At 46.2% G+C, this 72,089-nt stretch overlaps 1 long non-coding RNA gene across 1 annotated transcript; it reads right to left on the reverse strand.

Annotated features, from left to right (window-relative positions):
- Window positions 1–22,185: 22,185 nt before the first annotated feature.
- Window positions 22,186–47,850, reverse strand: LOC309568460. The gene is made up of 2 exons (XR_014226023.1): window positions 47,749–47,850; window positions 22,186–22,389 (listed from the first exon to the last, which is right to left on the reverse strand). It is a non-coding gene; the product is annotated as an uncharacterized lncRNA (long non-coding RNA).
- Window positions 47,851–72,089: the final 24,239 nt, after the last annotated feature.

Consider the following 72,089-nt stretch of genomic DNA (forward strand, 5'->3'; position numbering starts at 1 on the left):
GTAATGGGGGCAATGATGCGGGAAAAGTCTTTAATGAATCTGCGATAGAAATTCGCGAAACCCACAAACCTCTGGATACCCTTTTTGTCCGTGGGAGCAGGCCACTCCAAGATGGCAGACACTTTCTGAGGGTCCATTGCTATTCCATCCGTGGAAATGATCAGACCTAGAAACTGTATTGATGACTTCTCAAATTCACATTTTTCCGCCTTTGCATAAAGCCCGTGTTTTCTGAGAGTGGCCAATACTTTTTGCACGTGTATTCTGTGTGACTCCAAGTTGGCAGAAAAAAACAAAATGTCATCTAAGTAACCGATAAGGAAATTGTCCAGGAATTCTCTGAAAATGTCGTTTACTAGATGCTGGAAGGTGGCAGGGGCATTGCAGAGCCCAAAGGGCATAACCAGGTATTCGAAGTGCCGAAACGGGTTCGAAAAGCAGTCTTCCATTCATCGCCTTCACGGATCCGTACCAAGTTATAAGCACCTCGTAGATCTAATTTGGTGAAGACTTGAGCGGAGCGGAATCTCTGGAAAAGCTCAGGAACGAGAGGAAGCGGGTACCGGTTCTTTATAGTGATTTTATTTAAGTCTCTGTAATCCACACAAGGCCTTAGGGTATGGTCCTTCTTTTCCACGAAAAAGATGCCGGCTCCGGCCGGAGAGGAAGAAGGATGAATGAACCCTTTCTTGAGGTTCTCGTCAATGTATTGCCGTAGGGCTTCAAGCTCAGTCTCTGAGAGCGGGAAGATACGGCCGAAAGGAATTTCGGCACCAGGTAACAACTCTATCGGGCAATCGTAGGGACGATGAGGTGGTAATGAGTCCGCTTTCTTCTTACCAAAGACATCAAGGAAGTTGTGGTACACAGAGGGAACATCTTGGCTGATATTGGAAACAGGCTGAATAGAAAAACAACCAGCAGGAGGCGGGATCTCAGGAGCCACACAATGTTGACGGCAGTATGCTGACTTAAAAGATACTTCCTCTGTTGACCAGTCTATCAGTGGGTTGTGTGCCCGGAGCCAGGGGATTCCCAGAATTACAGGGAACATGGGCGAAGGAAGAACGTCAAAGTGAAGAAGTTCTTGATGGCCAGGGCCGGTTGTGGCAAGAATAGGTAAGGTTTCCTGGATGATGGGCCCGGATCTGGGAGTTGTGCCATCTGCAAGGTGGATTTCTAGCTTACGGCTCTTGGTCTGGAGAGGTAAGTGATGATCTCTTGCCAATGAGATATCCAGGAAACAGCTGCAGGCTCCAGAGTCAATAATGGCTGGCAGCTTGATCTCCCCTCCTGCCACCTGCAAAGAAACAAGGAGGACCAGGTGAGTGGGGGAAGACCCAGGGGTCTGAAGATGCATATGACGGGAAATAGGAGGCTTACTTGGTCTGACTGGGCAGTCACGAAGGAAATGTCCATTGTCCCCACAGTACAGACATAAGTTCAGTTGCCTGCGACAAAGTCTTTCCGCAGGGGTTAAGGCTGAACGAACCACCCCGATCTGCATGGGCTCCTCGGGTGACATTGGGCTGGCCGCAGTTGGTAAAGGTGTAGGAGGTGGTGGCACCCTGGATAGCATCCAAGCAGGCCGAAAGGACTGAGCACGTTCCGACCGGCGTTCCTGAAAACGTCTGTCTAACTGGATGGCCAGTTGAATGAGCTCCTCTAAAGTGGTGGGGGTCTCAACCCGTGCTAACTCATGCGTATTCGCGCCAATTCGCTGATTAGCCAAACTATTGGAGTTTACCTGACACTAGGCATGATGGGAATTGTAGCTCCCAAACAACTGGGGGGCCAGAGTTTGATGACTTCTGCTCTACAGGGTAGCAGTGACTGTACAAACACAGCCACAGGTCCAAGTTTTGACAGGTATGCAGGAGTGGGTGAGTGGCCCCAAATGTACACAGTCTGTGTTCATCCATATAAACAAAAAAGCGGAGCGCCTCTAAGTGCAGTATGTTTTATTCCAGGAAGCACACAATAATACACAGACTCACATGAGGTAAAAGAGAGTGGGCTCAATCTGGTGCTGGTGGTCTGCGGAGATGGTAATAGGGTCCAGCATCCGGGAATAAGATGGTGACTGGAGCCGGTTAGATGGAGTCGGAAGACAGAGAAGCCGGCTGTGACTCTTCCAGGTTCGACTGATTTCCGTGTACTAGGCTGGAACACAGCGTATGCCGCGTGACGTCACCAGGATCAGGGGAATGACACAACGTGTTTCAGAGCATGCGCCAAGCTCACAACGGGCATGTGCGCTCTTTTTTCAAGTGTAGGTAGGGGTGGATCAGAGGGAGCCTGATTTATACCAACAGGGTGAATTAATGGGAGTGTGCATCAATATGACAACCAATTGGAGGACCAGTGGGAGTGCTAAAAAGGGGCTAAAGAGAAGGGACAGCAATAATGTCCTGTATAATATAAAAATAATATTCGTACACATAAAAAACATATAAGAGAACAATGAGCAATAATTAAAAGTACATAGTATAACAGAATACAATAAAGTTTAGTGGTTAATGAAGTAGATGAAGATATATATATATATATATATATATATATATATATATATATATATATATATAGATATACAGAAGAAAAATGATAATATATCTGAGTAGAATAAAATAGAATAAAAATAAAAAATAAAAATAAAATAAAATGAAAATAAATAATAATAAAAGTAAAAATAAAAATAATAATAAATATAAAAGATAAAAATAATAATAATAATAGTGTATACAAATCTATATAAACACATATATATATATATAGAGGTTGTATTAAAAAAATATATATAGTGTAAAGAATAATAATAAGTGTAGATAATGAATGGATATTATAAAAAAAAAAAGAGAAGTAATAAAAGAAGGATATATTAGGAGTAATAAAGGAGATACCTATAAAATGGTGCTAATTTCTAATTCCTCATTAAGGCCATATGGCTCAAGCGTATCAAGGGTGTAAATCCTTGACATAATTTAGAGAAGCGTTGAGCCTCTGAAAATTTGCTGGATATGGCCTCTATAATCCAGATGCGCAGCCCCTCAGTAGATCTATTGTGGGCTTCTAAAAAGTGCCTGGGAACATTATGCTTATCAGAGCCTTCCTCTATAAACCGGTGATGTTTGCCAAAACGTTGCCTAAGGGGACATATAGTGCGGCCCACATATAATAACTTGCAGGGGCAGGTAAGGCAATTCACTATATGGTCTGTTGAGCAATTAAAGAAGTTGTCCAATAAATAAGTTTGGCCATTGTGGGAAAAAGATTTTTGTCCATAGGTTATAAAATCACAAGTTTTACACAGTTTTTTTCCTGCATGGATACATTCTCTTAAGGGAAATAAGGTTTAAAGGATGGGCAGTCTTATGCTAGGGCAATTTACTAGGGGCAATTTTGTTTTTAAGTATGGGGGCTCTCCGATAGGTAACTTTTGGTCTTGGATCTAAGATGTTCTTAAGGTGAGGTTCTTGTAGCAGAATATGCCAATGTCTGTTGAGGATACCTTCCATCTTTTTTATATTTATTGTGGAATCTGGTGATAAATCTAGCAGGAGGATATTCACCAGATTTTTCAATTTTGGTTGGTTTGCCATTTACATACATGTTGCAGGCCTGATCAACTATATCAGAGGGGTAACCTTTGTCGAGAAATTTTTGCTTGAGATGAGAACTCTGAGTGATATTGGCAGCTCTTATAATGGAGATAAGAGTTACCAGCCGTAGGCTTTGTGTAATTACGGGCAAATATCTGTTTATTGTCATGGCCCAATTCGAGGTCCAGAAAAGGGAGAGTATGCGGATTGGACTCAAAAGTGAAGAAAAGACCTAACTGATTATTGTTACAGTTACATAGTTACATAGTTGTTGAAGTTGAATAAAGACAATAGTCCATCCAGTTCAACCTGTGTAGGTGTGTGTGGCCGTAATCATCTCTCATACCCCTGAATGTTCTGATCCTTGAGATGTACGTCCAAGTGATTCACAAATGCTTCTACTTTGGTAGACTGGCCGTCCCAAATGATGAGGATGTCATCAATGTATCTACCAAAAAATACCAGATGTTTTGCAAATGGGTTATTTTTCCATATAAAAGAATCTTCCCAATACTCCATAGTGAGGTTAGCATATGAGGAAGCAAAATTGGCACCCATCGCCGTGCCGTTAGTTTGAAGATAGTATTCTCCATCAAACTGCAGTGTATTGCCTTACCTGCCCCTGCAAGTTATTATATGTGGGCCGCACTATATGTCCCCTTAGGCAACGTTTTGGCAAACATCGCCGGTTTATAGAGGAAGGCTCTGATAAGCATAGTGTTCCCAGGCTCAACACTTCTCTAAATTATGTCAGCGCGAGACCTTCTCGATTTACACCCTCAATACGCTTAAGTCATATGGCCTTAACTACCTCAATACTGGGCACTTAAACCCCCTTCCTTCCCAGACCAATTTTCAGCTTTTAGCGCTGTTGCAATTTGAATGACAATTGCGCGGTCATGCAACACTGTACCTAAACCAAATTTGTGTCATTTTTTCCCCACAAATAGAGCTTTCTTTTGGTGGTATTTGATCACCGTCAGGTTTTTTCTTTTTTGGTGCACAAATAAAAAAAGACTGAAAAGTTTGAGAAAAAAAAAAAGTTTTTTTGTTTAGGTTATAAAATTTTGTAAATAGATATGTTTTTTCCTGCACTGATGAGCACTGATGATGCCGCACTGACAGGCACTGATGAGGAGACACTGATGGGGTGGCACTGATGGGGTGGCACTGATATGCAGCACTGATGGGCACTGATAGGTAGCACTGATATGTAGCACTGATGGGCACTGATATGTGGCACTGATAGATAGCACTGATATGCAGCATTGGTGGGCACTGATAGGCAGCGCTGATGGGCACTGATAGGCAGCACTGATGGGCACTGATTGGCGGCACTGATGGGCACTGATAGGTGGCACTGTTGGGCGGCAATGATCGACACTGATCGGCACTGAGGGGGGGCACTGATCGGCACTGATGGGGGGCACTGATGGGCACTGATAGGCGGCACTGGTGGGCAGTAATGGGCACTGGTGGGCGGCACTGATAGATGGCAATAACGGCACTGGTGGGCAGCACTGATAGATGGCATTGGTGGGCAACACTGTTAGGGAGGGCACTGGGGGGCTCTCTGAGCCCTGCTTGCCATACCTGGTGGCCATGGTGGGCATCCCTGGTGGTCATGGGTGGGCATCCCTGGTGGCTTAGTGGCACCCCAAGGCTGTACTGGTAATCAATCATCTGATTACCAGCACAGACCCCCCCTGTGATCAGTGAGTAATTAGAAATACTCACTGATCACCCCAGCAGCAGCACCGATCCTCTTCTCTTCTCCTCACTGACAGGATCTGTCAGGAGGAGAAGAGATCGAAGCCGTTACAACGGCTCTATTGACATTACATGACGGCTGTGATTGGACACAGCCGTCATGTGATCAGGAGGGCCAATCCTAGGGCCCTCCTGCCGAATGATGTTGCTCTGTGTCCAAGGCTGCGCGTGCCCGCGGCGGCGCGATCTCTCTCCTTCTGAAGGACGTTGCGGAACGTCCATTCAGAAGGACGAGACTCCCACCCAGCCGTATATTTACAATGGCCCGGGTGGGAGGTGGTTAATGAGGAATTAGAAATTAGCACCATTATATAGGTATCTCCTTTAATACTCCAAATATATCCTTCTTTTATTACTTCTCTTTTTTTATAATATCCATTCATTATCTACACTTATTATTATTCTTTACACTATATATTTTTTTTTTCATACAACCTCTATATATATGTGCATGCATATATATATAGAGCATGCATTGGTTTATATATATTTGTATACACTTTTTATTATTTATATTATTTTTATCTTCATTTTCATTTATATTTTTATTATTTTTATTTTCATTTTTATTTTTTATTTTTATATTTATTATTATTTTTATTATTATTTTATTTTATTTCTATTTTTATTTATTTATTTTTAATTGTTATTTTATTTTCACATTTCTGACTTATTATTTTAATACTTATTATGATGATTGATTTCATTTTCATATATATCATTTATTATACTCAGATATATTATCATTTTTCTTCTGTATATATACATATCTTCATCTACTTCATTAACCACTGAACTTTATTGTATTCGGATATAATTAGAGTTGAGCGGACACCTGGATGTCCGTGTTCGGCGGGTTCGGCCGAACTTTAAAAAAAAGTCCGGGTCCGTGTCCCGGACTTTTGCCGAACTTTTCCCGGACACCGAACCCCATTGAAGTCAATGGGGACCCGAAATTTCAGGCACTAAAATGGCTCTAAAACACCAATGGAAAGGGCTAGAGTGCTGCAAATGGCAGCAAAACGTAGTTAAGAGCATGGCAAGTGCTCTGCAAACAAATGTGGATAGGGAAATAATTTAAAACAACAAAAAAAAACAGAAAAATAAAAAAATGTTCTTCATCTCTGAAGTACGAGGCCCATATGGAGTAGGAGGGAGGTTGAGGTGGTGGTGGATGTGGCGGTCTCATAGGCGTGCGCACAGGGTGTGCCGGATGTGCCTGGGCACACCCTAATCACCTAGGGCACATAGCATTATCGCTCTGTTTTCCAGTGAGGAGATGGGAAAGATCTCCCTCGGACCTGTTCTGCTCTATTTCACTTTGCCAGCAGGGAGAGTAATGTATCGGGGCCATGTACATGTAGGCAAACACATGCATGTGTATTTAAACTTTGGGGTGCACACCCTAATGCAATAGGCTGCGCACACCTATGGGCGGTGTAGGTGGAAGCGGCGGTGGAGGAGGACCAGGGCCGGATTAAGAGCATCATGGGCTTGGTGCTGAGGATTTTGAAGGGCCTTAAGGGCCGTGCCTTGGCATGCACCCAGAGGAGGAAGGGTGCACCCATGCATGCCTAATTCAACATGGGATGCTGTCTCTGAAGCCCATAAACACATCCATGCATCGGCAACTGTCCCTCCTTGTCCGGCCTTCGTGCTGTGTGGGGAGGTTCTGAGGGAGCTGCCTGGGGAAGCGAGCATAGAAGCCAGACTTCTGTGTTTACAAGTGACAGAAGAGCGGTAACAGTGAATATGGCCAACCCGGGGCCTATATAAAGGTAGGGGCCTGGAGCTGCAGCTCCAATAGCCCCTACGTTAATCTGGCCCTGAGGAGGACGAGGTAGCCAACACTGCTTCTTTTCACAAATTTTAAATGAGGGTACACCCCAAAAGAGTGAGAAAGAGCAAAAATGGAACAATGGCTGGGTAAGGTCGGTATCCATCGCTATTCTGCACAAGGTACGGAAAAGTCCCGTGGGATCCATGCCTGGTTCATTTTAATGAACGTGAGCTTGTCCACATTGTCTCTGGACAGGCGGCTGCGCTTGTCTGTGATAACGCCCCCAGTCGTGCTAAATACCCGTTCAGATAATACACTGGCTGCAGGGCACGCCAGCACCTCCAAGGCGTAAAGGGCAAGCTCAGGCCATGTGCCCAACTTGGAGACCCAGAAGTTGAAGGGGGCAGACCCGTCATTCAGTACGTCTAGGCGTGTGCACACATACTGCTCCACCATGTTGGTGAAATGCTGCCTCCTGCTAAGACGTTCCATATGAGCTGCTGGTGCTGCTGTTTGTTGTGGCGTGCTGAAAAAGCTTTTCCACATTTCGGCCATGCTAACCCTGCCTTCTGAGGTGCTGGTGGTGCCCTGGTTGCGTTGGCGACCTCTTCCTCCTCCTCCTCCACTGCCTTGTGCTTCCACTGTGGCCCCGCTGTCAGGTGGGAATGCCAGCAGCATCGCGTCTACCAGCGTGCACTTGTACTCGCGCATCTTGCGATCGCGCTCCAGTGAGTGAATTAAGGAAGGTACGTTGTCCTTGTAACGGGGATCCAGCAGCGTGGCCACCCAGTATTCAGCACAAGTTAGAATGTGGGCAACTCGGCGGTCGTTGTGGAGACACTGCAGCATGTAATCGCTCATGTGTGCCAGGCTGCCCAGAGGCAACGAAAGGCTGCCCTCTGTGGGAGGTGTATCGTCCGTGTCCTCTGTATCCCCCCAGCCACGCACCAGTGATGGCCATGAGCTGGCTTGGGTGCCACCCTGCTGTGAACATGGTTCCATCTCCTTCTCCAGCTCCTCCTCCTCATCCTCCTCATCCTCCAGAACTGTGCCCCTGCTGGACAATTGTGTCCCTGGCGTTTGTGTGTGCAGGAACCCACCCTCGGAGCCCCTTGCGAATGACTGCCCTGAAAGCCTTGGAAATGTTACCACTTCATCCTCCTCCTCCTCCTCATCCTGTGCCACATCCTCTTCCATCATCGCCCGAATTGCTTTTTCAAGGAGGCATAGAAGTGGGATAGTTAAGCTGAGAACGGCTTCATCGGCACTGGCCATGTTGGTGGAGTACTCAAAACAGCGCAACAAGGCACACAGGTCTCGCCCAGTTATTGGTGGTGAAGTGGTGCTGTTCCGCAGAGCGACTCACGCGTGCGTGCTGCAGCTGAAACTCCACTATGGCCTGCTGCTGCTCGCACAGTCTTTGCAGCATGTGCAAGGTGGAGTTCCACCTTGTGGGCACGTCACATATGAGGCGGTGAGCGGGAAGGCCGAAGTTACGCTGCAGCGCTGACAGGCGAGCAGCAGCAGGGTGAGAACGCCGAAAGTGCGCACAGACGGCCCGCACTTTCTGCAGCAGCTCTGACATATCGGGGTAGTTTTTAAGGAACCTCTGCACCACCAAATTCAGCACATGCGCCAGGCAAGGGATGTGCGTAAAACCGGCTAGGCCCAGAGCTGCTATGAGATTTTGCCCGTTATCGCACACCACCAGGCCGGGCTTGAGGCTCGCTGGCAGCAACCACTCATTTGTCTGCTGTTCCATGCTCCTCCACAACTCCTGCGCGGTGTGTGGTTTGTCCCCCAAACAGGCATGTTTTAAAACTGCCTGCTGTCGTCTACCCCTGGCCGTGCTGAAGTTGGTGGTGAAGGTGTTATGCTGTCCGGATGAGGAGGCGGTAGAGGATGAGGAAGCGGAGTAGGAGGAGTTAGGAACAGGAGGCAAACTGAAGCGCCCTGCAATCCTCGGTGGTGAAATTGCTATCCGCCTCAGGCCCATCCGCCACTGCATTTACCCAGTGTGCCGTTAGGGAGATATAACGCCCCTGACCATGCTTACTGGTCCATGTATCGGTAGTTAGGTGGACCTTGCCACAGATGGCGTTGCGCAGTGCACACCTGATTTTTCCCCCACTTGGTTGTGCAGGGAAGGGATGGCTTGCCTGGAAAAGTAGTGGCGGCTGGGCACGACGTACTGTGGGACAGCCACCGACATAAGGTTTTTAAAACTATGCATTTCAAAGGCCAAGAATTTTGAAATGCTGGCATTCAGGGCCAGGGATCGCGGGTGGGTAGGGGTGTACTTCCTCTTCCTCTCAAGTGTTTGGGAGATGGAAAGCTGAACGCTTCCATGGGACATTGTGGAGACGGTTGGTGACCCAGGTGGTGGTGTTGCTGACAGATCCTCTGTTTGCGGGGTGGCAGGTGCCGGTATCACTACAGATGTGGCTGGAGCGGCCGAGACTGCAGCAGAAGAGGAAGCAGGAGGAGCCAGAGACCTTTCTTGGTTTTGAAGGTGTCTACTCCACTGCAGCTCGTGCTTTGCACTTAGATGCCTGATCATGCAGGTTGTGCTCAGGTTGAGAAGGTTTATGCCTCGCTTCAGGCTCTGATTGCACAGGGTGCAAACCACTCGTGTCCTGTCATCTGCACATTTTCTAAAGAACTTCCACGCTAGAGAACTCCTTTGAGCTGACTTTGGTGCGCTCGTTCCCTTGCTGCGTTGGGCAGTAGCGGGCGTAGTGTCTAGGGCACGGCCGCTCCGCTTCTGCACCCTGCTCCCTCTTCTGCTGTGCTGGTGGCTCTGTGCGACCACCGCCTCTTCCTCCAAACTACTCAGGTCACCTGCATGACGTTCATTCCATGTGGGGTCGAGGACCTCATCGTCCTCCACATCATCTTCCACCCAGTCTTCACCCCTGCCCTCCTTGTCGGTCTCCACAATTCTGAACGCCGCAGCAGTTGGCACCTGCATTTCGTCATCATCGGAGACGTGCTGCGATGGTCCTTGCATGTACTCATCTTGAGAAATAAGTGGTTGGGCATCGCTGCACTCAATCTCTTCCACTTCTGGGGCAGGGCTAGGTGGATGGCCCTGGGAAACCCTGCTGACAGAGTCCTCAAAAAGAACAAGAGACTGCTGTATGGATTAGGGCTCAGACTGCTTACCTGATTTCCAAGGGGGTGAGGTGAAAGACGGATGGACATTGGCTGCAGGTGCCAACTCTGACCTTTCTGCAGTAGACTGGGTGGGAGACAATGTGAAGGAACTGGAGGCACTGTCAGCAACCCAGTCTACTATCGCCTGTACTTCTTCAGGCCTCATCACGTCTAGAGGCGCATTATGCCCTACCAAATACTGCTTGTAATGTTCTGGTACCTCTGGTACCCTTATTCCACTTTCTAATTCAGTGTATGCGTCCCACCATTCTCTTCTGGTAGGTGCGCATACACCTTTGAGACCGATGCTGTCATCACTGAGCGCCGCAGAGCGGCTATTTCAACCGCCGGCGTTCTCACTCACATGTTCGTTCAACCTGCCTTGAAGCTCATATGCTTACAAGCGTACCTCGCTGTCAGAACCTTGCTACTGATCCCTGTATCCCGCTACCGGATCACTCGCTCATACCGAACCTCTCTACTACTGCTTGCTATTAGTGATAAGTACCCCGCAGGGGAATCCTCCATAACCTTCCTACTAAGCTTACACTATCTAGCTCTGCATATTAAGGACTGTTACTATCATCTGCACTATTATTTAGATTGCTAGCTCTTGAGCCTACTAACATCTATCCTTGCACTGGGTTAGTCTCTCCTGTATGTTATCTGCTATCCTACCACCTACTACCATACATGACTGCTAACCTATCTGCATCCTACCTGTTACCATCTATACTCTCATGAACATTTCTCTCAAGTGCTGTTCACCTATTGTCACTGTTCATACCTGTCTCTTCAGCTCATCACCACTATACTGCTATATACATCTATCACTCCAGGAACATCTTATTGAGTGTGTATATTTGTATGCTGAATCAGACAGACCACAGTGATGAGTCTTGGGAGTTGGAATTGGTATTTCAACGTATCTCTACATGACTGCTGAGTGGAGTTTTTCTGCAGCTGCAAATCCATCTTGTTTCAGAAAACGCAGGAGCGTTACACTGCTGCAGGTTCTGTCGCCTATTCACACTTGTGGAAGGTGTTTCACTTGTGCGTGTAGCTGGCACAGATCGACCACGTCCTCTCCTTGCAACAGGAGCTCTACCAGCAGCACCACGACCCAGGCCACGGCCCCTATTTGGCGGTCTTCTCATATTTCTGTAATTTATGATCTTGCCCTAGAAAGGTGTTTATTGAATAGCGGAACAAAACAACAACAGTATCGCACGGGTGTATCTGACAGTCAAATATGCAAACTATGCCGCAATTTAATGTTTTTTACTCCAAAAGGGTGTATATTGAATAGCGGAATAGGAAAAAGGATAAAAAAACTGTGTATCTCACACGTACAAACACAGACTAGGCCCCGATTAAAATTTTTTGTACCCTAAAGGGAGGATGAGGAAGAGGAGTAGGAGGAGTTGGGAACAGGAGGCAAACTGAAGTGCCCTGCAATCCTTGGCGGTGGAAGGAGATGCGCCAAACAAATTTAAAAGGTGTATCTCAAACGTACCGATACAGACTATGCCGTAATTTAATTTTCTTACACTCCAAAAGGGTGTATATTGAATAGCGGAATAGGAAAAATGTTATAATACGGTGTATCTCACACGTACAAACACAGACTAGGCCCCGATTACAATTTTTTGTACCCTAAAGGCAGGATGAGGAAGAGGAGTAGGAGGAGTTGGGAACAGGAGGCAAACTGAAGCGCCCTGCAATCCTCGGCGGTAGAAGGAGATGCGCCAAACAAATTTAAAAAGGTGTATCTCACATGTACCAATACAGACTATCCCGCAATTTAATTTTTTACACTTAAACAGGGTGTATATTGAATAGCGGAATAGGACAAATTTTACAAAACGGTGTAACTCACACGTACAAACACCAACTAGGCCCCGATTACAATTTTTTGTACCCTAAAGGCAGGATGAGGAAGAGGAGTAGGAGGAGTTGGGAACAGGAGGCAAACTGAAGCGCCCTGCAATCCTGGTGGATCTCACACGTACCAACACAAACTATCCCGCAATTTAATTGATCCCCAAAGGTTTTTATTGAATAGCGGAATAGGAAATATGATCAAAAAAAGTGTATGTATCTCACACGTACAGAAGCACACTAGGCCCCAATTACTATTGTTTGTACCCCTAAAAGGCTGGATGAGGAGTAGGAGTAGTTTAGAACAGGCAGCACCCTCAAATCTTCAGAAGTATGAGATGAACCCCAAAAACTTGGAAAGGTGGATCTCACACGTACCAACACAAACTATCCCGCAATTTAATTGATCCCCAAAGGTTTTTATTGAATAGCGGAATAGGAAATATGATCAAAAAAAGTGTATGTATCTCACACGTACAGAAGCACACTAGGCCCCAATTACTATTGTTTGTACCCCTAAAAGGCTGGATAAGGAGTAGGAGGAGTTTGGAACAGGCAGCACCCTCAAATCTTCAGAAGTATGAGATGAACCCCAAAAACTTGGAAAGGTGGATCTCACACATACCAACACAGACTATCCCGCAATTTAATTGATCCCCAAAGGTTTTTATTGAATAGCGGAATAGGAAATATGATCAAAAAAAGTGTATGTATCTCACACGTACAGAAGCACACTAGGCCCCAATTACTATTGTTTGTACCCCTAAAAGGCTGGATGAGGAGTAGGAGTAGTTTAGAACAGGCAGCACCCTCAAATCTTCAGAAGTATGAGATGAACCCCAAAAACTTGGAAAGGTGGATCTCACACGTACCAACACAAACTATCCCGCAATTTAATTGATCCCCAAAGGTTTTTATTGAATAGCGGAATAGGAAATATGATCAAAAAAAGTGTATGTATCTCACACGTACAGAAGCACACTAGGCCCCAATTACTATTGTTTGTACCCCTAAAAGGCTGGATGAGGAGTAGGAGGAGTTTGGAACAGGCAGCACCCTCAAATCTTCAAAAGTATGAGATGAACCCCAAAAACCCCAAATATCATTCAGCTCTGCTTCAGGCCACAATTTAATTTTTTTTAACCCAAGGCTGTATATTGAATAGTGGAATAGAAAAAAAAGTGTATGATTTTTGAAACCACTCAATAATAGCACATGTGAACTGAACACAGCAGTGTATGATCAGTCAGCACTCAGCACAGCACAACTGAAGGAAAAATGCTGCACACAGTGACTGATAGAAAAATACTTTTCTCCCTCCTCCTCAGTGGGCAAAAAAGATTGTGTTCACTGCGCCCCAAAAAGATTGTGTTCACTGCACCCCAAAAAGATTGTGTTCACTGCACCCCAAAAAGATTGTGTTCACAGCAGCCCACACACAGCAAAATGGATGTGGACCACTGACACCTGCCTATCTCCTATCCCACCCCACACAGCAATATCGATTGTAGTTTGTAGAACACACTGACCCTAAAAATCAGCAGACTCTCTCCCTAAAAGGATTGATAAGAAAGATGATGATCGTAGATCGGGTGACTGCAAACCCCACCCCACACAGCAATATCGATTGTAGTTTGTAGAACACACTGACCCTAAAAATCAGCAGACTCTCTCCCTAAAAGGATTGATAAGATGATGATCGTAGATCGGGTGACTGCAAACCCCACCCCACACAGCAATATCGATTGTAGTTTGTAGAACACACTGACCCTAAAAATCAGCAGACTCTCTCCCTAAAAGGATTGATAAGATGATGATCGTAGATCGGGTGACTGCAAACCCCACACAGCAATATCGATTGTAGTTTGTAGAACACACTGACCCTAAAAATCAGCAGCAGCCTCGCCCTAAAATGCCTACAACTCGCCCTGCCTAACACACTCCGACCTGTCCCTCAATTCTATCCAGACACACACTGATCCTAAAAATCAGCAGCAGCCTCGCCCTAAAATGCCTACAACTCGCCCTGCCTAACACACTCCGACCTGTCCCTCAATTCTATGCGGACACAAATGAGTTTTGCCTGCCTGTCTGTCCCTAATCAGCAGCCAGCACGTATGTGTGCTCTGTCCCTGAACTAGTACACAGCAGAATGACGCCGCAGCGGCGCTGCCTCGAACTTATAAAGACTTGGTCACATGCTTCAGACGGCCAATCACAGCTACTAATACATTTGTAGGCATGGCTGGGATGGCTTAGGCACACCAGTTAAACGCTTGTTGATTGGCTGTTGAAAGCCCGCCATGAAAAGCGCGCCAATGCATGCAAAACCCGGAAATAAAATGACCGAACACGGATTTTTACCCGAACATACAGTAAAGTTTTCGGGTCCGTGTTCAGGTAACAAAAATCCAATTATTCGGTACGAACACGAATAATACAGTCCGTGTTCGCTCAACCCTAGTTATAATATGTACTTTTAATTATTGCTCATTGTTCTTTTTTTTATATGTACGAATATTTTTTTTTATATTATACAGGGCATTATTGTTGTCCCTTCTCTTTAGCCCCTTTTTAGCACTCACACTGGTCCTCCAATTGGTTGTTATATTGATGCACACTCCCATTAATTCACCCTGTTGGTATAAATCAGGCTCCCTTTGATCCACCCGTACCTATACTTGAAAAAAGAGCGCGCATGCCCGTTGTGAGCTTGGCGCATGCTCTGAAACGCGTCGTGTCATTCCCCTGATCCCGGTGACGTCACGCGGCATACGCTGCATTCCAGCCTGGTACACGGAAATCAGCCGAACCCGGAAGACTCACAGCCGGCTTCTCCGTCTTCCGACTGCATCTAACCGGCTCCAGTCACCATCTTATTCCTGGACGCTGGACCCTATTACCATCTCCGCGGACCACCGACACCAGATTGAGCCCACTATCTTTTACCTCATGTGAGTCTGTGTATTATTGTGTGCTTCCTGGAATAAAACATACTGCACTTAGAGGCGCTCTGCTTTTTTATTTATATGCTTTCTTCACAGAGCCGACTTCCCGGTGCTGTGGAGCTAGCCCTTCTTTGCAGACTTATATTCCGGTCCTATTGGCACCCTCTTCCCCCATTGTCATTTAAAATTATTATGGACTTGAATATCCCTCATGGAATGTCATGCATATGAATTTATTATTACTATCATACTATCTGTATGTATATTTGTTTGATCCTTCATATACTGGTCATAACCAACCCAACTGTAGCAGCCCAGAGCGCCAGCTCCTTGTTCTTTTTCTTTTTAATTGCCTTTGTGTTCATCCATTTGCCTGTCAAATTAGGACAAGCTCCAGCCACATAAACTGCTGATTTAAACTGTGCAGGCCACAGCACCCATGTGAATGAGCACCAAGACATCATTCATACACAGAACATTGTTAATTAATTTAATATAGTTGTATCTTCTATATTTAACAGGAATTATGTTGTGTTTGTGTCTGCTAATATTGATTTTAGTGTTTTTTTAGTGAAAATATCGATTGATATATTTTTTTTCAGAGAGAGCTTTCAGGTAGGCTGTAAAGGGCCCGCGATATTTAACAGCACAGTACTGAAAGGCTTCTGCAATCAGGAATTAAATGGCTGGGTCATCTCTTCGAGAACATTTTTGTTTAGGTAGTAGATACTAACAATGGATGATGTTCAAAAAAAAGATGATTCTGGCCTTCTGGACAGAAAGTAGGATAGGTAATGTCAAGGTGGACATTTCAATATGCTTGACAAGTAATAAAATTGGATTTGTGTCTAATCTATAAAATCCTTTTCTTGGATTACAGTAAAGGACACAAGATCTTTTGTCTTAACCACGGGTTATAACCATGTGGGAAGTTGCAGCATGGTGTGGGGGGCATTAAACACAGAGTCCAAGCTTGGCCAAAGCAATATATTGTAGAAAAGTTTGGTACAGTACAGGGGGAAGGCACGCCCATCCGGAGCCACTTACAAATTGTCACAGTGGTGAAACAGCAGCCTGAAGACTTGAAGATGCAGTCAGCATCTGCCAGGAAGTGCAGAATGCGGCCTGGCTGGTACACACTCAAATGGAAGGCTTCCTGAGAGGAGATAGCGTAGTTCCTACACTTTCCCTACCCCTCTGGAACCTCGGCCTGCCACTGTGCACTGTCCCTGACAGACAGGGAACCTGTTCCTACACTAACCACTCGCGCTATGTGCACCAAAGCAGGGAGCCAGGGTCTTAAATAGTGAAAAAACTATCAGCGCAAGACTAAGTGAAATTCAAATGTGTATAAAATGTGCTAGAATAAAACAATATAAATCCGGCTGCATACACAAATTGTGTCCACACCTCACAACAAAAACATAAAAATCAGAAAATGTGCTGCGCCAGAAGTGCACAAAAATAATCAGTGATTACATGAATCAACAAGTGTTATCAACAAAATATGGTGTCCATCATATGTGCTCTGATGAAACATAAATGTTCATATAAAGTGCTCCAAAGTAATAATTAGTATATCCAGGTGATGACAGGACAGCCTCAATCCCTTGTGAATCAAGCAGGAACCACCAGTGTGTGAACTCCCTCCACCAGTAAGATTGGCCTCTCACCTTGATACCAGACCCAAACGGGCCAGCATGAGCATATCAGGGGATAGACAGACTATCACAGGTAACCTCTCCAGCCTTCACCTCCGGGGGTCGCCAGGACATAAAATAAAGATAAAGCAAAGATCTAGTGCTCTCTGAATGTAAATAATGAGCTTTTATTGAGCATAAAGGGGTAACTCACATTTGTTGGGCACTCAGCCGTGCCTGCTATTATGGCATTCAGTGTTGGAGAGTAGCACCCGAGCGATCGGCGTCAGGCACGCAGGCTCCGCCTCCCTATATGCGTTAAGCCTGGAGCGTGGGCTCCGTTTGGCTTCTTCGGTAGGGGACCCCTACCGAAGAAGCCAAACGGAGCCCACGCTCCAGGTGTAACGCGTATAGGGAGGCGGAGCCTGCGTGCCTGACGCTGATCGCTCGGGTGCTACTCTCCAACACTGAATGCCATAATAGCAGGCACGGCTGAGTGCCCAACAAATGTGAGTTACCCCTTTATGCTCAATAAAAGCTCATTATTTACATTCAGAGAGCACTAGATCTTTGCTTTATCTTTATTTTATGTCCTGGCGACCCCCGGAGGTGAAGGCTGGAGAGGTTACCTGTGATAGTCTGTCTATCCCCTGATATGCTCATGCTGGCCCGTTTGGGTCTGGTATCAAGGTGAGAGGCCAATCTTACTGGTGGAGGGAGTTCACACACTGGTGGTTCCTGCTTGATTCACAAGGGATTGAGGCTGTCCTGTCATCACCTGGATATACTAATTATTACTTTGGAGCACTTTATATGAACATTTATGTTTCATCAGAGCACATATGATGGACACCATATTTTGTTGACAACACTTGTTGATTCATGTAATCACTGATTATTTTTGTGCACTTCTGGCGCAGCACGTTTTCTGATTTTTAGGGTCTTAAATAGGTTCTGCCATCACCCAAGATGGCTGCCCAAGTCGCATAGGGTGTCAGCATCCAGTCGAATAGCTGTCTACCTGTAAATGCCGAAAATCATAAAAGGAAACAAGTTCCTCACAACTTACTTCCTTCTATTGGATTGCCGTTGTGATTGAACACCAACTACAGTGGAGACTACAGACCACACCTGCCTACAGCCAGCTAGCTACCTTCAGGTCATTCAACAGTGGCAAAAAAAGCTGCAGGAATATGCCCTCTTTAAACCTTCCCACTTCTAGCTAGCCTCCATTTTGTAGTGAGCAATAGGGAGATCATATATGTAGCACCCTCCTAGATAGGTGCTAGAGAGTGAGTATAGTTTTTGGCTCTGTCTGCCTATCAGAGGAGCAGCAGGTAAATTCTATATTTTCTCTGCTTAACAGGGAGCAGGATCTGTGAGTCAGGTCTACTCAATGTGCTCAGTGTGTGATTCATCTGGTCTGAGGGAGTGTCCCCAGCTGATCCAATGGGGAGGAACATTGGATAGTGGAGGAAACCTGGCCAATGAGTACACAGGCTTTGATACAGTCCCAGGGATTGGCACTGACTGCTGTCTCTGTGCATTGTGGGGTGTAGTATAAAAAGCCAGGTGCACATGTGCTCTAGGTCTTTGGCTAGTGAGCGGAGTCCCAGAAGGAGGGTGGTAGCTGCCTCCTCTTCTGCAGCTTTCGGTGTATGATCACAGGCAGTCGGCCTGGTGAGCCAGAAGTGTGGAGCTGAACCCAGAGGTCCAGGAGAGCTGACTGAAGGAGTTGAGGCACTGGAGCACCTGGAAAGCAGTATCGTGAGTACAGAGGATCGTGCCTAAGGGCCTGACCAGGAAGGGGGCCACTCCGGAGTAGAGTAGTCAGTGGATGGGTGTCAGCTGGTGGATAGAAAAGGGGGTACTAGGTGTGTGCCCTGAAGATAAGTACTAAAAGAAACATTACCTCAGATTTATCTAGTGGCAGGATGAAGCTGTGGCCTTGCCGCATTCTCAGAAAGAAGTATCCCACTCATCCCTTATCCCATCCCAATATTAAATAAATTTAACAAAAACAACAGACCCTGGGCTGTTCATTGACTGAGCCAAGGAAGTAAAGTGTAACGATTCTGCAAGCAGTTGCTACGGGTAACCCAGGGGAATCTAAAAGTGTGAAAAACCAGCAGCCCTCAAGGGGGCAGTGCTTCATTTGGGGGCTCGTCCGGGATATCTGCCTGGGTTGCCGCAATGGTTGCTAACAGCAAGGGGTGAGAAATCTTGCAAAATAACGTCATGCTTTCTCAAGAAATGTGCTGGAGTGCCAAGGAGGAGAGTGATGCCTGCTTTACAGAGATTAGGGAGAGTGGGATTGTGGGATGAAGAATCAAGTTCACAGTGATGGTTGCCAACTGCAACGGATGGACTTTTGTCAAAACTGTGTTCTGTTCTTTCAAGAAATGTGCAGGAGAGTTAGAGGAGAAGAGATGCATCATGCTGTACAAAAGGACGACCCCAAACACACCTCCAAGACGGCCACTGCCTTGCTGAGGGTAAAGGTGATGGACTGGCCAAGCATGTCTCCAGACCTAAATCCTATTGAGAATCTGTTGGGCATCCTCAAATGAAATGTGGAGGAGCGCAAGGTCTCTAACATCCACCAGCTCTGTGATTTCATCATGGAGAAGTAAAGGAGGACTCCAGTGGCAACCTGCGAAGCTCTGATGAACTGCGTGTTCAAGAGGGTTAGGGCATATAGGTACATAGTTAGTCAGGTTGAAAAAAGTCACAAGTTCATACAGTTCAAGCAAAAAAAAAAAACAGTATTGAAAACCCAACCATACAATCCCATATACACAATCCTATAACCGCAGTTGATCCAGAGGAAGGCAAAAAAAAAAAAACCCGGCAAAGCATGATCCAATTTGCTACAGCAGGGAGAAAAAATTCCTTCCTGATACCCCTAGAGGCAATCGGATATTCCCTGGATCAACTTTACCTAAAAAAAATTTTGGTACCCATTTATATTATGTACACCTAGGAAAGAATCCAGGCCATTTTTAAAGCAATCTAGTGAGCTAGCCAGAACCAACTCTGCTCTTACGGTGAAGAAACCTTTCTGTATTTGGAGACAAAATATGTTTTCCTCTAGACGTAAAGAGTGCCCCCTTGTCCTCTGTGTTGACCTTAAAGTGAACAACTCAACACCAAGTTCACTATATGGATCATATCTCCCCTTAATCTTCTCTTTTCAATAGAGAATAAATTCAGTTCCTCTAATCTTTTCTCATAGCTGAGGTCCTCTAGGCCTCTTATTAGTTTGGTTGCCCTTCTCTGCACTTTCTCCAGTTCCCCGATATCCTTTTTAAGAACTGGAGCCCAAAACTGAACTGCATATTCCAGATGAGGTCTTACTAATAATCTGTACAGGGGTAAAATGTTATCTCTCTCTCCCTGGAGTCCATGCCTCTGTTAATACAAGAAAGGACTTTGCTTGCTTTGGAAACAGCAGCTTGGCATTGCATGCTATTATTAAGCTTATGATCTACCAGAACACCCAGATCCTTCTCCGCTATGGATTCCCCCAGTTCTACTCCACCTAGTATGTATGATGCATGCATATTCTTAGCCCCCAAGTGCATACCTTTACATTTATCAACATTAAACCTCATTTGCTACATAGTTGACCAATGAAACAGTGCATTGAGGTCAGCTTGTAAGTTGGAGACTGTAAAGAAGTTATTGCACTGCAAAGCTTGGTGTCATCTGCAAAGACTGAAATGCTACTTTTAATCCCAGACCCTTTATCATTTATAAAGATATTAAAAAGTAAGGGTCCCAAAACTGAACCTTGGGGTACACCACTGATAACCTTAGACCATTCAGAGTAAGAATCCTTAACCACTACTCTCTGAATTCTATCTTTTAGCCAATTTCTATCCAATTACAAACCGATCTTTACAAGTCAGTAGACTTTACCTTACACATCAGCCATGTGTGGGGAACTGTGTCAAACGCTTTTGCAAAATCCAAGTATACTACGTCCACAGCCACCCCTCTGTCCAAGGTTTTACTTACCTCCTCATAAAAAGAAATTAGGTTTGTTTGACAACGTCTGTCTTTCATTAATCCATGCTGTCTGTTGCTTAAATATTTTTTTCCAGCAAGAACTCATCTATGTGGTCTTTTATTAAACTCTCCAATATCTTCCCGACTATAGAAGTTAAACTAACAGGTCTATAGTTACTTGGCAAAGACTTTGATCCCTTTTTAAATATAGGCAACACATTGGCCCTACGCCAATCCAGTGGTACTATTCCAGTCCTTAACAAGTCCCTAAAAATTAGAAACAAAGGCTTAGAAATTACAGCGCTCAATTATTTTAGGATGCATGGATGGATGCCATCTGGTCCTGGCGCTTTATCCACCCTTATTCTGTCTAAATATTTCTGGACCATATCACTTTTGAGCCATTGTGGATCATTTGGGGTTGTGTCAATACCATCCTCATTATGGTCATGAGCTCCCCAATGCTCCTTTGTATATACAGAGCTGATGAAAGTATTTAATGAATTTGCCTTCTCTTTGTCTCCAGTCACCCACTCCTGATTATTTTGTAAAGGGCCTACGTGCTCAGACCTAACCTTTTTACAGTGGTAAATGTAAGACAGCGCTCAATATTGTGAATCAAATTTGAATATGTAAATAAATTAGTGAATAAATTAAATACACAAAACACAATCAGTGAAAAGAAAAAAAGGAAAAAAAGGGGGATATTTATCCCCAAAGTGCCCAAATATTAAAGTGATTGTGCATATATTGGCAGTCTTTGTAATTCCAAAGTGCAGGTGCAAAAACGTGCAGCAAAACAATTATGTGCTCATTCTTAAAGTGCTTCATGTGCAGCAAAATTGCATTTCTTCATGCAAATGGGGAATCCTTCACCTGATGCTCAGCTCACTTACCAGACGACCCCTTGGGAACTATCGTAGGTAAATGGAATCTCTTACTCCTAGTGTTTCCTATTAGGGATGATCGAACTTTTGAAAAGTTCGGTTTGACCAGAACACCCGAATTTCCCGAAAGTTCGGTTCGAATTCCAGAACCATATTGAATTCAATAGGACCCGAACTTCTGGAATCAAAAAACACAATTTTGAAGCCCTAAAAAACAATAAATGACCCTAAAAGGTGCCTAGGGTTCTGGGTCATGCCCCAGGGACTATGAATCAGGTAAAAAAAAGTTCTTAAAAATTGTTGTTTTTGATAGAGAGCCAATTATTGAAAAAATTATTCGAAAAAAATGAGATTTCTTTGGATTTAGTGTCTGGGTGGTCTAAAAAGTGTACCTGTGAAGTTTCAGCTCTGTAGCATGTCCAGAACCAGAATTATAGCATGCCAAACCTTCAAAAATGACTTTTTTGCTTAACCGCGCCTTTCTTTTGCTCCTAATCAACTGCACAGCCAATGTGTATGATGGGGACATAATGCAGTGCACTGGGAACAAGATTAGAGTTTTTTTTTTTTTAAAAAAGGTGCTGTCTCTTTAAATGTGGATATAATTAACGGGTGTATTTTCACAATGGGGCTATTATTACCAAATGTTTTCAAGAAGTCAAAAGATGTATGTAGATGCACTTTATTTCATGTAAAATGGTGTTTGGTGCACTTTAACTTGAATTCTCACAAGAAACAGACATATATGCACGGATACATTGAGGGTTAGGGGAAGGGGCCACAATGTAGTGCACAGTGAACAAGATTAGAGATGTTTTGGATGAATACTGTTGTCTCTTGACTTTGCATAGAAGTAAAGGATGCTTAAAAATTGGGCCTTTGGTGGTGCCGACGATAACTTGACACCATAACCCTATGAAAGTGCTGGTCATGAAGGCAATAATTGCCTTTGTAAGTAAAAAAATTGCAATGATATGCATCTGTGAAACAGGTGCGCAAAAATTGTTGTTTGGGTGTTGGTGGAGCCATACCACTGTAAGCCCAAAGAGCTGGTGTTGAAGAAGGCGTAAAAATTATGAAGGTGTGCACCTGTGGAACAGGTGCGCAAACATGGTATTTTTTGTTTGGCAGAGCCTCCCCACCATAAGCCCAAAGAGCTGGTGTTGCAGAAGGCCAAAAAATTATGAAGGTGTGCACCTGTGGAACAGGTGCGCAAACATGGTATTTTTTGTTTAGCGTAGCCTCCCCACCGTAAGCCCAAAGAGCTGGTGTTGCAGAAGGCCAAAAAATTATGAAGGTGTGCACCTGTGGAACAGGTGCGCAAACATGGTATTTTTGGTATAACTAAAATGAGGTTCTGTGAACCTAAACAGAATGAGAGGAGGGTGGCACCCTGGTCCAGGCTTAAACTGAGGCTCAGCAGCCACAAAGCAACGATAGACTAGTCTACAAGGTCTGCATCAGGTGCATCAAAGCTTGATATCCACGACTGATTCATTTTAATGAATGTCAAACGGTCAACTGAGTCGGTGGAGAGTCTCGTTCGATGGTCTGTGACGAATTCTCCTGCTGCGCTGAATGCCCGTTCCGATAGGACACTGGAAGCAGGGCAGGCCAACAACTCCATGACATACTGGGCCAGTTCTGGCCAGTGGACTAATCTTAAGACCCAGTATGCCAGTGGATCGGATTCGTCACATGAAAAGCCCTCTGCGTCACTTTGTGCCCTGACGTAATCGTCCACCATGTGATGCAGACGCTGTCAATGTGATGTGGCAGCTGAGAGGCCTGGGCGGTGAGGACTAAAAAAAGGCCGAAAAGGCATTCGTCAAACGTACGCCTTCTCCAACGCTCCTCTCGTGACCCGCAGTAGAGTCCATGGTAGTTTGTCCCCGCCCCTGCACCCTACGAGAGTCGGGGAACGTGTTCACCAGAATCCTCTTGAGACTGTCCTCAAGGGATTTGATCCTGTGGACTCTCTGGGTGGATGGGAAAAGCTCGGAGACTTTTGACTTGTACCGGTGGTCAAGTAGGGTGGCCAACCAATAGTGGTCAGTCTCTTTAATGGCCTTGATTCTGGGGTCCTTTCGCAGGCTCGGAAGCATGATGTTTGCCATGCGTCGCAAATTAGCAAAGGCCTCAGAAGCTGACTCCTCGGGGTCACTCAAAACGACATGATCTTGAACGTGCTCCTCCTCCTCCCAGCCATGTACTACTCCAAAGTGTCCTGAGTGAGTCAAACTAGGCCTTGCAGATTGCCGCATGTCTTCCTCCTCCTCCTCCTCAAAGCCTGCAAAAGTCCCCGAAGAATCGTCCTCCTCCTCCTCCTCTTCCACCCCTGGATCCTGCTCAGGCCTCTGGGAGCTAGGCATAATGGGGTCAGGATTCTCCGGATAAAGGGGGCCTTGAGAGGCAAGGAAGTCCTCCTCTTTCTCCTGCTGCTCTGCCTCCAGTGCCCTGTCAATAATGCCACGCAGAGTGTGCTCCAACAAAAACAGTACTGGTAGGGTGTCACTGATGCATGCGCTGTCCCGGCTGACCATCCTTGTGGCCTCCTCACGCATGCATCCTTAATCAAAAGCCACTGCTGTGGCGAAAAGAAGCCCAGGCGCGCTGAACCAGTGCTGGTGCCGTACTCGCAGAGATATTAATTGAGGGCCCTCTGCTGCATGTACAGGCACTGCAGCATAGCTAAGGTGGAGTTCCAGCGGGTGGGCATGTCACAGACACGGCGGTGTACCGGCAGGTGAAACTCGCGCTGACTTCGGCCAAACGAGCAGTGGCACTGTACGACCACCTGAAGTGACTGCACACCCTTCTTGCCATCCTTAGCACATCCTGCATTCCCGGGTACGAGTTCAAAAACCGCTGTACCACGAGATTCAGGACATGCCCCAGGCATGGCACATGGGTCAACTTTCCCTGCAGAAGGGCGGCCAGGAGGTTTGACCCATTATCGGTAACCACCATTCCTGGCTGCAGCTGGCATGGTGTCAACCACCTCTGGGCCTGTGCCTGCAAAGCCCCAAGAATCTCAGGGGCAGTGTGCTGCCTGTCCCCTAGACACACAAGCTGCAGCACTGTGTGACACCTTTTGGCCTGAGACATAGAATAGCCCTTTGAACGCTTACGTGGTACCTCATCATATTCAAAGGACCATGCTGCAGAGGAGGGCATGGAGGAGGATGAGGAGGAGGAGCAGGAGGGGGTAGAAGTGATCGATCTACCCGGATCAGCGACACCACCAGCTGTTTGCAGATGTGGGGGGTAATACTGGCTGCAGCACCGAGCTCTGGCTACAATCCCTTCCACTGGCAAGCAGTGTCACCCAATGAGCAGTGACAGAAATGTACCGTCCCTGCCCATGTTTGCTTGACCAAGTGTCAGCCGTCAGGTGTATCTTACGGCTGACTGACTTGGCTAGGGACGACACTACATTGCCTTCCACATGTTCGTATAGGGATGGCAGGGACTTACGGGCAAAGTAATGCAGATTTGGCACCTGCCACTGTGGAACTGCACATTTTGCAAAGTCGCAGAAGAGAGCAGACTCTACCAGGTTAAATGGTAAGAGTTGCAGAGCCAGTAGTTTTGCCAAACTACTGTTTAGACGCTGGGCATGTGGGTGGCGGGGAGTATACTTTTTTTTCGTTCCAGCATGTGTGGAATCGAAATTTGCCGTCTGTTACAGCTGGTGGTGTGCTGGAGGTAGATGCGACACTGCCTGCTATATCATCATCCCTGTCAGTGGAGGCTGCCAACAGGTGACGAGTGACTATAGCAGGGACAGACTGAGGTGCAGGTGGAGCACGAGGAGGAGCGCGAGGAGGACTAGGAGGCCGACTGACCGATCTTTGACCCTTTTGCGGGTTCTTCAAATGCTCCTGCCAACGGGCCAAGTGGTGGGTTGTCAAATGCCTGGTTAGGCAGCTTGTACCCAAGTGGTTGACATTTTTTGTCTGGTCTGTTTAATAATTCTGTGTGCCCCTTTGTCTGTTTTAAAAAAAATAAGCCGTTCTTTACCAGTTTTTAGAGTGCCCAGCGCCGCTCACCTGACCCGTCGGCTCTCTCCTTTCCCCGTCTGACAGCTGCCTGCCGCGGGCGGGGCAGAGGATTCCATGCTGACGTCGGTTGGGAGGGGGAGAGGTGGAGAGAGGCAGTGGGTTATGTGAGCGTTGATTGGCACTCTGAAAACCTGTAAAGAACAGCCGATTTTTATAAAACACAGACACAGGGGGGGCACACAGGATTTTTAAACAGACTGTAGACAGGCTATGAAACTTTAAATGAAACTACAGCAGCAGGAGGGGGGGCACTAACACAGGGGCAGACAGGCAGGGAGGGAGGGGGGATAGAGGACAGAGGAGGACAGGAGAGCTGCAGATGACGGAGGCACGTAAGCTGACCATGGTGTCAGGGCTCAGCAGCCATGGTATACCATGGTCAGTTTACAGAGGGGAGGACATAGCCAGGCAGGATCAGCCAGGTATTTTAGGTGATAGAAGGGGCCAAATTACACAGCACAAGCACTGTGCTGTATAACATGCTTTAAGGGAACAGGAACAATTTTTTAGGTTAACAAATGCTTTAAAAATAAATGCTGCCGTTCGCCCTTTAAAAATAAATACTCGAAATAAGTAAAATGACTATGCCCCTCCCCTTCATGACATTGTTGAAAAGGGGTGGAGCATAGATGACCTTAAAATTATGCCCCCCCCCCTGAAAAAAGGTTTGCGGATGCCCATGAGCACAGCTCAAGCCATACCACACTGAAGTCTGTTCTTACCTAGACTGAGCCTGCACGGAGTCAATAAGCAGCCAGCAACAGAAACACCATGTCCACCAGCCAGACATCATCATGCAGGACAAGGTCACAAGCGAGCCGCTCTAGCAAGTCCTCCATAAAAGAAATGGCTGCTCTCGCCCGTGCAGAAGCTGAGGCTGCTAAAGTAAGGGCTTCCTTTGCTGCACAAGAGATGCAACTAAAGATATCACTGGAAAAACTTGCAGCAGAGAAAGAAGCGGCAGCCGCAACAGCCAAAGCAGAGTGCTTAGAAGCCATAGACTGTTCTGAATCTAAGAAACACAGCCAAGTGCTCGGACCAGACTTAGATCAACAAGATCCAGCATAGCGCGTCTCAGAGTATGTCTACCAGCATCCCAAGACAGATGACACCTATGATCCGGTATATCAGCCAGCGTATACAGTGTGTCAAAGACCCTACCTTGAATCACAGTACCTCGAGCAAGACGGTATGTGGCAAAGTGATCCCGACCACAACTACCGCTCTACAGGACAAAAGCTACGACCTTCGTTTCAACTTAAAGGGACACCCTTTGCGTCAGAGCGGTATTATACAGACTTTCCTAAGCCAGAAACATCCAAAAGGTATGGTGATACACCACACACCGGGTAGTGTTGGCGCCAACCATGCGGTCATGGACTTTGCTAAGTTCTTTGCCAAATGGGAACTGGTTACCAAGGGACTTATAAAGTTCACTGATCGACCTGAGAACTACAGGTCATGGCGAGCCTCCTTCCAGAATGCCATACGGGACTTAGATCTTTCCTGTAGTGAAGAGTTAAATCTCTTGGTAAAATGGCTTGGAAATGAATCTGCTGAACATGCCAAAAGAATCAGAGACATTAACATAAACTACCCGGGCAAAGGTCTAAAGATGGTGTGGGAAAGACTTGATGAATGTTATGGGTCAATAGAAGCTATAGAAAATGCTTTATATAAAAGAATTGAAACTTTTCCCAGAGTAGCTGGTAGGAGTTACCAAAGGCTCAGGGAACTCAGTGACTTGTTAATAGAGTTACAGGTTGCTCAGGCAGAAGGAGATCTACCAGGGCTAGCATTCCTGGACACTGCCAGAGGTGTTAATCCGATTGTCCAAAAACTTCCTTATAACTTACAGGAGAAGTGGATCACACATGGTTCTCATTATAAACAGTCCCATAATGTACCATTTCCTCCCTTCAAGGTGTTTGTAGACTTTGTTGCTCAACAGGCAAGGATCAGAAATGATCCCAGTTTTGATTTTACACTGTCATGTCTCACTGCCCCTGGTGTCAAACCTAACAAAACACCAGTGGCAGTACACAAAACTAATGTTGCTTCCACAGGTTCTCCTTTCAGGTCGTTCAAGCCTTATCAAGGAGGGAACAAACCGGAAGACGTTAGCAAGCAATGCCCCTTGCACAAGAAACCACATCCTCTACTGAAATGCAGAGCCTTCAGGGAGAAGTCTTTAGAGGACCGCAAAGAATTCCTCAAAGAGAACAACATCTGCTTCAGGTGCTGGACTACAACAACACACTTCGCCAGGAACTGTAAGGTCAGTGTGACATGCACAGAATGTGGGAGCACGGAACACAACACGGCTTTGCACTCTGGACCACCCTCTCAGGTATCATCCCAAGCAGAGGAGCATGACAGAAAGCAGATAGACACCGATGTAGACACTGCAATAGTCACTTCTCAGTGTACAGAGATATGTAAAGGACTTGCAGGAGGGAAGTCCTGCTCAAAAATCTGCCTTGTCAGAGTTTACCCGGCCGGTTACCGAGACAAGGCGATCAAGGTATACGCAATCTTGGATGACCAAAGCAACAGGTCTCTAGCTAAATCCACCTTCTTCAACACATACAACATCGTAGGGCCTGGTTTTCCCTACTCCTTAAGAACATGTGCAGGTACCGTTGAGACGGCAGGGAGGAAGGCAGCTGGGTACAAGGTAGAGTCCATAGATGGTCAGACCTGCTTGTCTCTGCCAACCATACTGGAGTGTAATCACATTCCTGACAACCGATCTGAGATGATGAGGTCAGTGTTTGCAGCGCTGCTAAAAAATATGTAAATACTGGTGATAAATTTAATGTGCCCTTAAAAGCTCATCTGTGCTACTTAAGTAAAGTGCCGATATAGTGTGAAGTCTGTGCAAAACCGCAATCTAATGTGCAGATATTACCATGTAAAACTCATACAATGAAAAAACATAAATTAAAGTGCATCCTTAGTGCATAATAAACAGTCCATATAACAGTCCTTCAGTGGAAAACAGAAGCTTGATGCTTGTTAATTGCTGCTTTGGGGTCTCCCCCTTTGGGTATCTACTTACCACTATGTGGTTTGATTGAAGCAGAATGTGCTGATGCTGGATTCCTTTGACTCCTGTAGGGCTGTTATGCTGTAGGTTGGAAGCAGTCCTGTCTCATGGTGGAGTAATCCCTGGTGTCCTCATGAAAATAAAATACTCATCATAGTGAGGACCGTTTAAAATTCATTTATTTCATTAAAAACATATGGGATACTCACAAACATAGAACAATATTCTCCTTCACCGAGAGGGAGGGGACCCCCACCATATCAGAATCAGGGATACCAACACCAACCCCCATATCGGGGGGATTTTTGGAACAGGGGACAAGGGAGACCCCCATGGGGAGGAAACAGAGGAAGAGGGGCCTATTGGGGACCACCACGAGGCAACCCCTATTATTGGAGACCCAGGGGCTACCATCAGGGTCCGCCTTCACACCACAACCCTCCTCCCTATCCCCAAAATACCGAAAGAAAAGAGGATGCAGAGGGGGGAAAAGGAAAAAGAAAGCGAGTCAATTAGGAGCAGGGATATACAATCTCAGCAAGGTAACCTTTAGTGACGAGGAACTTCGCATCCTTGATCTAGAACTCAAATTTGCCCCCCCTAAAAACATAAACAAATTCCAAGCATTCATCGATGTTCAAAAATTCGTGAGAACTTTGAACATAAAAAAGTTTTATGCTAATAAAACAAACGACACAAATGAAGCAATTGAAGTATCACAAACGAAAGTTACACACAGTAAATTAAAAAACAAATCTACGTTTAACCCGAAATCTAGCAACAATCAATGCCTAGACATTTTCAAACTTATGGTACAACAGGACATCGAAAAAATCTCGATTCACCCCGTCCCTGGTAGTAAGAAGTTACAACAAAATATAGAGTCGTTAGAAAAAAAGAAAAATATTATAATTAGACCAGCGGACAAAGGGGGAGGGATCGTTATTTTAGACAAACATGAATATATGGAAGAGTTGGATCGAATCGTACATGATAGTGAGACTTATGGAAAATGAAAGAGTAACCCATTGAATAAACTAAAAGCTAAACTTACCAAAAAAATCAAGAAAGCCTATAAAGATGATATTCTCAACAAAAAGGAAATGAGATATTTGGTACCTGATGCACCTAAAATGCCTATAATATACCAGGTACCAAAGATACACAAGAGGCTAACCAAACCACCCGGACGCCCTATTATTAATGGAATCTAATCCGTATTCGCAAGAGTCGGAGTCGGAGAATACATTGTGCAGCCGCTTGCACAAAAAACAACATCCTACCTCAAAGACAGCAAAGACGTAACTAATTATATTGAAAGTTTGAGTATAACCGATAATACGATTTTAGCAAGTGTGGACGTGAACTCACTTTACAAGAATATTAAACAAAAAGACGCTTTGGCAGCAGTAAAATGGGCTCTGCAGGAAGATAAATCCTTACCCTCATTTCAAATTGATTTTATTCTAGATATTTTAGAATTGGCAATGTGCAATAATTACTTTTGGCACTGCAAGCACTTTTTTAAACAAATCAAAGGCGTAGCGATGGGGGCTAAATACGCACCCACAGTAGCCAACATTTTCATGAACAAGTGGGAAACGTAGTACATTTTTAAACACCCCCACCCACAGCTACGAGGCTTCAAGCGCTATATAGATGATATTTTAATTATATGGGAAGGATCGCAAGAATCTTTGGCAGAGTACATTGAACATATGAACGACAATAGGTACCAAATTTCGTTTACGGCCACCATAAATCAGTCAGAAATCAACTATTTAGACTTAACTATCCTTAAATCCAGCAATCAAATGTCCACAAAAACATTCTTCAAAAGTACCGATAGGAATAGCTATATTCCAATAAATAGTAACCACCATCCTAAATGGCTATCAGCAGTACCGAAAGGGCAACTGCTCAGGATTAAAAGAAACTGTAAGTCACAGAGCAAGATTATTTAACACAATCAGAGGTATTAATACAAAGATTCCAAAATAAAGGGTATAAACCAGCAACTCTACATCATATTCAACAAAAAGTTCTGAAATTAGATAGAAAGGAACTATTAAAATCAAGTAAAAAAACGAACAAACCTTACCAAACGGCTTTTTGTACAGAGTTCAGCAAACAGTATAAACAACTAGAAAAGATTTTTAAAACACACTGGCCCATTTTACTGAGAGATCCAACTTTTAGCAAGATTTTACCCAGAAAACCACAGTTTATATATAGAAGACCCCCCATTTTAAAAGACAAACTGGCCAAAAACGTACCGGACCCCCCCAAAAAATTGAATACATTTTTGGACCAAAAAGGGTACTATAGGTGCGGCAACTGTGTTATATGCCGCACATGCAAAACAAACAACAAAAAAAGAAAAGAAACACAATTCAAATCCACAGTTACAGGACAACAATTTGAAATAGATAAGTTCATTACGTGTAGAAGTACACACGTTACTTATCTATTAGAATGCGAGTGTGGTCTCCAGTACGTGGGACGCACAACAAGAGAACTCCGCATCAGATTAAGAGAACATATCACAAATATCAAAAAAAGAGTTCAAAAAGCACAGTTTGTCTAACCATTTCCGTACCTGCCACAATAAGGATCCACGCAAGTGAAATTCTGTGGGATAGACACCATCATTAAACATTGGAGGGGCACAAACATGACAAGAGCTATCTCACAGAACGAGACTTGGTGGATACACAAAATAGGAAGTATGGCACCAAAGGGTTTAAACGTAGAAATCGACATCAATTGCTTCATAAATGATTTTTAATTCCAAACCCTATTTTAATCCCAATTTTTATCCTTAAATTATTATAACATAATCCCTGATGAATGTGAAATTATTGATTCCCAATTACACTTGGAAAAATAATAAATTCAAAAAATCGGTATGATCTGTCACAAATTGGCACATGTATGGTCAAAGCATAGGCCACAGGACGAAAACAGTTCCCTATTCAGACCAGTAGGGGTCAACATATTAGTTTAAGCACCTAGCACTTTATTAATCATACGGTATAAGTCATAAAGTTTATAAAATCAAGCATGGTCATTTCTAGAGCAAATAGGTGCTTATCATATTATTATCAATTTAAAGATCACATAATGCATCATAATGATCCGTTGGGATCAGTAGCAAATTCTTCCATCATAGGGAGGTTATTGAGACAGACATTTCCCAAAGGCACCACTAGGGGGCTATACTAAATATCCAGGACGTACAGCACTGATCATAATGATCGGCAATTCTAAAAATACAAATATATTTAAATAATTGTAAGAAAACACTCCACCCAAATAGCAAAAGGAAACAACCATCAAGATTTAAATAGATTTAGAAGTGTACTCTAATATCCGGAACACCGGAAGAGCTACACAGCACGGCTTCATAACACCAGTGGCACCCTCAACTAGCCAGCTACAGATGACGCTGTGTCCACAACGAAACGCGTCTAGCCATTGGCCGAGAGGCAGCCACGTGACTTCCGGTCGGTGAAGTGAACGCTGTGGAGCAGCTTACCACCGCACCGAGGATAGAAACTACGATACAGGCTTTTATTGTTCTATGTTTGTGAGTATCCCATATGTTTTTAATGAAATAAATGAATTTTAAACGGTCCTCACTATGATGAGTATTTTATTTTCATGAGGACACCAGGGATTACTCCACCATGAGACAGGACTGCTTCCAACCTACAGCATAACAGCCCTACAGGAGTCAAAGGAATCCAGCATCAGCACATTCTGCTTCAATCAAACCACATAGTGGTAAGTAGATACCCAAAGGGGGAGACCCCAAAGCAGCAAGGAACAAGCATCAAGCTTCTGTTTTCCACTGAAGGACTGTTATATGGACTGTTTATTATGCACTAAGGATGCACTTTAATTTATGTTTTTTCATTGTATGAGTTTTACATGGTAATATCTGCACATTAGATTGCGGTTTTGCACAGACTTCACACTATATCGGCACTTTACTTAAGTAGCACAGATGAGCTTTTAAGGGCACATTAAATTTATCACCAGTATTTACATATTTTTTAGCAGCGCTGCAAACACTGACCTCAACTCACAAAAGCACTAGCACTTTTTTCTGCAGCAGGCAGCTAATAGCAATCACTAATTATAAACCCCATAAGCGCGAGGTTCACAGTCATACCAAGCGATCTGAGATACCTACACCTGAGGTAGCAGCACACCACCCCCACTTGAAGCGTATAGCTCACCTGATACCGGAGCTGGACCCAGAAGCTCCAATAGTCCTACTCCTTGGAAGAGACATACTACAAGTTCACAAGGCTAGAGGACAGATTAATGGACCCCAAAACGCTCCATACGCCCAGAGACTTGACCTAGGATGGGTCATCATAGGCGACGTCTGTCTAGGAGGGGTACACAAGCCGACCTCAGTCTACAGTATGCTCACCAACACACTTGAAAATGGGCGTCCATCCCTATTCCAGCCATGTCAGAGTAGTTTCCTGATAAAACAATTTCCACACAGCGATCCTGTGCCTTGTCCTTACGTGGATTCCTCCTGTGAAGATCATGCCTGTGATGGTGAGCAAGATCACCTAGGGTGCACAGTCTTCCACAGAACAAGAGAAGACAACAGGGTTGCAATGTCCATAGAAGACAGGCTGTTCTTGGATATCATGGATCAAGGAATAGTAAAAGACAAATCAAACAGCTGGGTCGCACCTTTACCGTTTAGACCCCAAAGACGACGCCTACCTAACAACAAGGAACTTGTTTACAATCGATTTATCTCCCTCAGACACAAACTCCAGAGGAACCTAGTGATGAAAGAACATTTCTTCACCTTCATGGAAAGAATATTTCAGAACAACCACGCAGAGATGGCACCCACCCTACAAGATTCAGAAGAGTGTTGGTACTTACCCATATTCGGTGTGTATCATCCGAAAAAACCAGGACAGATAAGAGTAGTATTTGACTCAAGTGCCAAGTGCGAAGGTGTCTTGCTAAACAACGTCTTACTGTCTGGTCCAGACCTCAACAACAAGCTTTTGGAGGTACTTCTACGCTTCCGCAAAGATTCTGTAGCATTTATGGCAGACATTCAACAAATGTTCCACTGCTTCCTTGTCAAGGAAGAACACAGAAACTACCTGAGGTTCTTCTGGTACCACAACAACGACCCCACTGAGGACATCGTAGAATACCGAATGAGAGTACACATTTTCGGAAACAGTCCTTCCCCAGCAGTTGCTATCTACGGTCTCAGACATTCAGCCCGAGAGGGTGAAACAAAGTACGGGTCAGATGTCAGGTCCTTTGTGGAAAAGGATTTCTACGTGGACGACTGTTTGAAATCTACACCCACGAATGAGACCGCAATCAGTCTCTTGAAGAGAGCTCAAGAGATGCTCGCCTTATCTAATTTGAGGTTGCACAAAATCGCCTCCAACAGCCGTGAGTTAATGGAGGCCTTCTCACCCCAAGACCACTCAAGTGGTCTAAAGGACTTGGATCTTAGTACAGACTCCCTTCCCATGCAGCGAAGCCTTGGTTTGCTTTGGGATTTAAAGGCAGACACATTCACCTTTCAAATCAGCACAGACGAAAAACCCTTCACACGCAGAGGAGTCCTGTCTACCATAAACAGCTTATATGATCCTCTGGGATTCGTAGCGCCAGTTACCATCCAGGGTAAAATGATGCTAAGAGACTTCACCACAAAAAAGGCTGATTGGGATGATTCACTTCCCATGGAGAAAAAAGACCTGTGGACAGGATGGAGAAAGTCTCTTGAAGGTTTGTCCAGCCTTCAGATAGCACGACCATATGCTTCCGCGTCATCAACTGAAGTCAAGATGCAAAGACTGTACATTTTCTGCGATGCTTCAGTCAAGGCGATTGCAGCTGTAGCGTACCTAAAGACTATAGATGTCAAAGAACAATGCCATGTGGGTTTCGTTATGAGCAGGACCAAACTGACCCCACTCCGAGAGCACACGATACCCAGATTGGAACTCTGTGCAGCGGTGCTTGCAGTAGAGTTGGCTGAACTTATAACAACAGGACTACATCTGGAGATCGAGGAAGTCGAGTTCTACACGGACAGCAAGGTAGTCCTAGGATACATTTGCAACGAAATAAGACGCTTCTATGTCTATGTCAGCAATCGGGTACTTAGGATCAGGAGATCCACTTGTCCTAAACAGTGGCACTACGTGTCCACACACCATAATCCTGCAGACCATGCGACTAGATCTGTCGCAACAAGCCATCTTAAAGACACAACATGGTTCACGGGCCCTGCATTCCTGTACCGTTCTATGTCTTGCAGCATCGAATCTGACTTGTTCGACTTAGTAGACCCGGATGCGGATAAAGAAATCCGACCTGAAGTAACAGTTCTACATGCGGTGACTTCAGACCACCAACTCAAGTCTCATCGTTTCGAAAGGTTCTCCACCTGGATGTCACTTGTTCGCGCTATAGCCTGTCTTGTTCATATAGCTCAATCATACAAGTCGACATTTCCGGTGAACCAGAAGCCATGCAAAGGTTGGCATCACTGTAAGCACGCATTTACTGTTCCAAATATGGAAAGGTCTAAAGACTTAATAATTCGCACTATACAAGGTGAATGTTATGCTAAAGAGAGAGACTGCCTCAACAAAGGCCAAACAGTCTCCAAGGATAGCGCTTTGAAGAAGTTTGATCCCATCATTGACAAAAATGGGCTGCTCAGAATAGGAGGCCGTCTTCAAGAAGCCAAAGTGGAAGTTGGGGAGAAACATCCTGTAATAATTCCCGGACATCATCACGTCACGACCTTGCTTGTATGGCACCATCACATTCAAGTTCACATTCAAGGGAATCTACGAGCTGCCGGACTATGGATAGTTGGCGCTGAGAGGCATGTGAGCAAGCTCATCTTTAACTGTGTCACCTGTAGTGTTGAGCGAACACGGACTGTATTATTCGTGTTCGTACCGAATAATTGGATTTTTTGTACCCGAACACGGACACGGACACTTTACTGTATGTTCGGGTAAAAATCCGTGTTCGGTCGTTTTATTTCCGGGTTTTGCATGCTTTGGCGCTCTTTTCATGGCGGGCTTTCAACAGCCAATCAACAATCGTTTAACTGGTGTGCCTTAAGCCATCCCAGCCATGCCTGCAAATGTCTCAGTAGCTGTGATTGGCCGTCTGAAGCATGTGACCAAGTCTTTATAAGTTCGAGGCAGCCGCAGCGGCGTCATTATGCTGCTTAGATTCAGGGACAGAGAGCACACATCAACGTGCTGGCTGCTGATTAGGGAAAGATAGGCAGGAAAAAACCATTTGTGTCCGGATAGAATTGAGGGACAGGTCGGAGTGTTTAGGCAGGGCGAGTTGTAGGCATTTTAGGGATAGAGTCTGCTGAATTATATAGGGTCAGTGTCTTCTACAAACTACAATCGATATTGCTGTGTGGGGGGTGGGGTGAATCTGCACTCAATCCTGATCTACGATCTCTTCTCAATCCTGTTAGGGACAGAGTCTGCTGAATTTTAGGGAAACTGTGTTCTACAAACTACAATCGATATTGCTGTGTGGGGGGTGGGGTGAATCTGCACTCAATCCTGATCTACGATCTCTTCTCAATCCTGTTAGGGACAGAGTCTGCTGAATTTTAGGGAAACTGTGTTCTACAAACTACAATCGATATTGCTGTGTGGGGGGTGGGGTGAATCTGCACTCAATCCTGATCTACGATCTCTTCTCAATCCTGTTAGGGACAGAGTCTGCTGAATTTTAGGGAAACTGTGTTCTACAAACTACAATCGATATTGCTGTGTGGTGTGGGATTGGAGATAGGCAGGTGTCAGTGATCCACATCCATTTTTCTGTGTGTGAGCTGCAGTGAACACAATCTTTTTGGGCTGCAGTGAACACAATCTTTTTGGGCTGCAGTGAACACAATCTTTTTGGGCTGCAGTGAACACAATCTTTTTGGGCTGCAGTGAACACAATCTTTTTGGGCTGCAGTGAACACAATCTTTTTGGGGTGCAGTGAACAAAATCTTTTTGGGGTGCAGTGAACACAATCCTTTTTGGTGTGCAGTGAACACAATCTTTGTGGGGTGCAGTGAACAAAATCCTTTGTGGGGTGCAGTGAACACAATCTTTTTGGGGTGCAGTGAACAAAATCCTTTTTGGGGTGCAGTGAACAACATCCTTTTTGGGGTGCAGTGAACACAATCTTTTTGGGGTGCAGTGAACAAAATCCTTTGTGGGGTGCAGTGAACACAATCTTTTTGGGGTGCAGTGAACACAATCTTTTTGGGGTGGAGTGAACAACATCCTTTTTGGGGTGCAGTGAACAAAATCCTTTTTGGGGTGCAGTGAACAAAATCATTTTTGGGGTGCAGTGAACACAATCTTTTTGGGGTGCAGTGAACACAATCTTTGTGGGGTGCAGTGAACACAATCTTTTTGGGGTGGAGTGAACAACATCCTTTTTGGGGTGCAGTGAACAACATCCTTTTTGGGGTGCAGTGAACACAATCTTTTTGGGGTGCAGTGAACACAATCTTTGTGGGGTACAGTGAACAGAATCTTTGTGGGGTGCAGTGAACAAAATCTTTGGGGGGTACAGTGAACACAATCTTTGTGAGGTGCAGTGAACACAATCTTTGTGGGGTGCAGTGAACACAATCATTGTGGGGTGCAGTGAACTCAATCTTTGTGGGGTACAGTGAACACAATCTCATACTGAAGGTTTGAGGGTGCTGCCTGTTCCATACTCCCCCTACTCCTCATCTAGCCTTTTAGGGGTACAAACAATAGTAATTGGGGCCTAGTGTGGTTGTGTACGTGTGATATACATACACTTTTTTGGGATCATATTTTCTATTCCGCTATTTAATCAAAAACCTTTGGGGATCAGTTAAATTGGGGGATAGTCTGTGTTGGTACGTGTGAGAGAGATCCACCTTTCCAAGTTGTTGGGGTTCATCTCATACTTCTGAAGGTTTGAGGGTGCTGCCTGTTCCATACTCCCCCCTACTCCTAGCCTTTTAGGGGTACAAACAATAGTAATTGGGGCCTAGTGTGGTTGTGTACGTGTGATATACATACACTTTTTTGGGATCATATTTTCTATTCCGCTATTTAATCAAAAACCTCTGGGGATCAGTTAAATTGGGGGATAGTCTGTGTTGGTACGTGTGAGAGAGATCCACCTTTCCAAGTTGTTGGGGTTCATCTCATACTTCTGAAGGTTTGAGGGTGCTGCCTGTTCCATACTCCCCCTACTCCTAGCCTTTTAGGGGTACAAACAATAGTAATTGGGGCCTAGTGTGGTTGTGTACGTGTGATATACATACACTTTTTTGGGATCATATTTTCTATTCCGCTATTTAATCAAAAACCTCTGGGGATCAGTTAAATTGGGGGATAGTCTGTGTTGGTACGTGTGAGAGAGATCCACCTTTCCAAGTTGTTGGGGTTCATCTCATACTTCTGAAGGTTTGAGGGTGCTGCCTGTTCCATACTCCCCCTACTCCTAGCCTTTTAGGGGTACAAACAATAGTAATTGGGGCCTAGTGTGGTTGTGTACGTGTGATATACATACACTTTTTTGGGATCATATTTTCTATTCCGCTATTTAATCAAAAACCTCTGGGGATCAGTTAAATTGGGGGATAGTCTGTGTTGGTACGTGTGAGAGAGATCCACCTTTCCAAGTTGTTGGGGTTCATCTCATACTTCTGAAGGTTTGAGGGTGCTGCCTGTTCCATACTCCCCCCTACTCCTAGCCTTTTAGGGGTACAAACAATAGTAATTGGGGCCTAGTGTGGTTGTGTACGTGTGATATACATACACTTTTTTGGGATCATATTTTCTATTCCGCTATTTAATCAAAAACCTTTGGGGATCAGTTAAATTGGGGGATAGTCTGTGTTGGTACGTGTGAGAGAGATCCACCTTTCCAAGTTGTTGGGGTTCATCTCATACTTCTGAAGGTTTGAGGGTGCTGCCTGTTCCATACCCCCCCTACTCCTCATCTAGCCTTTTAGGGGTACAAACAATAGTAATTGGGGCCTAGTGTGGTTGTGTACGTGCGAGATACATACACTTTTTTTGATCATATTTCCTATTCCGCTATTCAATAAAAACCTTTGAGGATCAATTGAATTGCGGGATAGTCTGTGTCGGTACGTGTGAGAGAGATCCACCTTTCCAAGTTGTTGGGGTTCATCTCATACTTCTGAAGGTTTGAGGGTGCTGCCTGTTCCATACCCCCCCCTACTCCTCATCTAGCCTTTTAGGGGTACAAACAATAGTAATTGGGGCCTAGTGTGGTTGTGTACGTGCGAGATACATACACTTTTTTTGATCATATTTCCTATTCCGCTATTCAATAAAAACCTTTGGGGATCAATTAAATTGCGGGATAGTCTGTGTCGGTACGTGTGAGATCCACCTTTCCAAGTTTTTGGGGTTCATCTCATACTTCTGAAGCTTTGAGGGTGCTGCCTGTTCCATACTCCTCCTCCTCCTCATCCATCCTTTTAGGTGTACAAACAATAGTAATTGGGGCCTAGTGTGTTTCTGTACGTGCGAGATACATACACTTTTTTTGATCATATTTCCTATTCCGCTATTCAATAAAAACCTTTGGGGATCAATTAAATTGCGGGATAGTCTGTGTCGGTACGTGTGAGATCCACCTTTCCAAGTTTTTGGGGTTCATCTCATACTTCTGAAGCTTTGAGGGTGCTGCCTGTTCCATACTCCTCCTCCTCCTCATCCATCCTTTTAGGTGTACAAACAATAGTAATTGGGGCCTAGTGTGCTTCTGTACGTGTGAGATACATACACATTTTTTGATCATATTTCCTATTCCGCTATTCAATAAAAACCTTTGGGGATCAATTAAATTGCGGAATAGTCTGTGTCGGTACGTGTGAGATCCACCTTTCCAAGTTTTTGGGGTTCATCTCATACTTCTGAAGCTTTGAGGGTGCTGCCTGTTCCATACTCCTCCTCCTCCTCATCCATCCTTTTAGGTGTACAAACAATAGTAATTGGGGCCTAGTGTGCTTCTGTACGTGTGAGATACATACACATTTTTTGATCATATTTCCTATTCCGCTATTCAATAAAAACCTTTGGGGATCAATTAAATTGCGGAATAGTCTGTGTCGGTACGTGTGAGATCCACCTTTCCAAGTTTTTGGGGTTCATCTCATACTTCTGAAGCTTTGAGGGTGCTGCCTGTTCCATACTCCTCCTCCTCCTCATCCATCCTTTTAGGTGTACAAACAATAGTAATTGGGGCCTAGTGTGTTTCTGTACGTGCGAGATACATACACTTTTTTTGATCATATTTCCTATTCCGCTATTCAATAAAAACCTTTGGGGATCAATTAAATTGCGGGATAGTCTGTGTCGGTACGTGTGAGATCCACCTTTCCAAGTTTTTGGGGTTCATCTCATACTTCTGAAGCTTTGAGGGTGCTGCCTGTTCCATACTCCTCCTCCTCCTCATCCATCCTTTTAGGTGTACAAACAATAGTAATTGGGGCCTAGTGTGCTTCTGTACGTGTGAGATACATACACATTTTTTGATCATATTTCCTATTCCGCTATTCAATAAAAACCTTTGGGGATCAATTAAATTGCGGGATAGTCTGTGTCGGTACGTGTGAGATCCACCTTTCCAAGTTTTTGGGGTTCATCTCATACTTCTGAAGCTTTGAGGGTGCTGCCTGTTCCATACTCCTCCTCCTCCTCATCCATCCTTTTAGGTGTACAAACAATAGTAATTGGGGCCTAGTGTGTTTCTGTACGTGTGAGATACATACACTTTTTTTGATCATATTTCCTATTCCGCTATTCAATAAAAACCTTTGGGGATCAATTGAATTGCGGGATAGTCTGTGTCGGTACGTGTGAGAGAGATCCACCTTTCCAAGTTGTTGGGGTTCATCTCATACTTCTGAAGGTTTGAGGGTGCTGCCTGTTCCATACCCCCCCTACTCCTCATCTAGCCTTTTAGGGGTACAAACAATAGTAATTGGGGCCTAGTGTGGTTGTGTACGTGCGAGATACATACACTTTTTTTGATCATATTTCCTATTCCGCTATTCAATAAAAACCTTTGAGGATCAATTGAATTGCGGGATAGTCTGTGTCGGTACGTGTGAGAGAGATCCACCTTTCCAAGTTGTTGGGGTTCATCTCATACTTCTGAAGGTTTGAGGGTGCTGCCTGTTCCATACTCCCCCTACTCCTCATCTAGCCTTTTAGGGGTACAAACAATAGTAATTGGGGCCTAGTGTGGTTGTGTACGTGTGATATACATACACTTTTTTTGGATCATATTTTCTATTCCGCTATTCAATAAAAACCTTTCTAGGGCAAGATCTTAAATTACAGAAATATGAGGAGACCGTCAAATAAGGGCCGTGGCCTGGGTCGTGGTGCTGCTGGTAGAGCTCCTGTTGCAAGGAGAGGACATGGTCGATCTGTGCCAGCTACACGCACAAGTGAAACACCTTCCTCAAGTGTGAGTAGGCGACAGAACCTGCATCAGTATTTGGTAGGGCATCAAACGCCCCTAGAAGTGATGAGGCCAGAACAAGTTGAGGCGATAGTAGATTGGTTTGCTGCTGACAGTGCCTCCAGTTCCTTCACATTGTCTCCCACCCAGTCTACTGCAGAAAGGTCAGAGTTGGCACCTGCAGCCAATGTCCAACCGTCTTTCACCTCACCCCCTTGCAAATCAGGCCAGCAGTCTGAGCCCCAAGCCATACAGCAGTCTCTTATTCTTTTTGAGGACTCTGTCAGCAGGGTTTCCCAGGGCCATCCACCTAGCCCTGCCCCAGAAGTGGAAGAGATTGAGTGCAGCGATGCCCAACCACTTATTCCTCAAGATGAGTACATGCAAGGATCATCGCAGCACGTCTCCGATGATGACGAAACGCAGGTGCCAACTGCTGCGGCGTTCAGCATTGTGGAGACCGACAAGGAGGGCAGGGGTGAAGACTGGGTGGAAGATGATGTGGAGGACGATGAGGTCCTCGACCCCACATGGAATGAACGTCATGCAGGTGAACTGAGTAGTTTGGAGGAAGAGGCGGTGGTCGCACAGAGCCACCAGCACAGCAGAAGAGGGAGCAGGGTGCAGAAGCGGAGCGGCCGTGCCCTAGACACTACGCCCGCTACTGCCCAACGCAGCAAGGGAACGAGCGCACCAAAGTCAGCTCAAAGGAGTTCTCTAGCGTGGAAGTTCTTTAGAAAATGTGCTGATGACAGGACACGAGTGGTTTGCACCCTGTGCAATCAGAGCTTGAAGCGAGGCATGAACCTTCTCAACCTGAGCACAACCTGCATGATCAGGCATCTAAGTGCAAAGCACGAGCTGCAGTGGAGTACACACCTTCAAAACCAAGAAACGTCTCTGGCTCATCCTGCTTCCTCTTCTGCTGCAGTCTCGGCCGCTCCAGCCACATCTGTAGTGATACCGGCACCTGCCACCCCGCAAACAGACGATCTGTCAGCAACACCACCACCTGGGTCACCAACAACCATCTCCACAATGTCCCGTGGAAGCGTTCAGCTTTCCATCTCCCAAACACTTGAGAGGAAGAGGAAGTACCCCCCTACCCACCCGCGATCCCTGGCCCTGAATGCCAGCATTTCAAAATTATTGGCCTTTGAAATGCTGTCATTCCGTCTGGTGGAGACGCACAGTTTTAAAAACCTTATGTCGGTGGCTGTCCCACAGTACGTCGTGCCCAGCCGCCACTACTTTTCCAGGCAAGCCATCCCTTCCCTGCACAACCAAGTGGGGGAAAAAATCAGGTGTGCACTGCGCAACGCCATCTGTGCCAAGGTCCACCTAACTACGGATACGTGGACCAGTAAGCACGGTCAGGGGCGTTATATCTCCCTAACGGCACACTGGGTAAATGCAGTGGCGGATGGGCCTGAGGCGGATAGCAATTTGGCGCATGTCCTTCCACCACCGAGGATTGCAGGGCGCTTCAGTTTGCCTCCTGTTCCTAACTCCTCCTACTCCGCTTCCTCATCCTCTACCGCCTCCTCATCCGGACAGCGTAACACCTTCACCACCAACTTCAGCACGGCCAGGGGTAAACGACAGCAGGCAGTTTTACAACTTGCCTGTTTGGGGGACAAACCACACACCGCGCAGGAGTTGTGGAGGAGCATGGAACAGCAGACAAATGAGTGGTTGCTGCCAGCGAGCCTCAAGCCCGGCCTGGTGGTGTGCGATAACGGGCGAAATCTCATAGCAGCTCTGGGCCTAGCCGGTTTGACGCACATCCCTTGCCTGGCGCATGTGCTGAATTTGGTGGTGCAGAGGTTCCTTAAAAACTACCCCGATATGTCAGAGCTGCTGCAGAAAGTGCGGGCCGTTTGTGCGCACTTTCGGCGTTCTCACCCTGCTGCTGCTCGCCTGGCAGCGCTGCAGCGTAACTTCGGCCTTCCCGCTCACCGCCTCATATGTGACGTGCCCACAAGGTGGAACTCCACCTTGCACATGCTGGAAAGACTGTGCGAGCAGCAGCAGGCCATAGTGGAGTTTCAGCTGCAGCACGCACGCGTGAGTCGCTCTGCGGAACAGCACCACTTCACCACCAATAACTGGGCCTCCATGCGAGACCTGTGTGCCTTGTTGCGCTGTTTTGAGTACTCCACCAACATGGCCAGTGGCAATGACGCCGTTCTCAGCTTAACTATCCCACTTCTATGCCTCCTTGAAAAAACAATTCGGGCGATGATGGAAGAGGATGTGGCACAGGATGAGGAGGAGGAGGAGGATGAAGAGGTAACATTTCCAAGGCTTTCAGGGCAGTCATTCGCAAGGGGCTCCGAGGGTGGGTTCCTGCACACGCAAACGCCAGGGACGCAATTGTCCAGCAGGGGCACAGTTCTGGAGGATGAGGAGGATGAGGAGGAGGAGGAGCTGGAGGAGGAGATGGAACCATGTTCACAGCAGGGTGGCACCCAGGCCAGCTCATGGCCATCACTGGTGCGTGGCTGGGGGGATACAGAGGACACGGACCATACACCTCCCACAGAGGACAGCCTTTCGTTGCCTCTGGGCAGCCTGGCACACATGAGCGATTACATGCTGCAGTGTCTCCACAACGACCGCCGAGTTGCCCACATTCTAACTTGTGCTGATTACTGGGTGGCCACGCTGCTGGATCCCCGTTACAAGGACAACGTACCGTCCTTAATTCACTCACTGGAGCGCGATCGCAAGATGCGCGAGTACAAGCGCACGCTGGTAGACGCCATGCTGCTGGCATTCCCATCTGACAGCGGGGCCACAGTGGAAGCACAAGGCAGAGGAGGAGGAGGAGGAGGTCGCCAACGCAACCAGGGCACCGCCAGCACCTCAGAAGGCAGGGTTAGCATGGCCGAAATGTGGAAAAGCTTTGTCAGCACGCCACAACAAACAGCAGCACCAGCAGCTCAGATGGAACGTCTTAGCAGGAGGCAGCATTTTACCAACATGGTGGAGCAGTATGTGTGCACACGCCTACATGTAGTGAATGACGGGTCTGCCCCCTTCAACTTCTGGGTCTCCAAATTGGGCACATGGCCTGAGCTTGCCCTTTACGCCTTGGAGGTGCTGGCGTGCCCTGCAGCCAGTGTATTATCTGAACGGGTATTTAGCACGGCTGGGGGCGTTATAACAGACAAGCGCAGCCGCCTGTCCAGAGACAATGTGGACAAGCTCACGTTCATTAAAATGAACCAGGCATGGATCCCACGGGACTTTTCCGTACCTTATGCAGAATAGCAATGGATACCGACCTTACCCACCCATTGTTCCATTTTTGCTCTTTCTCACTCTTTTGGGGTGTACCCTCATTTAAAATTTGTGAAAAGAAGCAGTGTTGGCTACCTCGTCCTCCTCCTCAGGGCCAGATTAATGTAGGGTCTATTGGAGCTGCAGCTCCAGGCCCCTACCTTTTATATAGGCCCCGGGTTGGCCATATTCACTGTTACCGCTCTTCTGTCACTTGTAAACACAGAAGTCTGGCTTCTATGCTCGCTTCCCCAGGCAGCACCCTCAGAACCTCCCCACACAGCGTGAAGGCCGGACAAGGAGGGACAGTTGGCGATGCATGGATGTGTTTATGGGCTTCAGAGACAGCATCCCATGTTGAATTAGGCATGCATGGCTGCACCCTTCCTCCTCTGGGTGCATGGCAAGGCACGGCCCTAAGGCCCTTCAAAATCCTCAGCACCAAGCCCATGATGCTGTTAATCCGGCCCTGGTCCTCCTCCACCGCCGCTTCCACCTACACCGCCCATAGGTGTGCGCAGCCTATTGCATTAAGGTGTGCACCCCAAAGTTGAAATACACATGCATGTGTTTGCCAGCAGGGAGAGTAATGTATCGGGGCCATGTACCTGTAGGCAAGGAGAAATAGAGCAGAGCAGGTCCCAGGGAGATCTTTCCCATCTCCTCACTGGCAATGCTATGTGCCCTAGGTGATTAGGGTGTGCCCAGGCACACCCAGCACACCCTGTGCGCACGCCTATGTCACCGCCACATCCACCACCACCTCAACCTCCCTCCTACTCCATATGGGCCTCGTCCTTCAGAGATGAAGAAGAACATTGTTTTATTTTTCTGTTTTTTTTTGTTGTTTTAAGTTATTTCCCTATCCACATTTGTTTGCAGAGCACTTGCCATGCTCTTAATTACGTTTTGCTGCCATTTGCAGCACTCTAGCCCTTTCCTTTGGTGTTTTAGAGCCATTTTAGTGCCTTAAAGTTCGGGTCCCCATTGACTTCAATGGGGTTCGGTGTCCGGGAAAAGTTCGGTAAAAGTCCGGGACACGGACCCGGACTTTTTTTTAAAGTTCGGCCGAACCCGTCGAACACGGACATCTAGGTGTCCGCTCAACCCTAGTCACCTGTCGCAAACTTCGTGGCATGTTCCAGAATCTGAAGATGGCCAGTCTTCCAATTGAGAGGCTCAGTACAGAACCTCCTTTCACCAACGTTGGTTTAGATATATTTGACCCCTGGTCAGTGGTTACATGGCACACTAGAGGTAGTCATGCCAGCGCAAAACGTTGGGCGGTCATGTTTACTTGTATGTCCAGCAGAGCTGTTCATATAGAAGTGGTTGAATCCATGGACACTTCAAGTTTCATAAATGCACTTCGACGGTTTATTGCCATCAGAGGGCCCGTGAAGCATATTCGCTCAGACAGAGGCACGAATTTAGTTGGAGCGGTGAAAGAACTTCAAATTCCTTCCAACTTGGACACTACCAATGTAGAAAGATACTTAAATGAACAAGGATGCACCTGGACCTTTAATTCACCACATTCTTCCCACATGGGTGGCGTCTGGGAAAGGTTGATAGGGATAGCGAGGAAAATATTGGATTCCATCTTCTTGCAGGTGGGGAGCTCAAGACTCACACACGAAAGCTTGACCACCTTCTTGGCAGAAGTTTCAGCTATCATGAATGCAAGACCGTTGAGTACTCTTTCCAACTACCCTGAAGATTTGACCATCCTTACTCCTGCCATGTTACTTACGCAGAAGACCAGCATTCCGAGTGCTCCTCTCGGAGATTTCAACGACAAGGACCTCTACAGACGACAATGGAGACAAGTGCAAAGTCTTTCTAATGCCTTCTGGGACAAGTGGAGGAAACAGTATATCTCTACTCTTCAATCGAGAAGGAAGTGACAAACTAACAAGCCGAACGTCAGACCTGGGGATGTCGTGCTCATGAAAGATAACCAGTTGCATCGAAATGAGTGACCATTGGGCCTCATCACCAACACATTCCCAAGCAAAGATGGGAACGTACGCAAAGCCGAAGTCAAAGTGTGGAAGCTTGGCAAGTACAAGTTATTCCTTAGGCCAGTGGCGGAACTTGTTTTGTTGTTTTCACCTAATCTACCTAGTAGTGGCGTCAGTTGACACCAGGCGGGGAGTGTTCTGTCCAGCCAGGGTTTCATAACCATTTGCCATAGTCTGTCAATAATAGAGTTCATTAGCTAGGTTACAGCACCATCTAGTGGTGTTAAGCTGTACTACATCTTGTTTTTCTTGTTGTAATAATTCTGCCTTGTGGGTGGTGCTACTCATTGTGGGTTCTTGCAAGGCACTCTGGGAAGGGGAAGGGGCAGTCCTCAGTCTCCTGGACACAGAATCAGAGCTGTTTCTTCATGTCTTTCTTCTAAAACTCCACCATCTGTGTAACAGCATATCTGGTGAGTCACTTACCTCTGTAACTAGGGCATCTAGTATGCAGAGCTGTGTAGTTGTTTGTATTACTACTCAGGAAAGTTAACTGTGTAGATGTTAGACTGTTAGCTAGCCATGCAGTCTTATGTATAGGCAGTCATTGTACCATGTGCTTCACTGTTATGTAACGTATTATGCATGCAGTTCTTATACTCTATACTTATACATGTCTTTTTGTATTCTTATAGTTTTACCATATTTCTACAACCCTGTTCTTACCATTACATAATAAACCTGTTAAACTACAAACAACAGGCCTCTTATTTGGGAGACAGGAATGGTTTATGCTGAATGTTGGAATACACACTGTATGAACGTGTAAGAAGACAGAACACTCAGACCCAACATCAGACTCCATAAAGGACTGAGCATCAGGCTGGAGTAGATGGCCGACACTGTGGTCAAACAGCTCAGCTGACTCCTCTGCCATGTCTGAAGTTGGGTCTAAGGGAGGACTTGAGGTGGACATGGACTCATCTTTATTTGTTCAGCCAACTGCAGAAGACTGACCACTTTTCTCTGCCTGGGTCACTGTAGTTGCAGATGATGACGATGATGAGGGTTTGGTAATATAGTCCACCACCTCCTGTACGTACTGTGGACGTATAGCTTGGCCACTGCGGGAGAACAATCGCAATGGTGGCCTGGCTGAGGACTTACCACCACGTCCACCCCTGCCTCTAGACACCCTAGAAGCTGTGCCCCTTTCCGCAGCAGGGCCACGTATGCCTTTCCTTGGTCTACCTGACATATTTGTCACTGAGGCTTTGGCAACTCTGCGTAGTGAAAAAAGCACACTGCTATGCGACCCAAAGTTGTCGCTGAATACAGCACAGCAGATGTGTGTCAGCACAGTAGCAAAGCCTTTTGCACAGTGGACTTAACGCTTACAAGAACAGGTGTTAAGTTGTCACTGAGGCAATGTATTTTGCTGACTAGCAAGCACGTATACCTTCTGTAGATATATCAGCAGTGCAAAGTGCTCACTAGACGGAACCCTGACACTTTTACTGTCCCTACAAAAACTAGATGTTGAATCTAACTACAGTGGTATATAGTACCCCAACTACACTGCATATCCCTTTCCTCACACTAAAAGAACAGGTCCATACAGCAGAAGACAATTTCTAACTGACACTGTCCCTTTACATTTTTTTTTTTTCTAACTCAAACAAACAGCACAATCGCTGTATTTCTAACTACACGGACTGTCTGTAAGCTGAATGCTCTTCTGCTGATATGGAGCTTTAGAAGCACTCGGCTATGCACCAAACGTTGTGTAACAAAGCAGAAGTAAGAGAAATGCTTCCACTCTCTTCCACAGACTCTGTATCACTGTGCTAGAGTTTAGGCGGGGCTATGTTATATACTGTGGGGCGTATTCACTCCTGATTGGCCTCTGGTCCCCGTAGTCACTCCAATAACGTTCCTAGCAGACTCCTGCCCCCTCATTGTCTTTTGCTGACATTTCTGGGCCAATCACTGGGCTTTTAAAGCCCAGTTCCTGTCCCATTGCATTTTGGGCGGTTCTGGTGGCCGAATTCCGAACTTTTATCGCAAAAAGTTCGGAATTTGGCCGAATTTCGAACACCCAATGTTCGGGTCGAACCGATGGTCGACCCGAACTGTTCGATCATCCCTATTTCCTATCTCCCCGCTGGAAAATATCCAGGATCTCCTACGGTTGGTTAGAAGGGCTGGCTCTGGATCCCAATCTCCATCCCGTTCAAGCGTAGGGCGGTATTAGCATGACATAAAAGATGCAAAGAATCTCATGGTGTAGTATGCATAAATTCCGGTTTAATAAAAGAAAGTAGTCACTTACAATTTGAGTTTCATAGAATCAGCTGAAAAACAGCGCCGCAGCCGCTTTGCATTCCGGCTGTGTTCCAGAACCCGGAAGTGACGTAGGACATAGCACGTGATCCGACGCGTTTCGTCATCAATAGTTTGTCCCTTTTTTTCTTTTCACTGATTTTTTTTGTGATTTGTGTATTTAATGTATTCCCTAATTTATTTACATATTCAAATTTGATTCACAATATTGAGCGCTTTCTCACATTTACCACATTTTACACAACCTATTGTTGTTTAGACTAGCTGCTCAAACTTCTTTTCTTTATTGTATATACACAAAAGTAATTTACATTTGAAAATACCTAGGCGTGATCATGTGAGTAATTAATACTTACAAACCTTTTCCAGCTAACCTTTTTACTGTTAATATATTTGAAGAATTTTTTGGGGTTTGTCCTACTATCTTTTGCAATCTGTCGTTCATTTTGAATTTTTGCATCCCTGATTTCCTTTTTACATATTCTGTTATATTCTTTGTAACAATTAAACAATGATAGTGTTCCCTCATTTTTATATTTTTTTAAAAGCTCTTTTCTTTTTATCTATAGCTTTCTTACCTTTGCCGTGAGCCACATAGGTTTTATTTTTAGCCTTTTAAACGTATTACCCATGGGAATATACTTTATAGTGAGTTTGCATAAAGTCTTTTTGAAAAATTCCCATTTCTGTTCTGTGCTCATCAATGCCAATATTCCCTCCCAGCAGTGGCGGCTGGTGCTCAAAATTTTTTGGGGGGGCGCAAAAAAAAAATGTAATAGTTATTGCTTCGCGGCAAAAAACACTGTATAAAATTGCGTGACTTAACAAACAATCATTAGGTTGGTTCAAGATTGACCAGCGTGTCCCCATTCAATGCACAGTGACCAGCATGTCCCCATTAATGCACAGTGTCCAGCATGTCCCCGTTAATGCACAGTGACCAGCATGTCCCCCTTAATGCACAGTGACCTGACCAGCATGTCCCCCATCAATGCACAGTGACCTGACCAGCATTTCCCCATTAATGCAGAGTGACCTGACCAGCATGTCCCCATTCAATGCACAGTGGCCTGACCAGCATGTCCCCCATCAATGCACAGTGACCTGACCAGCATGTCCCCCATCAATGCACAATGACCTGACCAGCATGTCCCCCATCAATGCACAGTGACCTGACCAGCATGTCCCCATCAATGCACAGTGACCTGACCAGCATGTCCCCATTCAATGCACAGTGACCTGACCAGCATGTCCCCATTCAATGCACAGTGACCTGACCAGCATGTCCCCATTAATGCACAGTGACCTGACCAGCATGTCCCCATCAATGCACAGTGACCTGACCAGCATGTCCCCATTAATGCACAATGACCTGACCAGCATGTCCCCATTAATGCACAGTGACCACCTGACCACAGTCATGTCACACATGTCACAGGTCATGTCACAGGTCAGGTCACAGGTCAGGTCACAGGTCAGGTCACAGGTCATGTTACAGTAATGTCAGGTCAGGTCACAGGTCATGTCACAGGTCAGGTCACAGGTCATGTCACAGTCATGTCACAGGTCAGGTCACAGGTCAGGTCACAGTCATGTCACAGGTCAGGTCATAGGTCAGGTCACAGGTCATGTCACAGGTCATGTCACAGGTCATGTTACAGTCATGTCAGGTCACGTCACAGGTCATGTCACAGTCATGTCACAGGTCAGGTCACAGGTCATGTTACAGTCATGTCATAGGTCATGTCACAGGTCATGTCAAAGGTCAGGTCACAGGTCATGTTACAGTCATGTCAGGTCACGTCACAGGTCATGTCACAGTCATGTCACAGGTCAGGTCACAGGTCATGTCACAGGTCAGGTCACAGGTCATGTTACAGTCATGTCACAGGTCATGTCATATCACAAGTCATGTCACAGGTCAGGTCACAGGTCATGTTACAGTCATGTCACAGGTCAGGTCATAGGTCATGTCACAGGTCAGGTCATAGGTCATGTCACAGGTCAGGTCATAGGTCATGTCACAGTCATGTCACTTACCTGCTCTTGGGCTGGCTCACCTGACCGAACCGACTGCTGTGCTGTGGGCTGCTGGGAGACACGTCGCTTCTGGGTCCGGACTCGGGACAGCTCCCCCACATGGTGCTCCCCCGCAGGTTCAGGCCATGACACGCCGACACTGGACAGTGGACACCCCGACTTCTCCGGAACTGCGGGCAGCTCTTTTGCGATCCCTGGAGGTGAAGAAGTGACCGGATGTGATCCTCCTGCAGCAGAGCGCAGACTTCCATTCTGTGCCAGCAGCTGCAGTGGGGCGGGCGGCCTCACGTTGTGAATGATTGGTCGGACTCGTCTCGATCGGATCGTGCAGAGATAATCTGCGATCAGACTCAGATCTGATCGCAGATTTTCTCTGCGCGATCCGATCGAGCCGACCAATCAATCATTCACAATGTGAGGCCGCCCGCCCCGCTGCAGCTGCTGGCACAGAATGGAAGTCTGCGCTCTGAAGGAGGATCACATCCGGTCACTTCTTCACCTCCGTCCTCCAGGCTACTCTGTGCTGCGCTCTGCTGGTACTGCTCCAGGCAGCGGGCTCCCTTATCAGTGGCGGCTTCTCCGAATCTCCGGCGTGGCGGCGACTGCGCAGTGGCGACTCCTGGTCCTCCCGGCTCCCGCCTTCTTCCTCCAGAGTCCCCCACCAGCCAATGGCATCGGGTAGGTCACTCACCGATTGCGATTTACGAAGATCCAATCAAATCACGCGGCGGCTCTCGCTCTCCTGTCCTATGTGTGTCCATTCCTCTCTCTGAGCTAGGTGGGGATGAAGGTGATCATGACGCCGGGGCGGTGCATCGTCCCCACGCATCACGTCACCAGGTCCATGTCCTCCTGTGATTGGTCCAGGCTGGAGTCTGGACCAATCACAGACCGGACTTCAGTAAAGTGGGGAGTGTCGGGGCGCATTGCTCTGCGCCCCGATGACCCCCAGAAGAGTGCCAATTGGCGCCTCTGTTTGCAGCACATGGGGTCAAAAACCCCACCCCCCCCCATACCCAGCTCTAAGTCCGGCGCCCCTGGTGGGCAAAAATTGTCAATTTTTTTTTTTATTTAATCTTTTTTTTTCTTCTTCTTTTATTTGGGGGGGGGGGGGGGGCGGCGCCCCTGCGCCCCCTATCAGCCGGCCGCCACTGCCTCCCAGTCAAAATCATGGAGAGCAGCCCTCATCCTTGGAAAATTTGCTTTCTTAAAGTTAAGTGTTTTTTGTATTTCCTGTATGCGTTTTTTGCTTACAGCTAACATTAAATGAAATCATGTTATGGTCACTGCTACCCAAATGTTCTTTTATATGAACATTGTTAATAAGCTCTGCATGGGTTGAGATTACCAGGTCCAACAGAGCATCATTTCTAGTGGGGGCCTCAATAAACTGCACCATAAAATTGTCTTGTAATAGGTTTATACATTTGTGCCCTTTAACTGTTCCAGCAGTGCCATTACTCCAGTCAATGTCTGGGTAGTAAAAATCCCCCATTATTAACACTGTCCCAGCCCTTGCAGCCCTTTCTATTTGTGCCAGGAGCTGAGTCTCCACCTCCTCATTAACACTGGGAGGTCTATAACAAACTCCAATGATAATCTTTGTTTTACGCATACCCATGTACATTTCAACCCATACTGCTTCAGATTCAGCACACTCTCCATCAACTAGGTCATCTTTCACACTCACTTTGAGATCCCTTCTCACATAGAGACAAACACCACCACCCCTCCGTTTTACCCTGTCTTTCCGAAAGAGAGCATAGCCAGGAATATTAATAGCCCAGTCATGTGAAGAATGAAGCCACGATTCATCTATTAAGTCATAGTTCTCCTCGTGCACCAGAGCTTCCAACTCCCCTATTTTGCTTGGCAGACTTCTGGCATTGGTGAACAAACACTTTAAATCATTGTCCCATTTTGCACACTTATTTTGCAAGTTTTTAATTTTGGTACAAATAGTACCATTTCCAGTGCTGGAAAATAATGGTGGCCACACAAACCATTGATACTTTGGGCTCAATTTGGACATGTTCACTTAGGGGTGTACTCGCTTTTATTGCCAGCAGTTTAGACATTAATTGCTGTGTTTTGCGTTATTTTGAGAGAACAGCAAATTTACACTGTTATACAAGCTGGGCACTCACTATTTTACATTGTAGCAAAGTGTAATTTCTTCAGTGTTGTCACATGAAAAAAGATAATAAAATATTTACAAAAATGTTAGGGGTGTATTCACTTTTGTGAGATACTGTGTGTGTGTGTGTGTGTGTGTGTGTGTGTGTGTGTGTGTGTGTGTGTGTGTGCATGTGTGTGTGTGTGTGTGTGTGTGTGTGTGTGTGTGTGTGTGTGTGTGTGTGTACAGTATATATATATATATATATATATATTTTTTTTTTACTCCTTAGATTTTAGAGGAAAGTCACAAAACTAAATCAAATCATTTAACACTGGTGGTATCGGGGCCTTGAGATGGTGGAATATCTCGTTTCCATTTGAAGTACCTGTTGTAACTTTTCGGGGCGATTCATCTCAAGTGGTGCATGCGATTTGAAGAAGTAGTGTCAGTCCAGACTGTGTTTTTAAGGGCGTGGCAGCCCAGTTTTATTTAAAGAATGGAAAACAGCAATTTCCCTCGCAGGGGTTCCACCATTACTGTATATGGTTAGTTCAGCCTCTTGGCTTACTCACATGCCACGCGGCTGCTTCAGGCCTCACGCCTAGGCCTTAGGTCTGCTCCTCAGACCAACACAAGTGTCCTTTGGTCAAGCTCCCTTGTAGCTTCCTTGGGATCAGCTTCCCACTGCGCTGTTGCAGAATACATCTGCCTCCTGCAGACCTGTAAGCTCTGGCTGCCAACTGCAGCCTCTGTCTCTCACAGGGAAGATGGGAGCCCTCCTGACTCCCATATACAGACCTTGTGTCTGTAGGTTGGAGTCCTCCTGACTCCTGGGCCAGACCTCCTGTCTGCCCGGGTGCAGCTGTCTCCAACTGGGAGCCCTGAGTGCTAACCCTGGGAATAATATCCCACATTTGTGCAATCAGCAGGCCTGTCCTAATCAAAACCAGGCCTAGACTGTTAACACACACAGTGACCTGGGGTCGCCTCTCTACACTGTCTATCAAAATCTCCCCCCAGGATCCTCCGGTTTATGGTCCAGTGCCATAAAGGACAGAGCGGACACATCATAATTGTTTTTTAAGGATGTAGTAAAAAAAAAAAACAGTGCTCATATGTGAATGACAAAATTTCATAAAATAAAATATTCGTGTATAAATGAACCCATAAGCCAATGGCCTGGGTCTCAAGAAGCCAAAACCTGAGAGCTACTGATGTGAAGTTTACCTGTGAGAGAATAAAAAAGAGGCATTTGAAGCGTTCTGCTGTTGGGAAAGTGTTGGGGATGGATTCGATGATCCAAACCTTGAGGCCCAAAGATGACTTCTGGTGATGTTTAAGAAAATGTCGGGGAATGCTGTGCAGGTATTTGCAAACTGAAATGTAAGTGACAACTTTTTTTGAATAAAATATTATATTGAATACTACACTATGAGCCTCCCTACTACTCTTTCCATCTCTATGATGATACCCTACCACTAACGAGTGTAAGAGTGGCGAATAGAGGAATCTTCAACACAGCCCCCACCGCGCTCTCTACTGAGGGACACAGCGGACCCCCCCTCTAAGGATATCTCAAACCCTAGGACAACAACCCTTGGTGTATCATCCTGAGTAGAGGGACCCCTGAGAGCTGACCCATAGAGACCACTTACCCACGCGAGACCCCAAGGGGTCATCTGGTAAGTGGGAAGCGTTTAAGGTGGAGGATACTCACGCTCCAGATACCCACTAAAGTCACCTGTTTACAGAGCACGAATCTGCACTTTTTTTAAATTTACTTGAATATTATCACTGTTTGGAGCACTATCACTTTATTAGCATACACAGCTAGTGTTTGCTGCTGTTTGCACAAGGACTGTTACTATTGCACTATTATATAATATATATTTTATATTTTTTATATTTATCCAATTGTGCACAAATCACTTTATATATAATTAATTTGTATTGTGTTATTAATATTGATTTGCCTATTCGGTGGAATAGGACACTGAGTTCATTTATACACAAATATTTTATTTTATGAAAGGGGACATTTTTGTCATTAACATATGAGCGCTTTTTTTTTTTTTACTATATCCTTATAGTTTACAACCAATTGTTGTCTAAACTAGCAGCTCATATAAAATTCACTTTTAAAAAAAATATATTTTTCCCCTACACTTATCATTGGTCAATCCTGAGCGCAACCATCTGAGTAGTATTACTCACTTTTTTTTTATAAATGGATTTTAGTCCTATAGGACGACCAATAGGGGTATGAAGTTTTGGTACATAGTATACATGTTCATGGATACACTTGTGGAATGGACGATTGTTTTTTTCTATGTAAAATGCGCAGCAGGTGCACGGTATAAGACAGACCACACCTGTTGGGGCGCAGTTTACGTGGAAACGGAGTTTGAAGAATTCTCCATTTGGGTGCACACATGTCGTGCATTGCTTGACAAAAGGGCACTCACAACATTCACCTCACTTAAAGTGTTTGTTATCCTAAATAAAAAAAAAAAATGATCCTGTTTATGTTATAAAGCATAGTGCTTGTCCTGTGTCATTTGGCCCCCTGTATCACCTGAAATACCTGGCTGATCCTGCCTGCTTCTGCCCTCCCCCTGTAAACTGCCCCCTGTCCCCCTGTATTATCATGGCTGCTGAGCCCTGACACCGTGGTCAGTTTATCTGCCTCTGTCCTCCGCAGCTTTCCTGTCCTCCTTTGTCCTCCTCTCCCCCCTCCCTCCCTGCCTGTCAGCTTGGTGTCAGTGCCCACCTCCTCCCCTCCTGCTGCTGAAATTACAGTTACATTATTCTCTCTGTTTAATCATGTAAGCTGTCCCTGTGTATGTGCCTTATAGAAATAAGCCGCTATATACCTAATTTCAGATCGCCGCTCGGCACTCACGTGACTGGCCTCCTCTCTCCTCCTCCCCTCCTGACTGACGTTAGCGGGGGATTCTCAGGCCCCGCCTGCTGCAGCTGTCAGGCTGAGAGAGGAGAGAGGTGGCTGGTCACGTGAGCGATCAGCTGCGCTCTGATATCAGGTATAAATCTGCTTTTTTTACAAAGCACAGACACTGGGGCACCTGACATTATTAAACAGAGAGGATAGTGTGAACTGAATATAGTGGTTTAACAACCAAAATATTCCCCATGGGCCTTCCTCTAGTATCGGTATTTTAGAAAGATTACTGTGTACCAATCTGTCCCTTAGGGACCTGTTACGTCTTTATACCAACTCGGGAATGATTTTTACATATTTACCTACTATATTGTCTGTGCTCAAAAGATACCAGAATTTGGTGGTAGCCTTTCTAATAGCATAATAATGGTAAGAGTAAGTAGTGATAGTTTTTTTTTTTTTTAAACATATTTTTTTGAAGTTTTTTTCCTTACAAGAAAAAAACAAAATAACAAACATAGAAACTGATAACATTGCAGGTTGACAAGATAACGCTCACCAAATAAAGTAAAGGAATTGTCACCAATCCAAATGGAAGAGAAAGGCAGCCTACGAGGAAGGGATAATAAGAAGGCAGGATTTTATACCTGGTCCCCTGAGGGGCCCAGGGGATGACCATAAGCTGCGTCTTGTAAGAAAAAGTATTACTCAGTACTGTAATCTAAATCAAAATATAAACTTAGCAGTATAGATAAAAATTACCATTTTCTCTCGGAAGAGGCTAGGGAGGATGAAACCTGTTATAACTAGAGACCTGGAAATCGAGTTCAGTGCAAGTAAAACAACCTATGCTCTAGACATGTACAATGGAGATATCAAATTGAGAAGAACAAAGAGGCCTGAAGTCTTCACTTAATTTACAAGTAATTAGGAGAAAAGGGTAGAAGGAAAGTAGGGAGGAAGGGGTAAAGGGTGGGAGAGATAGGGCAAATCACTCCTCCCGACTTTGTCGAAGTGTACCGAGAGAGTTGGAGGTATCAGCCTTTTGGTACCAATCTGTGTAGCGGAAAGAAGACATAAGTGCAGTTATTTCCGTGCTGGAGAAAGAATGCTCAATAAATTTCAGCCAATGAGAAAAAAAGTTTTGAGTGGGTGCATAGTTTTGGATTTCGGTGTCCAATTTTTCCTTGAATAAAAGATCTGTCAAGTCTTTGCGTACCATAGAAACCGTGGGGGGGGGGGGGGGTTGAAATAATCCAAGTTTTCATAATGGCCCTCCTGGCAGCAAGTAAGCATATGTGAGTCCAAGGTGAATAAATAGCCGTGTCATGTCGGTAACGGGAGTTAGGTTGGGGGGTTCTCACAGCTGAAGAGGTAGAGGAGCGAGGACTTGGGAGTGCTCTTTCCAGAGATGTCGGTAAGATAGATGGAGTTTGGTCCCAAAAGTCCGCAATGGGTGGGCATTCCCAAAGCCTGTGTATTCCCAAAGCATGTGTAGTAACAAGGGTTTTATGAAGGCCACACTTAGAACATTGGAGATGAAAATGTCTGTTTTCGTCCGATGAGGTAAACGGGGCATAGGCTTTGTGTAAGATTTTTTTTTTTTAAATCAGAAACCACGTTTATTGAAGAAAACAAGACATTACAGATTGCACACAATTCACATCATTCCCAAATACAAGCACAGTCATATAACTGAAATAACAACAACAACTGAAAATACCCCCCCTGCTAGGAACTGCCCCCAACAGAGAGGTAAATGGTACATCATGGTAATCCAAAATCAGGCCCCTCCCCCCACCCCGAAGCAACCCCAGAGCACAGCTACTGTAGAAGGCGATCCAGGACCAGATCCTGAGGAGCCAGGCCAGGAATCGGCAGCCAACCTCCCCATATCTTATCATATCTATGCGGGTGTAACGCTCCTGCGTTTTCTGAAACAAGATGGATTTGCAGCTGCAGAAAAACTCCACTCAGCAGTCATGTAGAGATACGTTGAAATACCAATTCCAACTCCCAAGACTCATCACTGTGGTCTGTCTGATTCAGCATACAAATATACACACTCAATAAGATGTTCCTGGAGTGATAGATGTATATAGCAGTATAGTGGTGATGAGCTGAAGAGACAGGTATGAACAGTGACAATAGGTGAACAGCACTTGAGAGAAATGTTCATGAGAGTATAGATGGTAACAGGTAGGATGCAGATAGGTTAGCAATCATGTATGGTAGTAGGTGGTAGGATAGCAGATGACATACAGGAGAGACTAACCCAGTGCAAGGATAGATGTTAGTAGGCTCAAGAGCTAGCAATCTAAATAATAGTGCAGATGATAGTAACAGTCCTTAATATGCAGAGCTAGATAGTGTAAGCTTAGTAGGAAGGTTATGGAGGATTCCCCTGCGGGGTACTTATCACTAATAGCAAGCAGTAGTAGAGAGGTTCGGTATGAGCGAGTGATCCGGTAGCGGGATACAGGGATCAGTAGCGAGGTTCCGACAGCGAGGTAAGCTTGTAAGCATATGAGCTTCAAGGCAGGTTGAACGAACATGTGAGTGAGAACGCCGGCGGTTGAAATAGCCGCTCTGCGGCGCTCAGTGATGACAGCATCGGTCTTAAAGGTGTATGCGCACCTACCGGAAGAGAATGGTGGGACGCATAAACTGAATTGGAAAGTGGAATAAGGGTACCAGAGGTACCAGAACATTACAACGGGACGCCTCTGTGTTGGTAAATCAAGCGCTCACAGCGCAAAGTATTACCCATGGCCTGAGTCCACATCTCCAACGTAGGTGGAGACGGGGCAATCCAGTGCTGCAGAATAATCTTCCGGGCCTGAAACAAGGACCTGTTAACTGCCCATCTGATATTTAAATCATCAGTGAATTCCTCCACCATACCTAGAAGGCAGAGCTTTGGGTCCACTGGCACTGAAAGGAGATAGGCGGCATTAACGGTCCAGACCACCGCTGTCCAATACCTGTTGAGCTTTGGGCAACGCCATAGTAGATGAATGAGATCACCAGTGTCCGTGTGGCAACGAGTACACAGCGGGTCCGGCTGCAGACCCAGCCTGTACAAACGAGCCGGTGTACGATGCACCCGGAGAATCAAATACAGCTGTGAAAGTCGCTGCGTCACGTTCAGCGAACAGTGTCACACCGATTCAAGGGCCTCCTCCCACTGGTCATCAGTAACGTCGCCCACGTTAGCCTCCCACTGTACCCTAGCAGGGCTCGGGAACCTTTTCAGGTAATAACTCAATAACATAGCATAGCACTCAGAAATAAAACCTTTGGTGGAGACAAAATGCTTCATCATATAAAATACGGGTGTTGGAGACAAGTCCGGGGACTGCAGGGAAGGCTGAGCCCCTATGGCATGCTGTAACCGGAGGTAGGAGAACTGCATAGTCCGGGGTATAGCAAAACTGGCCTGCAGCTGCGCAAAAGTCAGCAGCCCACCATGATCAAACACCTGGCGCAGGTGGGTAACCCCTCTCCTACGCCACAGAGCTTCCCAGGACAGATCCGCCAACTCCGGATATGTCAGATTTCGCCAAATCGGGCTGAACTCCGTATACCCAGTCACCCGCTAAAGTTGCTTCGCCTTCGCCCACACCTTATGCATCAATCTATACGTGGGAAAAATTTTGTTAGATTTTGCCAGCAGCTGCGACTCCAGGGCCCCCGGGAGGTCATCCGCACCCACCGCCTGCAAGAGTACCGCGAGCGTGGAGTCCTTCCTTCCTCCATCCCCCACACCCATGGCCCCCAGCAAGTGTTGCAACTGAGCAGCCATGTAGTAAATCCATGGGTTAGGGAATGCTAACCCCCCTGATCTTTAGGGCATTGAAGCTGTTCCAGTTTAATTCTGGCTGTACCTGTCTTCCACAGCAGGGAGCGAAAAAGGGAGTTGACTAGCCTAAAAATAAGAGGGATAACCACCGGGGTGTTATGAAGTAGGTATAAAAGTTGGGGCATAAGAATTATTTTCACCAGGTTGGCCCTCCCCGCCACCGAGAGCCAGAGTTTGGACCATATACCTATCTTATCCCGAAACCTCGTCAGGAGTGGGAAGATATTCAATCTGCAGTATGCTGTGACATCCGCTGAAATAATAATGCCCAAGTATTTGAACTGTTCCACCACCGGGACGGGACAGAAGGTGGCCAACTGGGGGTCCAGTCTCTGGTCCGATGGCAACAGGGCCGATTTAGACCAATTAAAGGTGAGTCCAGAGAACACACCAAACTATGTAATAATGTGCATTACCGTCCGCAGGGATGGGCCAGTGTCGCCCAGCAGCAGCAACAACATATCATAAGCATAAAGCAGTATCTTCTCATGTACGCTCCCATAACGGAAGCCCACCACCGAGTCATCAGCCCTAATACGGGCCGCCAAAGGCTCAATCGCCATGGCGAACAGCAAGGGGGACAAAGGGCACCCCTGTCTGGTCCCCCTCCCCAGGCTAAACGGTAAAGATTGCCGACCACCCTCCCTGTTTACCGCACCCAGGCAATGAACGTAGGGCCAAAGCCAAACTTCTCCAGAACTGCCCACAAATACTCCCATTCCACACTGTCAAAGGCTTTGTTAGCATCCAAAAACAGAAGAGCCCGGGAACCCATATTATGAGCTGTGGTCTGCATGTTAACATATAGTCTTCTAAGGTTTACCGCTGTGGACTTGTTAGGCATGAACCCTGCTTGATCACCATGCACTATAGTAGCCACCACCTTGTTAAGGCGTTGGGCAAGAACTTTAGCCAAAATCTTGATGTCAGACTGCAATAGGGAGATTGGTCTATAATAGTTAGGGTCCATAGGGGGTTTATCAGGTTTCAAGAGTATGATGACACTGGCGCCCGACATGGAAGGGGGCAACCCCCCACACCTGAGAGCCTCATTTAAGACCCTTAGCAGCCTAGGCATGAGAGCCTCCGAGTAGGTCTGGAAAACCTCCATAGGAAGGCCGTCATCTCTGGGCGCCTTAAATGTAGGGAAAGAGCTGGCCGTCTCCTGAAGCTCCTCCACCGTGATGGGAGCCTCCAATTTCAGTCTATGCAGTGCGGATAAAACAGGGAGATCTATCTCCTTTAGATAATCAGCTAGTGCAGAAGCCGTGTACGTGGCCTTAGTGGAGTACAAGTCAGAATGGAAGCGAGCCAACTCCCCTAAGACCAGCTCAGGGGAATTGATTATGCCTCCTGCAGGCCCGCGGAGGGCCCTTATAACAGGCGCCGCCGGGCGCACATTTACAATTTTCGCCGGTAGACGACCAGTCTGCTCCCCCTCCTCATAGAAAGTGACCTTAGAGAAAAATCTTTTCTTTTCCGCTTTAGAGGAAATAAAGTTTGTCAGGGCATCCTGTGCAGACAGCCACGCCGCCCTAGAGGCATCCGTGGGCTGTTCCACATATGTCTCCTCCCGTTCCCGCACATGCCGGGTTAACACCTCCTCCATCTCTCGTGAAGAGGACTTAACCTTGTTTACAGCTGCAATAAACACACCCCTTAAATAACATTTAAACGCATCCACCTGTAATAGAACGTCTGGGTACAAATCATTGTCTAGAAAGAAGTTAGTTATGGCTCTGCTAACGTCACAGTCAGGGGGGGAGAAGTTTCAACCAATAAGCGTTCAGTCGCCATGGAACCCTAGGCAGGGGGGGAATCAGGTCTCATCCCGATCCAGCAGATCAGAGGCGAGTGATCCGAGACCCCCCTAGGCGCATAAAGCACCTTAGTCACCACTTCACAGGACCTTGCTGTACCCACACAGAGGTCTATACGGGACAGGGTCCCATGCGTCCCCGAGTAGCATGAAAACTGGACCACAACGGGGTGGTGCAGCCTCCTGACATCCACCCAGGACATTTCCTCCAAAAATCTGGCCAACGGGGTACCACGAGCACCTGGACCAGCCCTGGGAGGAGGATGTCTGTCTCTGGAGGGGACCAACACCCGTTGAAATCCCCCATAACGTACAATAATGCAGAAGGTTTGTCCAAAGTGAAACGCACCAGCTCCCTCAACACTACCAGTGAAAAGGGAGGAGGAACATACACCACGGCAAACACATAGGTTCGAGAATACATCATGCAGTGCAGAAACACAAATCTACCCTCCGGATCACACAGGGCAGATAACTCTCAGTAGTCCAGAGACTTATGTATCAAAACACACACCCCCCTAGAGTAGGAGGTATGGGTAGAATGATAAATACGTTGGGCCCAGGCATATTTCACACAGCGCACAGTCTCAGCCGTGAGATGGGTTTTCTGCAGTCCCACAACTGCCGGGAAATATTTACGCAATACAGTATTCATCATGGCTCTCTTCAAGGGGTCACCAAGCCCCCTGACATTCCATGAGTCCATTGACCAGGAGACAAAGCAGAAGTTAGGCCTCTAAGGTAGTAGACTGCATCAAGGATCCATTTCCTCGCGTTGTCGGGCCCGCAGAGAGGGCTCATTAGCATCCAACCACTCAGCTGCTTCTCTAGCCGAATTGAAAAAGTGGGTTTGACCCCTAGCAGTGACTCTCAGGCAAGCAGGGTAAAGTATAGCATAGGGCAGTTGTATCTTCTGTAAATGCAGCTTCACTTCATGGAATTTAGCCCTTTTCTTTTGGACCTCGGCAGAGAAGTCTGGGTATATGGACACTCGCACCCCATTAAATTTAATCACAGCCTTTTCCCTAGCCAGCTAGAGCACCTTCTCCTGGTCCCGGTAGTGCAGCAGGTAGGCCAAGACCGGCCGAGGAGCATTGCCCAGGACAGCCCGCGTGGGGGTGCGGTGGGTCCTCTCCACAGCAAAGATAGGGGAGAACACATCCCTCCCAAAGGTGTCGATCAGCCACTGCTCCACAAATTCAGTGGAGTCCCTGCCTTCCACCTTCTCAGGGAGCCCCACTATGCGAATATCGTTCCACCTGAGGCGGTTTTCTATATCATCAGCCTTATCCTGCAGTACCCGCGTCAAGGCCGAATTAGCTTGAGTGTCTCCTATAAGCGCAGGCAGTTTATCCTCCACATCACTAATGCGCCCCTCCACTGCAGTAGTGCGCTCCCTCATCTTCTGAAGATCATGGCGAAGCAGGGAGTCCTCCTCAGTTAGGCTCCCCAGCTTCTCCTGTACTGTGTGCACTGAAGCAGTGCAATGTTGGACAGCTGCCAGTATCTGCCGTAGGGTGGGCTGGGAGTCTCCCTCCTGCACATCCTCCAGGGGCACAGATGGAATATCAGTCACTGAGGTGGAGGGCTCAGGCTCTGCAATATGATTAGTGTCCATAGGAGACAGCAGGTCTGCTCCTGCGTCCATGCCATCCTGAGCGCTGGTAATCTGGGCATATGTGAGCTTCTGGGCATAGTAGAGCATGTCTTAAGGGGCATCCTTGCGGGCTTTACTAGCCTTACCGCTCGGATCTTTCGGCTTGTCTGCCCCTCGCTGTGTTCCCCTCGGCGTGCCGGCCACGGCGCCATTTTGGATGTCAGAGGCCACGCAGTCATCCCGACCTTTCCGGGTCATCATGGCGAGTAGCACGAGCAGGAGGGTATCCTACGACTCCCGAGGACAAGAGGAATCGAATGGTGTGGTTCACAAGCGGATCGGTGACTGGAGGAAGGATCGGTGAAAGGATTACAAGCGGGAGCTCCATGCAGCGTGTCCGCTCACATGCCCTGCTTGGCCACGCCCCCTCTGTGTAAGATTTTAAATTGACTTTCCCTCCAAGATTCATTGATCATATGTTTGCAAGTCCTAAAGGTATCCACGTGTAATCTGCTCATTTATAAAAGGGTTGGGTACGTTTTTACTCCACGAGGTTGTGAGGTTTTTTCCAGGAGAAGAAGGCTGGTGTAGCAGGAGACGTTTGTAAACATCAGAGATGGAGTAAGAGCGTAGTTGAATGAGCTCATCAAGAAAGTTTGATCGAACAAAGGCAATGGACTGGTTATAGTAAAATCTATGGCGGGATGGTAAGTTGAATTCAGAATAATCTCTGAAAATGGAAGAGGAGTTCCCGAATCAGGGTTAAACAATTGCACAGCAAGTATGAGTGAATGGTCCTTCCAAAGATTATAGGCTGAGTTAGTAGAGCTTTGAGGAACCATGGGGTGACCATGTATGGGGAGGAATCTTGACACAAAAGGTAAAAGCTTGAGCTTTTTCCTAATCTCTCTCCAGGTGACAACTGTGTCTCTGAAAAGTACATTGTTACAGAGATGTGAAGGTAGTGAGGACCAAGAAGAGTGAAGTAGGCCATTAATTGTGTACGGGGAGACACAGTCTATTTCTAGTTGTAAATTCGTATATTTTGAAGAAGAAGAAAGCCAGTCTAGACAATATCTACTTAAACAAGCCAAGTTATACAATCGAATGTCTGGGAGACCTGCACCACCTTTGCTCCTGGGGAGACATAATTTCAAGAGGGATATACGGGACCTGCCACCGTCCCAGAGAAAAGATTTAAAGGATTTATTTAGGGCTAGAATATCTTTGTGTTTCAAAAGTAACGGTAATGTCTGAAGTGGATACAGCAGCCGTGGGAAAGTAACCATTTTGATAAGATGGCATCTCCCGAGGAGCGAAAGGGGTAGGGATCTCTAGGTCTCTAGTTCTTTCTTTATTTTAGCAAACAAAGGGGGGTAGTTAAGCTTATAAAGAGAAGAGGGATCCCTGCCAATTTTAATTCCAAGGTAGGTAATAGATTGGGTGGCAATAGAAAAAGAAAGTGAAGATGCAAAGTCAGTAGAGGAGCTGGGAGTCAGAGGAAGTACCTCGCTTTTGTCATAGTTCACCCTTAAGCCCGAGCAGCGTCTGAATATATCCAAATCACTTTTTAAGTTGGGTTATGTCTTGTTTAAAGTTGGAGGTAAAAATCAACATGTCGTTCGCAAAAAGGGCAGTGCGGACGTCATGGGTACCTATGGGAATACCATGTAGAGGAGAGACTTGGGCCAGATATCGGGACAGGGGGCTCTATAGCCAAATTGAAAAGGATTGGTGACAAGGGGCATCCCTGTTTAGTTCCTTTATTTAATGGGAAGGACTCTGACAGGAAGAAGTAAGAAGGGAGGCCTTAGGAGAGAAGTACATGTTATTAAGGAAGCGGATGAAGTTCCCTGAGAAGCCCAATTTTGCATGGACCAGGAAAAGCCATTCGAAGCTGACATTATCGAATGCCTTTTCTGCATTCAGGGTGATAATGGCAAGATCCTCTAAGGGGTGGGTCTAAGCGTATGACAAAGCTAAAAGTACCTTCCTAATATTAGAGGTAGCCGAGCGACCCTTGACAAAGCCAGACTGGGCATCCGAAATTAGCGATGGGAGAATTTCCAAAAGTCGCAGGGCTATGACCTTGGAAAGTATTTTACTGTCAACATTCAGTAAAGAAATGGGGCGGTAAGAGCCTAGCAATGTAGTACCTTTGCCCTTTTTGCCAATTAGTTTAAGGTAATCCAGTTCCCCAGTAGGTAACCTCCTGTTTTCTTCCCACATGCAGGTGAAAACCGAGGATAGCAAAGGCAGAATGTCAGGAGGCATAATTTTGTAGAAATCCATAGAAAGGCCATCCCGTCCCGGTGCCTTATTGGGGGAGGATGATTTAACAACTAACTCAATTTCGGCTTGTGTGATGGGGGAGTTTAACGTATCTAAAGAGGGTTGGGGTATAGTAGTGAGGTTGAGTTTGTCAAGGAACGACTCGGCTAAAGAGGTGTCATGGGATTCTTTACTGTATAGTGAGATGTAGAAGTCTTTCAGGATAACGACAATGTCAGTTTGGGAGGAGGTGAGATTGCCCCTGGAGTCCCTTAAGGCGGTAATATGCGTTTGACTATAAGGACCTCTGGTCAATCTGGCGAGTAACTTCCCTGCCTTATTGCCGTGTTTATGGAAAAGAAGATCGGTTCTCACCTTCCTAGTTTGTTCTTGGTGCTCAGTCCATAGGTCAAAATCTCTTTTGGCTTCCTGCCAGAGTCTTCTGGTCTCGTGGGTGCTCTGGAGAGTCAGTGCGGTTTGGGCTTGTTGAAGTCGTAGACTTGCCTGTCGAAATTTGGTTAGGGAGTTTTTTTTTTATTTTAGAAACATATGCAATCATTTTACCTCTGAGAAAGGCTTTTCCAGTCTCCCAAAGCAAAATCGGGTCTATGTCGGGAGTATGATTGAATCTGACAAACTCAGACCACGCCTTCTGAAGCACCTTTTGAAAGTCTTGATTTTTGTCCAAAAAAGGTGGGAAACCTCCATAATTTAGGTGTGTATTGAGGGGGGCCATTTGAGATCTCATAGAAATGGGGGCATGGTCTGAAATGGCCAGCTCATTAATAGTTGATTCAGGGATGGAAGGGAGGAGGTCAGGGGTGCAGAGAAAGTAGTCCAGTCTTGCCCATGAGTCATGGGGATTCAAGTAAAAAGAAAATTCCCTGTCAAGGGGATGCATAAGTCTCCAAACGTCAATCATGTGAGCTGCATCCATAGTGATGGAGAGGTGGGTGTCAATAACAGAGGAGTTTCCCCTGGAGGTGGGAGGGGAGTGAGACCCAGATGGGTATTTCCTGTCCTCCACTGAGGACATCACCGAGTTGAAGTCACCTCCTACCACAATGGGGGAGTGCGGTGGATCCAGCATCCACCGAGAAAGAGTGGAAAAAAAACTGCCCATCTGGGGGGGTAGGGGCATAAACATTGAGTATGTGAAGAGTGCCCAAAGAGAGCTTCAAGGTAATGGACACCAGTCTTCCAGTGTCATCTGAAGATTTGGCCATAACAGTATAAGAAAGGTGTTTATGAAGTAGTATGAGAACCCCGGATTTCCTACCTACTGCAGGGGAGCCTATGACTTCACCTACCCACAGTTTCCGCATTCTGTGGAAATCCCCCTCCGGCAAAAGAGTCTCCTGAAGAAGGGCTACATCCGTCTTAATGCGTTTGAGATGTCGAAGTATGCGCATGCGCTTGCCGGGAGAACAGAGGGCCTTCATAGAGGTAGAGGGTATAGCCTGCAAGGCAGATAAGAAGACATATGATATAGGTTGGAAAGGAATAATATCTAGAGATAGGGGCCCATAATAGGCTAGGTTAGAACATTCAAAATTTAATCAACAAAAGTATAAAAAAAATAAAACAACATGTCATCTGAGACTTTTTTCCATTTAGTGACGAGTGAGCTATCAGTCCCAGAGACCTCCACAGGCTGGATTGGAAGCCTGTAAATATAGAAGTGCAATGTCCATCCTAGGTGTGCCTGGTAACAAGTAATTTAGTTCTGTCCAAAATAGAGAGGACCAAAGGCAATTTGTATGAGCCGGTTGGTGGGGCTACAGGTTAGGAAAAGGACTGAAAGTGCCAAACCGCCCCTTTTTGCTGGAGTGTTTAATGGGGCTTTTTTGTGATTTACAGGAAAGAAAGGGTTTTCTGGCTGGGGGAGCTTCTCCTTGTAGCGAGATATTGTGAGCAGTAAGAAAATACTCCGCTTCCAGGGGGGTGTGAAGGGAAATGCGTTCTCCTTCTCTGGATGTGACATGTAAAACGGCGGGGTAAACTTGATGTTATTATAAAACAGCGTGGAGCAGATCCTTGAAAAAGCTTTGCGTTTGGTAGAGACTTCCTGGGAATAGTCCGCAAATAATAGTAATTTGTGGCCATCAATTGTGAGCTGTTTCTGTTGTCTATATTACTGCAGAATGAGGTGCTTATCAGCATAGTTTAAGTAACGGATGATAGTGGGTCTAGGAGACGTGTGGTTTTCTAGCTTGGGGCCTATTCTATGCGCTCTTTCAACAACGCACGGTGCTGGCAGACCCAGAGCTGAGGGGATAGTGTTAGAGCAGAGTTCTAATAGTGAGGAGGGGGCATATGATTCTGGTAGCCCAATGATCCGTAAATTATTTTTTTCTAGACCTATTTTCCAAGTCATTAATTTTTTCCTGCATCATTTGAAATGCTAGGTCGTGGCTGTGAATAGAGGATGAAGTCTGCTGCATATCCTCTTCCAGAGTAGCTATTCTTAACTCAGCTTCATGCAGCCGTTGTGACTGTGCCCCTAGCTTCTTTTTAATTTGGGAAATCCCCTGGGCTACTGCTGATTCCACTGCTGCATTTATGGTGGGTCTTAAAAGTGCAGCTACTGCCTCAGCAATGCGGAGGTGAGCTATGTCTTCCCCTGGACCAGCTTTATTATGTGGTGCTGTACCTGAGGGGAGAGAGCCTGTCAGCTCCCCTGTGAGGTGAATAGCAGAGTCCTCCATGTGTGCTGCTGTGAGGAGAGACAAGGGCTGAGAAATGGCGGCGAGCGGTGGTGAGCGGGGTGGATGGCTCAGAGCTCTCACAAAAGCAGCCTGTCAGGCACAGCGGGGTCCCCAGGAATGGCAGGAGGATTTTCAGCGGGAATGGCGTCCGTTCAGCGGGTATGTGAGGCAGACTTGGAGGAGGCTCGGCGGGAGAGGAGCTGCTCACGTCCTCACCATCTGGCGCCGGAAGTCAGTGATAGTTATTACCACACATCCTTGGCTTCGATCAGATGCTGTCAGGTAAATGGCCAAAGGAGAACTGGCAATGTTGCCAATATTAGAAATGGACGCATTTGGCGTAAATTGGCAAATGCGCCTGTGCAATGGCACGTGCAATAAGTGACAGATGCGGACACTCTCTGGCCTATAAAAGACTGCTGCTGTATTCACCAGATTGCTGGATTGTTGTCAGGCTTCCTGTGTTCCTGAGCTTCTGTGTATATTTTCTTGGATTTCCTGTTGTTGACCTGGCTTGCCCTTGACTTGTCTGATCTCTGCTCCTGGCTTTGACCCCCTGGTTTGTTCTACTGGCTCTGCTGCTGCTTGATTACTCATGTATAACCACGGCTTTCATTATGGGCTTGCTACCATTTTCCTGATATTTACCTGCCCTTCTGTGTATGACCTCGGCTTGCTCTTGTTCCTGCTATCTGCCTCCGCTACAGGCTGAACACCAGTGTATGACCCCTGGTCTGGCTTCCACTACTGCCTCCTGTATGCTCTTTTACCAAGTACTTCTGGAGTTCCTGGAAGACATCTGCCCGACTGTGCACCAGGCCTGTCCCAGCATTCTTCAGGGGATCACCAGTCCAGCTCTTCAGTACACTACTGGCAACCTGTGCTTCTTTGAGCACTGCACCTCCTGTACCATCTTCAGGGCAAACTGCACTTAGCCACAAGGACAGTCCTCTCAGCACTTTGGCCTTCAACTAGGTACCTGACAGTACAATCCAGCCATCATGTCCGAGGGCGACAGAGGTTCTTCCCAGCTCAAGGCTCTGTGCCAGCAAGTCACTGCCCTCACACAAGCTGTACAGAAACTACAAGAAGGCTACTTCTAGTTGGAGGGTCGTTTGCAGCATCTGATGGTGTCCCCTGCTCATATGGATCCCAGTCCACTATCTATCAGCACTGCATCTGCTTCATCAATGCAGGAACACACCACCGCTACACATACGGTGGTGGTCCCTCCTCCTGAACCACAGGTACCCACGCCTGAGCGTTTCTCAGTTGATCGGAAAAAGTTCAGGGCTTTCAAGAATGCTTGCCTGTTGTAATTGGCCCTTCAGCCTAGAACTTTTTCCCCAGAGACTGTGAAAGTGGAGTGCATTATCTTCTTGTTATCTGAAGAACCCCAAGCTTGGGCCCATAACCTATTGGAACAAAAGAGCCCTGTTTTCAACTCTGTGGATGCCTTCTTTGAAGCAATGGGACAACTTTATGATGATCCCCAAAGGGTGGCCACTGTTGAAACCGCCCTGCATACTCTACAGCAGGGTGGCGCCCCATGGAGGATTACACTGTTGACTTTTGCAAGTGGTCTGCAGATCAGGGCTGGAATGAGGCAGCTCTTAGGTTCTAGTACTGCCTAGAACTATCTTAAGCCATTAAAGATAAGCTAGCCTGAGAAGAGACTCTCACTACTCTTAAAGGACTTATCCAGCTAGCCATCCAGTTCGACAAATGCTTGCGGGAGTGAGGGCCTAAATGTTCCCAAACTTTCTGGCCGACCTGGATGATGCATTAGGTTCCACCTACTTTTACATCCCCACTGCAGCTTCCAAAGGGGAACCAATTCAAATAGGCTTCATCAGCTCTTCCTTAATCCCTGATTAGAGACAACATCGACAGCAGGCCAATCTTTGCCTCCACTGTGGAGAGACTGGTCTTATTCTGAGCAACTACCCAATGAGACCCAGTAAGTCTTCTCCATGAAGTCCCACAAATTTCCAGGTGTCTGGATCTTTCCAATCTCAAATTTTCTCACTGTCTAATTGCAGGTGGAGGAAGGGGAGGTCCGGCTTTTAGCAATTAATTGACTCTGGGACATGCAGCTGCTTCCTGGACTTGTCTCTAGCAAAAACACCCCTCCATAAAAAAAGGCAAAAACTTGAGATGCATTTAGCTGATTGTTCCTTGCCCAGATCTGGACCTGTTACCCAAGAGACCAGACCCATTCTTACCATAACATAATATTCACCCAAGTTCCTCATCATCCTGGGAATTCCTTGGCTAAAGGCGCATAACCCCCAAATCACCAGGGCCAAGAAGAAGGTCTCCTTTTCTTCTGCTTACTGCCTGCAACACTGCTTTGTTCCCGGATCCAGTAGCCCCACAAATTGCTTGACTGTGAAATCAGTACTCACTACCCACCAGAATGTTCCACCAGCTCATCATGAGTTCATGGATGTTTTTGACAAAAAGAAGGCCGATGTCCTCCCACCTCACCTGCCATATGATTGCCCAATGGAACTACTCCCTGGTGCTGAAATTCCTTTTGGGCGCATATTTCCCGTATCTGAAGTTTAGCTGGAAACCTAACAGCTATACATCACCGAAAATCTGGGAAAAGGGTTCATCAGTCCTTCCTACTCTCCTGCTGGGGCCGGCATATTAGTCGAAAATAAGGATGACACACTGAGACCATGTGTGGACTACAGGGAACTTAACAAAGTTACCATAAAGAACGGCTATCCGATTCCTCTCATACCTACATTTTTTCAAAGGTTTAGAACCACCCAGATCCCCACCAAATTAGACCTGCGAGGTGCCTATAACTTTGTTTGTATCTGAGAGGGAAACAGGTTGAAGATGGCATTCAGAACTCATTTCAGACACTTCAAATTTCTCATCATGTCGTTCAGATTGTGTAACGCTCCAACCACGTTCCAAAACTTTGTGAACAATATCTTCCAAGAATTCCTTGACAACTTTGTGATCGTCTACCTTGATGACATCCTCATCTTTTCCACCACCCTGGAACTCTACAGAACTCATGTAAAAAAGGTACTTTCAACCCTAAGGAATCACGGCCTATAATGCAGAAAAGTGTGACTTTGAATGGATGTCTATCCAGTTTCTGGGTCTTAATATTTCCACTGGCGGAATTGCAATGAATCCGCAAAAGATGAAGGCAATCTTTGGAGTGGCCAGTCCCATCAGACAAGAAAGGCATCCAACAGTTTGTGGGCTCCAGCAATTTTTACCGGATATTTGTGAAGGGCTTCTCTATTATCATCGCACTTATTACCCAGTTGACCCTCCAGCAACCCTGGTTTCAGTGGTCTCAAGAAGTTCAGGCAGCCTTGGACAACTTTAAAGTTCTGTTTATCACTCGCACCAGTGCTACAGCATCCAGACCCCACCTTGTCTTATGTAGTGGATGCCTCAGAAGTGGGCACAGGGGCAATCTTGTCCCAGTGCCAGAGGCCTAAAGCCCTACTCCATCCCTCATCTTCCATTCTCCTCTTGGAAGATGAGTCCTCCGGAAAGAAATTACGATGTGGGTGATCGGGAACTGTTGGCCATTAAGTTTGCCTTGGTAGAGTGGGGGTATTTCCTGGAAAGTGCCGCCCATCCCATTATGGTTTTTACAGATCATAAGAACCTGGAATACCTCAGGGTTTGCTCTTGGATACGGAACTGGCTAAAAGGGCGTGTCCAAAGGGTGGTAATAAACAGCGCATACTCAGACTGGTCTGAGGTGGTAAGCGGGGTCCCCCAAGGCTCAGTCCTGGGACCAACCTTGTTCAATTTATTCATAAACAGCATTGAGGACGGGATCAGTAGTTCGATATCAGTTTTTGCAGAT

This window comes from Pelophylax lessonae, assembly GCF_965119305.1.
Source record: "Pelophylax lessonae genome assembly, chromosome: 12".
In the NCBI taxonomy this organism is placed as follows: domain Eukaryota; kingdom Metazoa; phylum Chordata; class Amphibia; order Anura; family Ranidae; genus Pelophylax; species Pelophylax lessonae.